The sequence below is a fragment of the Saimiri boliviensis genome, chromosome 17, assembly GCF_048565385.1.
Source record: "Saimiri boliviensis isolate mSaiBol1 chromosome 17, mSaiBol1.pri, whole genome shotgun sequence".
NCBI classification, from domain to species: domain Eukaryota; kingdom Metazoa; phylum Chordata; class Mammalia; order Primates; family Cebidae; genus Saimiri; species Saimiri boliviensis.
The window spans coordinates 40,592,939-40,658,691 of NC_133465.1; the positions used below are offsets into that span (position 1 = coordinate 40,592,939).

The 65,753-nt window shown below is 51.6% G+C and overlaps 1 protein-coding gene across 2 annotated transcripts; it reads right to left on the reverse strand.

The window, feature by feature from the left end:
• Positions 1–10,513: 10,513 nt before the first annotated feature.
• Positions 10,514–17,900, reverse strand: WFIKKN2 (WAP, follistatin/kazal, immunoglobulin, kunitz and netrin domain containing 2). 2 transcript variants are annotated; one of them, XM_010341907.3, is made up of 2 exons: positions 17,447–17,900; positions 10,514–13,346 (listed from the first exon to the last, which is right to left on the reverse strand). In XM_010341907.3, the coding sequence occupies exon 2, from the start codon at positions 13,275–13,277 to the stop codon at positions 11,826–11,828; it is 1,452 nt and encodes a 483-aa protein (XP_010340209.2). In that variant the 5' UTR covers positions 13,278–13,346; positions 17,447–17,900; the 3' UTR covers positions 10,514–11,825. The 2 variants fall into 2 exon arrangements, with proteins under 2 accessions (XP_010340209.2, XP_003931360.2); XM_003931311.4 differs by having other exon boundaries at positions 16,363–17,885.
• Positions 17,901–65,753: the final 47,853 nt, after the last annotated feature.

Below are 65,753 nucleotides of genomic sequence, written 5' to 3' on the forward strand. Positions count from 1 at the left end.
TGATTAGATTATTTGAGAAGCAACTATAGGCACTTGACATACTGAAGTCTTTGGGCCTGAGGTTTACTGGTACTTGCGATAGCAAAAGGGTGATGTTGACTCAGGTGGCTGCCCTAGGCTCAGATTCCATTCTTGTCCCTAAATTCTTTCTTAAACGCGGTGAGATATGATTAAAAACAGCTCCTGTATTCATCCACTCAACACATTCATTCAGCATCTCCTGGGTTAGGAACTGGTGGTGATCTATACAATCCTTCAGAACCTCAAAGGAGCTTATACTCTAGCAAAGGATGATGCCCAGGCGGAAACAATCATAATACACAGGAAACTGTATAGATATGAACAAAAAAAGGAAGACAGTGTGCCTATCTAAGGGTTCTAGGTCTAGGAGGAGATATCAAGCTATGAAGAATGGGTAGAATGTCCACTGGAAGTACCTGGGGAAGCCTGGGCTCCCTCAAATTCCCAGCTCCAGCAGAGGAACAGGCAGTTGAGAGGAAAACCTTGGTCTTGGTTGGGTTTTGTGTGTGTGTGTGTGTGTGTGTGTGTGTGTGTGTGTGTGTGTTCTTCATCAGATGTATCCACAGTAAGAAGAATGTGTGCTTGCTAACCCTTGGGGAAAAAAGGCAGAGGAAATCAGAAATAGAAGCTCTGCTGCCAGCTCATCTCTCCTGGGAGAAGCTGCCTTTGAATTTGAACATTTTAACTTATTTTTTCACTGTTTCAAGCTTTGTACAGAAACATTATGAAAGAGAAATAGTTTGAAATGTCTTTATGTGTCAAACCCAGGAGTGACATGGGGAGGACAGGTAAGAAGTCCAAGGAAAGAAGAGGTGGGGGTGAGAGGGTCAGCAGACTGTGTCAGAAGGAGGTCGAATTCCTTCCTTTCAAGACAGTTTCGGTTTAAGGCTTGATCTAGAAACCTCCTCAGGCTAGAAGCTCCCTCTAGGGGTCATCTCATTTGTTTTCCTGCCTTCAGTGACAAAACCTCTTTTGGTTTTGTGATGTCAGGGCTCACAGCGGGTACCACCCGTCCAGAAGTCGGTGTTGGTGGAAAGTGCATGTTCATTGCACAAACTCAGACACCCCCAGGTCGCTCCCAGGTGCCGCTCCCATCACCACACCCTATCCCTGGCCACGGTTACAAGTCTGTGGAGCTCAGCAGTTTCCTTTTCCGGTAGGGTTTTTGGGGCGCTTGCAATATCTTCCAGTTTGGACATACATCAAAGAATGAGGCTTTGAAGGGAAAGCTTTGTATAAATTTCAGCCAGAAATTAACATTCCCAAATAACTTTTCTCGTGGGCCACTTCCCTGGGCAATGCCCTTCCCCCGGCTCCCCTAATTTCTGTTTGCGCCTGAGCGCGCTGTCATCCACTGAAAATACCAGCACGAGTGGGCCAAGCTCCTTCATGTGACCTGGGACTGCTGGGAGAGCATCACTGCGCTGTACAGAGCATGGATCCTGCTTTGGCGCAGAAGGTACCAGCATCTGATCCATGTCTCACACCCACTTCACCAGCAGGGACACATATTTAGGAACCACAGTTTTCCCTGCAGCGTAAGAATGCTGTGGAGTGGTGTAGGGAGCTTCATTCAGCCTCCAAATAACATTATTCCTAGTGATCCTCTATGAGAAAGAACACGGGCTTGGGGTCAGACTTTTTTTTTTCTTTTTCTTCTGTTTTGAGGTGGACTCTTGCTCTGTCACCCAGGCTGGAGTACAGTGGCATGATATCAGATCGCGCTACAACCTCTGCTTCCTGGGATCAAGGGGTTTTCCTACCTCAGCCTCCTGAGTAACTGGAATTACAGGTGCCCACCACCACGCCCAGCTTATTTTTTTGTATTCTTAGTAGAGATGGGTTTTCACTATGTTGGCCAGGCTGGTTTCGAACTCCAGGTCTCAGGTGAGCCACCTGCCTTGGCCTCCCAAAGTGCTGGGATTACAGGCATGAGCCATCATGCCTTGGTCTGGGATCAGACTTTGAATCAGATCCCAAACTCAACCTTAAATAGCAGCGCACTGTTAAAAGGATTCCACCTCAGATGTCATATCTGTAAAAGGGTTCCACATGATACTTGTTGGGGCTGGTGTGATGAGTATGTAAAATAAATAAAGCATTTGGCATAATCATCTGCCCTGCATAGAATAACTTGAACTCTCTTTACTCTTTGGTGAGCAAGGGCTCGAATCCTCCCCACTGCCCCCATGGCTTAGCCTCAAGGGTGTGTGCTCGGCCTACTTAGAGGAGGTCAGCTGGCCATAAACGTGCCTTTTCATGGAATCCTAGGAAGTAACACTTCCTGGTATATTAGCAGGGAGAAGGGAGGACGCAAAAATGAGACAAAACCAGACTTGACTGTTCTTGAATCTGTGGTGGAAAACATCACACATGCGGTTAAGTACGTGGCCTCTGGAGTCATGTAGACACACCTAGGTTTGCTTCCCTGCTTGCCAGGGACTTGGGGAAAATGATTCAATCTCCCTGAGCCTCAGTTTCATTACCTCTAAAATGGACAGACTATTAAATGGAGGTGAATAATATACACATCACAGGGTTGTAAATATTTAATGAGGTAATTCGTATTGAACACATATTAAGTGCTGTAAGCTCTTAGTAATGGAAATTATTAACCCTGCCAACAGGATATCTACTTGGTAAAGGGTGCCCGCCTTCCATGAGCACAGGGATGAGTTACCCTGTGTGTTCTAGTCATCCATAAATACCAGCTTCAGCTCTTATTCGGGTCACAGGGTAAAATTGCTGGTTGTAATGATTGTGAAGATTGCTCTGAGTCTGTTACTGATTATACCAGGGTCCTAAGGCTGTTTCCCTTAGGTACACGGAGATGGAGAGTAGCATTTGAAATAAGGGGTCAGTGAGAGCTTAGTTCTGTGCCCCAAGGTATTGGGGCCAGGAATGAAGGGTGGAGAAATGTTCTCAGGGCCTCCACGGAGGTCTCAGAGGTTCCCCATCTCTAACCAAATTACTACCCTCTGTTTCCTGGGCCACCAGCTGCGCAACCGCGAGTGCGCGTCTCCCCCTCCCCTTCTTTTTCTTCTTGCCCCCTCCCTCCTCCTCTCCCCGTCTCTTCTCCGGCTGCCCTCCTCCTGGCCTCTTCCCTGGCCAGCAAAGGAGACTGCATCTGTCTCCCTCTGTTCTTCAAGTCCGGCTGCAGGGAGCGGAGTCTGTTCTCCACTCTTGGTTCTTGCTCCAGTCATAGGCAGGGACATGCGACAGCGCTTATCCCCAACAAGCTGAAGCAATGAGGCCCAGGACTGACTACCCCTGGATGGGCACTATGGCTGCCATTATTATTCCTCCATATAGATAATAATACTAAGGTGCAGAGAAGTTAACTATCAAAGTCACAAAACCAGTATTTGAGCCCATACTCTGCCATGACTGTGACTTTTTCTCACTGCCATCTACCCTGAACAGCAAGGAGATTTGGAGACCTTGAGGCCTAAAATATCTGGTGCCTTATTTATTTATTTATTTAGTTAGTTATTTGCTTAATATGTTGATTATCTTTATCTGAAAAATTCTCATATAAAATTGTTGTCCGGGCCGGGTATGGCACTTTGGGAGGCCGAGGAGGGGGAATCATGAGGTCAGGAGTTCGTGACTAGCCTGGACAATATGGTGACACCCTGTCTCTACTAAAAATACAAAAATTAGCTGGGCATGATGGCACACACCTATAATCCCAGCTACTCAGGAGGCTGAGGCAGAAGAATCGCTAGAACTCAGGAGGCAGAAGTTGCAGTGAGCTGAGATTGTGCCACTGCACTCCAGCCTGGGTGACAGAGCAAGACTCTATCTCAAAAAAAAAAAAAAAAAAAAAAATTGTTGTCTGGGTCAGGCACTGTATCTCACGCCTGTAATCCCAGCACTTTGGGAGGCCGAGGCAGGTGGATCACCTGATGCCAGGTGTTCGAGACCATCCTGGGCAACATGGTGAAACCCTGTCTCTACAAAATATACAAAAATTAGCTGGGTGTAGTGGCGTGTGCCTGTAATCCCAGCTACTGGGAGACTGAGGCAGGAGAATTGCTTGAACCCTGGAGGCGGAGGTTGCAGCAAGCCAAGATCATGTCACTGCATTCCAGCCTGGGTGGCAGAGCAAGATTCTATCTAAAAAAAAAAAAAAAAAGAGAGAGAGAGAGAGAGATAATTGTCATTTGGTTTCGCCCTCAGCAGCCTGCCCTTCTACTCTTCTGAGGGAGAGCTCAGAGAAAAGAAGCTAGCCTTTTGAGCTACCCGATCTTTCTTCTGGGCAAGAGACATCTCTTCTTTTTAGCTTCTTTCTTGGGCTTCTTCTCATAGACTGGTGATATGGTTTGGATCTGTGTCCCCACTAAAACTCATGTCAAATTGTAATCCCCAGTGTTGAAGGTGAGGCCTGGTAAGAGGTGACTGGATCACGGGGGTGGTTTCTCATGAAGGGTTTAGCACCATCCCCTCTGGTGCTGTTCTCGTGGTAGTGAGTGAGAGAGTTACTGTGAGCTCTGGTTGTTTAAAAGTTTGTAGCATTTCCTCCCGACTCCTTCCTCCTGCTCCGGCCATGTAAGACATGCCTGCTTCCCCTTTGCCTTCTGCCATGATTGTAAGTTTCCTGAGGCCTCCCTAGAAGTAAAAGCTGCTATACTTCCTGCATAACCTGCCAATTAAATCTCTTTTCTTCATAAATTACACAGTCTCAGGCATTTCTTTATAGCAGTGCAAGAATAGACTAACCCAACTAGATTCTCTTGTGTAGCAGCCTGAGCTTCCTTCCACATCTCTTCCACCATGTCTGGAGTGACGCTGTTCTTTATGTATTGAGAGAACTGTTTCTCGTAAGTATCTTGATTTTCTTCCGTTAAGTAATGCGTGCAATCTGCAACATTCTGACCCGTAAAGTCCTTCTGATGCACTTCCGCATTAAATTACTTGCCTTCAGAATCATAAGCAGGGAATTGTTTGGTACTGTGAGAGACAGACAAGCTGCGTCCAAATAGCAGGTGAAGGCCCTGGGCTGACCATCAGTGGTTTCCACATTGTAATTCATCTCTAGTCACCTCCACTTGGCCATCATAGATCTCGTCCAGGCCAAACCTATTGAGAAGCCTGCAGGCCAGCCCAGGCTGTTACAACATGAGGCAGCATCATCCGTCAGGCCAACCTTCACGCTGCATTTTGGCAGTTCGTGCACATATGCTGCAGACGATCACATCCCCTTCTACATGAGCATAAGTAATCCGACAAATGCTATCTCTGCGAGTTACAGGACTTTTCCTGTATTTGAGCATGTTGTACCTGTTTTTATCCTATATCACCAAGCATTTCCAAGCATGGTAATCTGTTTTACCCTCTGGTCATCTTGTCAATTTCATGTGTATCTCTTAAAGTGGGCCCGGTTCCTGATGTCTTTCACAACCCCATCCTGCGGAACATGTCCCCGGGCCCTCTTTTTAAATGCATATGCAGTGCCACTAATGAAATTATTAGACTTTTAGTCAGCACTTCCGTGCAAGAAACAAGACGACAGCTGCAGCATAGGTGTCTCTGAAGAGCTGCTGAATAACTGGCCTGGTGGCAGACTGATTCCTGGGAGGCAGCAGCCATCACGGGTACTGTGCTGTGCCATGGGAGGCTTAGCCTCCAGTTCCCACTGTCTCCTTCCTAGCAGCAACCCCCTACCATATTCAGCTAAAAGTCCGGAGAACTCATCTTCACCTGCGTGTCATGATTGCTGGTGCTGGGGGTGTGTGTGTGTGCACTTTTTTGTGTCCCTCACTGGGAAATCTGGGGTATTGAGGGAGGCCATCAAGAACTTCCTTTGCATGACGATGTATAAGCCTGGCCGTTTATAAGCCTGGCTGGGCACAGTGGCTCACGCCTGTAATCTCAGCACTTCGGGAGGCCAAGGCAGGTGGATCATCTGAGATCAGGAGTTCAAAACCAGCCTGACCAACATGGCAAAACCCTGTCTCTACTACAAATATGAAAATTAGCCAGGCATGCTTTTGGGCCCATCAGGTCTCTGGCAGTGTCCTCAAGACCTGAAAAGGGCCGAAAGTATGCAAGTACCCGCTTCGTCCCTGACAGATACCTGGGAAGAGGCCCCAGACACCTCCGGGAGAGGCCAGTCCATGTTGGGCTGAGTTCTGCTTCCCCTCATCTGAGTGGGGTTGAGGGCGGCCAGAGTATCACTGGAGACCCAGCGAAGTTCTGTGCCCCAGGATAATTTGGGGTGGGGCCACAGGGACTCCAGCGTGATCCTGAAATGGAAGTGCCAAGGGCCTCAAGAGCCTGGGAGGCAGGTAAGGAGAGAGGTGAGGGGCTTGCCCACCTGCCCACCCTGCCCTTTGCCTCAGGAGATGCCAGCTGGAGGTTTACACTTCCTGCCTCCTGACACAGCCTGAGAGAGGAGTGTCACCTGACCTCAGGGCACATACCAGAATGAGGCCACAGCTAAGAATAGGACCCAGGAATCCCATCCTGCCTGCATTAATCACACATTCCCTAGAGTAGGAGGGAGGCTTCAGACTCCTCAAGAGGTGGGTGGAAGAGGAGGAGGAGGAGGAGGAGGAGGAGGAGGAGGAGGAGGAGGTAACAGGAGGTGGAGGTGGGAAAAAGAGGGAGGACCCCAGAGAGGCCCCTTCCGGGTTTGTGATTGTTCAGTGGCTCCCAGTCCCAGGACCCTCTGTTCACCAAGCAAGTGATCTCCTGTCTCAGCCTCCTGAGCTCTGGGAGCTGGGCCCACCGCCTCCTGGAGGCTCTAGGCAACGATTCTGATCTGGATCAGCAAAAGTCCAGAGGGAGAGGGACTCAGGGAGGAGCTCATGCGGCCTGGGGGACAGCAGAGCCTCCCCAAGGAGCTGAGTCTTGAAGGATGAGTAGGCAGAAGGCGATGAATCTAGGCCAGGACTGCTTGTGTGTGTGATAGAAATACTTGTCACACGGTGAGGTCGTAAACAGCCCTGGGTGGTGTGTGTGCTGGTGGGTGGCAGGCTCTTCGGAGACATTCAGAGTCCTGACGGGACTCCTCACTGCTCAGCCCAGAGCAGGATGTGTGTGTGTGTGTGTGTGTGTGTGTGTGTGTGTGTGTGTGTGTGTATTGCACACCAGGAGAAACAACATAATATGAGCATGAAGAACTCTGGGCCAGGTGCCATGCCTCACGCCTTTAATCCCAGCACTTTAGGAGGCCGAGGCAGGCGGATCACCTGAGGTCAGGAGTTCAAAACCAGCCTGGCCAACATGGTGAAACTCTGTCTCTACTAAAAATATAAAAATTAGCCTCGCATGGTGGCAGGTACCTGTAATCCCAGCTACTCAGGGAGGCTGAGGGACAAGAATCACTTGAACCCGGGAGGCGGAGGTTACAGTGAGCCAAGATGGTGCCACTGCACTCCAGCCTGGGCAACAGAATAAGACTCTGTCTCAGAAAAACAAAACAAAACAAAACAAAAACGCTCTGAAGTCAGACTGGCAGATTCAAGTCTTGGCTCTGTCACCCACCCTATTTGCGTCAAGTTTCTTATCCCTTCTAGCCTTAGTTTTTCTACCCACCGAATAGCCTTGTCTCCTCCAGCTGCAGTGGAGCTTATAAGAACTGGCGTCCAGTACCTGTCACAGAGGAAGCGCTCACGCATGCTGCAGTTTTTACAAAAGGACAACGGGACAGAGAGAGTTCCCCACGGCCCCAGGCAATCACCCGAGGCTGTGGACTTATTGTCCCCCTTCCTGGTCAGGGTCCACCCCATCCCAGCTCTCCAGCCCCACTGTCCGGGGGGTGACATCAGACGACGGAGCAGCTGGCTAGACAAAGGAGCAGAGTGTCCTAGCAGGCTGGAGGTGCTGGGGGAGGCGGAGGGTGGAAGAAGCCAAGCTGCCCTGCCCCAGAGGCCCTGGAGGCTGGCCTGGAGACGGGCCGCTCTGGAATAGGCCTCTGAAGAGACAAACTGAGAGACAGAGCAGAAAGGAGCGAGCCAAGTGGGTGCAGGGAGGTGAGGAGTGGGTGTCCGGGGCAGACAGGAGATAGGGGAGACTAGCCTGGCTAAAGGGGCCTCAGTGTTGTTATGTCCCGGGACCTAGGCTGGGGCCCAAACTCCTCAATCTGACTGAGCAGAGCAACCGCCCCAGACTGGCAGGCAACCAGGCCAGGGGAGCTCCATCCACCCTTTACCTGCTAGGTGCTGGGCTTTGTATGAGGCCCAGGGACACAGACACAGGGACTCCGGCTTGGTATCAAGGATAGAAAATGAATGCCAGGTCGTAGGTCAGAAGTTAGAATAGGTTCCAAACTACCCGTTCTCTAAGTGCCCATATTTTCGGAACCGCAAATCAGCCTATAGTGGGTGCTCAGTTTGGGCATCCTCTGTGAGCAACAGGATAAAACACTGGAAGCTGCAAAGCCCAAGACCCGGAAACACAAGGGGAGGGCTCTCCGTTCCGGGATTTGTTCTGAGCAGAGAGCTGCTGAGGGTGGGAGGGGGCACGGGGCAGCCGCTCTGCGCCAGGCCATCCTCCTGGGCTTTCCGGTTAATAGGGCCCAGCTCCTGAGTCTCTTCTTCTTTTTTTTTTTTTTTTTTTTTGAGACAGAGTTTCGCTCTTGTTACCCAGGCTGGAGTGCAATGGCACGATCTCGGCTCACCGCAACCTCCGCCTCCTGGGTTCAAGCAATTCTCCTGCCTCAGCCTCCTGAGTAGCTGGGATTACAGGCACGCGCCACCATGCCCAGCTAATTTTTTTGTATCTTTAGTAGAGACGGGGTTTCACCATGTTGACCAGGATGGTCTCGATCGCTTGACCTCGTGATCCACCCGCCTCAGCCTCCCAACGTGCTGGGATTACAGGCTTGAACCACCGCGCCCGGCTACCTGAGTCTCTTCTGTTGGTTTTTTGTTTTGTTTTTAGATGGGGTCTCACTCTGTCACCCAGGTTAGAGTGATCTCAGCTCACTGCAACCTCCGCCTCCCCAGTTCCAACGATTCTCCTGCCTCAGCCTCCCGAGTAGATGGGACTACAGGCATGCGCCACCATGGCCAGCTAATTTTTTTGTGTTTTTAGTAGAGACGGGTTTTCGTCATGTTAGCCAGGCTGGTCTCCAACTCCTGACCTTGTGATCCACCCACCACGGCCTCCCAAAGTGCTGGGATTACAGGTGTGAGTCACTGCGCCCAGCCCCGAGTCTCTTGTAGAGTGATCTTACTACCCTCTGTTTTACAGATGAGGAAACCGAGACTCAGAGAGATCCCAGGTAAGCGCAGAGCTGATTCAGACCTCAGCAAGTCTGACTTCATGGGCTGAGTTTTCTCGCTCTGCCAGGTGCGACTGGAGCGTGACGGGGACCCAGGTCTGGGGCTGTGGGTGGGCAGTGGTCTGGTGAGAGGGAGCCCCGAGATGGGATTTTTCTGAACCTTATACCTTCACCGGGGAAGCAGAAGTGCAACCGGGGCCCCTGCTGTCCCAGCCCAGCCGCAGGGCTCAGGTCCCCTGTCTATGCAAATGGGGGTGAAAAGGGAGGTGACAGGTGCTGGCACGTGGACACTTGCCCCCACAGCTTGCATGAATGCACTAGAACTCTGGATAGAAGCAGGTGCACAGAATGTCCCTGGGCCTCTGAGGGCAGAGTGAGACCATCCTCACCCTCCCTGGTTCCCTAACCCAGGCAGGATGGGGCCCGTGGCTGCTGCCCACACCACCTTTGTGGTCAAGTTTCATGCTCAGCGTTTTCCCAATGGCAACTTGAGAAACCCTCGATCCTCCGCCTCTGTTCTTCCTGACCTCCTCCTCGAATTCGTAATGCAGATGAGATGGGCTGGGCCAGGCTGGGCCGGGCCTGGATTCTTTATTTGGGTTGGGGCCCAGGAAAACACAGGCAAGTGTGCAGGGGGGTGGTATCTCTTGGGGACAAACAGGCTGTGGGGTGTGCCATGGCTGCAGGGCTCCTGAACACGTCTCCAGAGCTGGGGAGCCGCTGTGCTCCTCCCTGGGGCCAAAGGCCCTGCTGTCTCCATTCTAGGAACCGAGCCCCATGCCCTGAGCATAGGGCTTTGATGCAGTCTTCCTGGGACCAGGCCTCACCTAGAGGTCCCCTAGCAACTCACAGCTGGCAGCTGCCCCTGCCTGCTCCATTCCCATCTCCTCCACCTTCTCGCCTCTGAACTTGACATCACTGGTGGCAGGGTCTGGACACTGCACCTGACCCACTGTGCTGTCATGCTGGGGTAAGAGCAGGATACAGGTCACCTGGCCCGGGCCCCACCCCTTCCTGCCTTTATGCTCTTGGCAAGTCACCTCACCTCTCTGATCTCAGATTAACTCGCAGAGCTGAGCTGAGCTGAGCATCAGTTAAGGGGCCTTGGAGCTGCAAAGGGAGCTCGAATATGACCAGCATCTCTCCATCCCTCAAAGATGCTCCCATGGCCAGACTTCCCTCTCGTAAGGTCACCACAGCAAATGACACTACCCACCTCCCTCCGTCCCCCATCATAACCCAAACAAATCACACAAGAAGGGCTGTTGATACTATGAGCTTTTAATTGGTATCTTCTCCGAGTATATTTGATGAAGAAATGAGGGCGCCTCACAAGGACCTTCTTCAGCTCGGAGGGGCAGGGACAGAATAAGGCAGAGGAGGGAGTGGAGCAAGATGCAAAGCTTCAGTGGGGTTCCCCAATCCTCTCTCTAGTGGTGGGATGGCCAGGCCCACACAGGAAGTCTGGAAACACACAAAAACATCACCAAAGAGCTGCCACCTCCTTTGCCCAGGCCTCGCAGAGAGCCTCCCTCCAGTTTCCCGCAGGCTCCCAAGGCCACCACCAGATGGGAGCATCGAGCAACGTTCCTCGTCGTTCTCCAGCCACCTCCCTCCTTTCTCTGTCCTGTACTACCTGCTTCCCCGCCTGCTTTTTCCTCTTCCTTTCTTTCTCCTGCTACCAAACAGACCCTGGGGCTTTTGTCTGCTTTATGTCCAGGAATCCAGTGGCATATGAAAGCACACCATCCATCAGACAGAAACGCCGGACGGGGGGGTGCTTCTGGGGGTCCTGGGATGAGGACATCTGTGTTCGGGCGCTAAGAGCTGGGCAGTGACTAACATCCCTCTGTGGTCCTGGCACCCGGTAAGCATTCAGAGAATGTCCACTGAGTTGAACTGAACTAGATCGACAAACCAGGCCAGCCAAGGAGAAGAAATCTGTATTCTACTGGAGCCGTGGTGACCCGAGAGCAGACCGACCACCGCACAAAGGCACCTGTCTCAGCAGCTCCCACTCAGAGCAAGTCGTGTGCTGGGCTGGACTCTGCCTCCAGCTTGCCACTACCCATGCCCGTAACCCCAAGTGGCCTCTGCTCACAGCGATCCAGGAGGCTGTAGGAAAGGAGTCCCATGAGTCCCTGGACCCTCCTATCTCTCCCCACCTGCCCCCTTTACAAGCCAATCCATTCAACTGCTCCTGTGATCAGCATTCAGCAGCCATCTCTTAAACCCTTGCTGGGAGACTGGCTGAGAAAGGGTGGCTGAGAGAGCCCGGGGCGCGGGCCAGTGAAGGGAGGAGAGCGTCTGAGCAGGCTGGTGGTCAGGAATAACTTCCATGCATACCCTCATCTCCTTTTGTTTCCCACAGCTAAAAAAGATATGAACCCCTTATTGAACCCAAAGAATCAAAGATGATCTGAGACCCTCTGGTGGCTTTTTTTCTGGCACATCTGTTGATGTCCCTGCTGGCCCAAGACTGTCTAATATGACCTTGCCTAGTTTGCTGAGGTGTATTGGGGTGAGTGAGTGGAAGAAGGCCAGGGAGGGGGCCGGGAGCGGGTGGGGGACTTCAGTGCAAGCCCAGAAACTCCTTGAGGACGTCACAGGTCTTCTTGTACATGACCTCACGGAGCTTCCTGACCCGGCGGGCGCTCGAGGCACCCACAAAGCTATCAGGACGCAGCACGGCCATGCCGCCGTCCACCTCCCCCATGATGATGAGCGGCGTCTCGCTCACGGTCATGTTGGGGCAGGGGCAGGCCCAGTCCACGTGGAGCAGAGTGACCTCCAACGACTCCTGGCCCAGGAACTTGAGGCCCATCTTCTCATCCTTTAGGACATCATCCACAGTCACCAGAGCGCGGCCTGAGTCAGGCTCCTCACTCAGCTCAGACACTCGGCCCAGGATGACAAAGTCGCTGCGACAGAAGCTGGTAACAAGCTTCTGCCGAGGTTTGCAGGCCCGACAGCGCTGGTTCCCCCTGGGGAAGGGGCACGACTCCTCGCAGGCCTCACGGCTCTCAAAGTTGTTGCCGTTGCCCTCACAGCCACCGTAGACAAAGGACTGGCACTGGCCCGTCTGGCTGTTGTAAGCCCAGCGGGGCGCATAGGCTTTGCAGGGCCCCTGCAGGGCAGGCAGGCTGCACGTGGCCAGCGGCCCACTCATGCAGGCCAACATGCAGGCCTCATAGGTCTCAAAGTGGTTGAGGTTGCGGTGGCAGTGGCCAAAGGTGAAGGTCAGGCAGGTGTTGGCCTGGGCATCGAAGTGCCAGCGGGTCTGCTCCTCACCACAGTCCTCGCTGTCAGGGGGCTTCAGGCACTCAGCCACCGGGAAAGCGGTGCCATTGGGGCTGCTCTCGGAGGGGGCCACAGCCTGATCTCCCCTGACCACCGACAGTGGGAAGTCAGCCCTCAGGACCCCGGCCGCGTTCCGGGCTGTGCACGTGTAGATCCCAGCATCCTGCAGCTGGGCATTATAGATAACCAGCTGGGCAATGTTGGTGACCACCACGTTGCCACGCACATGGTTGGGCCACATGACCACGTTCTCCCGATCCTCCAGCTGCTTCTCCCAGGTGATCTCTGGCCGGGGCCGGCCCACCACGTCACAGAGGAAGCTCACCGTCTCGCCCACGGTGACCGACTGGTGCACGGGATGGTTGAGCAGGGCTGGGGCCACCGTGTCCAGCCCAGGGGTCTCTGGAGAGGCTGTGGTGGGGTGCATGGTGGTCTCAGGCGGTGGGGGGCTGGTGTTGGGCCAGGTGAAGTGATAGCGGCAGGTGACAACGGCCAGCGTGATGCCTTTGGAGCAGGCCTCGGCATCCATGAAGCAGCGGTTATAATAGGTGAGGCCATCCGAGGCGCAGGTGAAGCTGGGCTCCTTCTCACAGCGATCTTTGCACTTACACACAGGCTGGCCGTCCCAGATGTCACACTCGGAGCCCTGCTGCAGACACATGAAGTGGTCACACGTGACCTCCTTGGGCATGCCCACCGGGCCCTTCTTCCCTTTCACGTCCATGTAGCGGGCGGCCACGCAGCTCTTGGTCCCACACACATTGGGGCAGCACTTCTCATAGGTCTCACACTCCTGAAAGACCCAGAGAGGGGGATCTGAACAGAAAGGAGGAGGAAAGGAGGGGCTCCCGATCCTACCCTGTGGTTTGTAGGGAGGAGAACTAACATGTACTCACCATCTAGTGGGAGCAAAACATTGGAAAATAAAACAAATGCATATGTAGCATCTCCCACGTGCCAGGTCCTCGTGTAAGAACTTTGACATGTCAGCTGACTATACTCATCCCAAGCCAGAGGTCAGTATAGCCATTATACCCACTTTACAGATGATGACTGAGGCACAGAGAGGCTAAGTAACTTTCCCAGGGTCATACAGCTAGCAGGGTAGGAAGGGAGGGGTTAGCCACAGCCTCTAAGAGGGGAAGTTTTCCTACAGCCATTTTACAGATGAGACAGCAGAAACTCAGAGAGGTGATGGCCAAGTTCACAGGATGGGAAGTGGCAGAACAAGGCTCCAAGCCCCCAGTGAAGGGATTGAGAAATGGCATTTCTTCTCCTGCATCACATAGCGCAAATAAGGTCTAGCTTGAACAAGCAAGCCTGCCGTTCGTCTCTTTCCCATGGGAGTGAGGATGCCCTGCCCACTGGAAGAGGCCACACCAGAGGCTGAGAGGGCAAAGCCCCTGGGACAGATGTCCCAGGTGATCCACAGCTCTCCTCCCCTCAAGGAGCGAGACACGCACAGAGAACAGAGGCTGTGAGAGGGCCCAGACCGACCCACAGCCAACAGTCAGAGCAGGCGTGACACACGCAGCACGCCGAGCCTCAGAGCCACAGGTTGTGCCAGGCCCAGGAGTCAGCTCCGTGTGGGACCTTTCACGGGGAGAGCAACAAGAAAAAAAGTCCCCTTGTGTGGCAAAGGTCAGCAAGGCCGTCAGCGAGGACTTGCCAGGCCGTAATCCCCTCTGATTTTCTGTGGAGCCACGTAAAGCATTAGTTTAATTCCTCGAAATTAGCAACATGCTCCTGGAGCCGACACAAACAAGGATTTCACGTGGTGTTTTCGACAATAACACATCGTACCCACTGGGCAGGCAGGCAATGCTCCTAATCCTCTGCCAGGTAGTAACTCTGTGAATTACTCCCCACCAGGGTTGGCCTCTCGTCATTCCAACTTTTATTTCAGCCTCTTGGACATTCCACATCAGCTAAGAGGGGGAAAATATCCCCCCACCCTGGCCGCACGGAGCCTGCCGGCTTGACTTGTTTACTGTTCTACCCCTTTCGGCTCAGAATGGAGACTTTGTTTTGCAGCCCTTGTTTGGCAGAGGCTTCTAGGCCACACCAGGGGAGGCTTTGGGACAGGGGTGGGCAGCTCTAAGGGAGAGAGACCCCGTGGGGAATGGAGGGCAGGAGGGGGAGTGGGAGCAGGAGAACCTTCTGCTTGGCCTGAGCCTCATCCCATTCCATAAGACGGGAGGTCCATGAAAGTCTGGGTCCTTGGGCCCCAGAGGGAAAGCACTTCCGAGCACAAGAAACCTAGAGAGGGTCCTTAGAACACTTATGTGTAAGGGGGCCAGAATGTCCCCAAGGGCTGTCTGGATCCCTAGCCCTCCACAGGTGCCTTCTCCCCAAGACCCACAAAATCCACCAGAGTCTCACCATCCCCAAGCCCTACCTGTTTATCAGGCCAGGCTGTGCCTGCAAATGTAGCCAACTGATGGCATGACCTTGGCCAGACGGGAGCAGCCACCACTCCTCCCGACTTCTTATCTTCTTTTCACTTGGCACCACCACTGCCCATTGGGAGCATCTGTCCTGGGAGGCCTAAGAATTATCCCCTGGGCACTGTGAGGTTGAGGCCACTCTCCAGGGCAGCCCTCTGCTGTCCTGTGGGTAACCAGGCATCTATGGGGGCCAGTATCTCTCATGTTGCCTGAGGATGCCCAGCCTGGACCTGGAGCCCTGGGAGACTCTGTGCTGCCCTCAGAGCTGGCAGGCTGGGCAGGAAGTGGCTGTCTGGAGCAGGTGCAGGTCCCACAGCCTATTGCCCCAGAGTGGGTGGGCAGCAATGGCCCTTGGGAATGACTCAGGAGCTAGAAGAGAGCTGGCCCTGCCCTGCTGCAGTGCCCTCTGATACAGAGCAGAAACAGGACCAAGGAAGCTGGGAGGCTAAAACCTGGTGTCCTTCCTCCCTGGGACACCGGAGCATCCATTCAGAGCTGTTCCTGCTTGGCCTGCCGTCAGCCTGGTCTCCTCTTAGGGTCAGGGTCCAAACCCCTGGGGAGGTGGCCTGGAGGCTGGTGTAATCAAAGCTTTTTTGTTAGACATGAGTTCTGGGCCCACTGTTCCCTCACTGGTTGTGGCACCTGTGCCCTCCCTGCCCGGCTCTGTGTTCACTCAGTCACCTGGGAATGGGCTGCTGATGCCCACCATGCTGACATGTCATCCCCATACGCACAATGTGCCTGGCACGGTGTTGGTCCACAGCAGCCCTCGGCACACATGGGAGGAATCCTCAGGCTCCAGGCCCTGATGAACTGGGACGTCGCTCCCACCTCTCCTTCCTTCCACCTCTCCTTCCAGGCTTCCATGTTAACAGACAGGATAGTGTCCTGTTTCTCTCTAGGTGGATGAGGCCTGAGTTTCTTCACCTTCCTGAGCCCTGCAGGGCACTTCTGCCCAGTCCCCACCCTGCGGCTCCCACCTCCATCACAGGCTCATGTGGTTCATCTAGGGCTTCTGGACCCCACTCACCTGGTCCACCTCAACCTCTGCCTTCTGGACCTCACTCACCTGGTCCGCCTCAACCTCCGGCTTCTGGACCCTACTCACCTGGTCCACCTCAACCTCCAGCTTCTGGACCCCACTTACCTGGTCCGCCTCATCCTCTGGCTTCTGGACCCCACTCACCTGGTCCGCCTCATCCTCCGGCTTCTGGACCTCACTCACCTGGTCCGCCTCATTCTCCGGCTTCTGGACCTCACTCACCTGGTCCGCCTCACACTTCCACACAGTCCCCACCCCCCTTCCATCCCCATCACTCACAGGCCCCCATGGTCCATCTCTGGCCTCTGGCCCCCACTCACCTGGTCCGTCTCACACTCCCGCCTGCAGGTGCTCTGTGCGTCCACCCAGAGGTTGGGATTCATGTCGTTGGGGCAGATGCCGGCGTGGGAGTAGCGGATGGGTGGCAGCGCCAGGCCTCGTGAGGGCACCCCGAGCAGCAGCAGCAGCAGCAACAGCGCTGCCACCTGCTCCCAGCGAGACCAGAACCAGCGACGCCTTAGGGCCCACATGGCTCGGTCTGCAGCGGCTAGAGACCTCCCCTGCGACGATGCCAGGGGCTGGGGCCCACCAGGCCTTCTTCTCGGGGGCTGCAGACACCTGCCCTCCCCACCCCAGCAGGCTTCCTGCTCAGGCTGCTGCCGTGGCTGCCTCCACCAAGTCAGCGCAGCCTGCCGGGCTGTACGGCTTCAGATAAAAGAAAGGTCTTTGGAAGGAAGCTCCCTCTCCTGAGTGTGCAGGGAGAGGAGCCGCAGCAGGGGCCCGAGCCCGGATTTATATCCTGGGCGCGCCACCCGAGTGGGAGCGAGCTAACCTGATGCCTGTCACAGGCAGGCTGCTGGCGCCTCTGTCCCGTGGCTGATCACAGACTTATTGCAGAAGGGAAAAAAAAAAGCTGGAAGCAGTTTAGGCAGCGTATCTGGCACGGTGGGACACCTGCTTGTTTTTGACTCCAGGAGGCCTTTAACCCCTTCAAGGGCCAGAAATGGCATGTGCATTGCGGGGAGCTGGCTCCAGGATACGCAAGCTCGCTCTAAAGGAGGGCTTGTTTCTTTTTCCCCCACCTCCTTGGAGCCGGGCCCCCTCCTCCCCTTTGGCCACCTCTAAAGAACACACAATCGCTTGTTACGAGGAGGGACCTGCAGCCGCCGGGTTAGCATCGCCCTGCTCGATAGCACATTTGAGAGCAAATGACGTGGAAAAACAACAAGTTCACGGCCATTCCAGGGCGGGCCTGCGCCGCGCTGTGCCCTGTAAGCCGACTCCCACCCCGGTCTGGCCATTTGTGGGGGGTGTGCGCATGGCTGTATCTCTGTGTCCCGGGCCGTTTGTGTCTTAAGTTCCAACTTCAGTGAATTTTCCCAAAATCATTCCAGAGACACATACCAGATATGCTCCGGCTCCCCCGGCGGCTGGGACGGATCACATTCCTCCCTTCTCCATCGACACACCAAAAAAACCTCCGCGGTCACAGTGTCTCCGGATTGTGCCCGAGTCCAGCCGCCCTCGCTGACGACCACGGTGGCTGCTCTTCGGTGGGCTCCTTGTGAGCGCCAGCCTGGTCTGGCCTCCCCCACTTCCCCAAGGAGAAGGTCTGTGGTCGAAGAGGGCGAGCAACTTGCCCAGACTCACACGAAGTGAGCCGTGCTGGTGGCACCGGCTGCCAGAGACACTGGGCTGCTCACACGTGCCGGTTCTCTGAACGCATCATCTCATTTAATCCTCACAACACGCTGCAGCTCCATGGATTTCAGATCCGAGGAAAGGAGGCACAGAGAGGCTAAGTGAGCTGCCCATGTCACACACAGCTACCCCGCCCCGTACAGGAAACAGGGACACCAGCTTGCTGGGTGTGGGCAGGGGCCTTTTAAAACCACCCCTCCCCCATCCATCTGTCAGAACTGCTGTCAAGGCACGGCCCAAACTCTGGTTTTTACAGACTGGACAAGAAATTTTTGAAACATCAGGGGCTATATCTGTGGAGGGGCCGGGAAGACAGCCAGAAGCTGCCAGGGGCTGGGGGCGATTTCTCCTCCGTTTGGCAGCAAATAGATTGTACCTAAAATGCCACCGAGCCGCCTGCAGTCTGAGTGTTTTTAGGTCGGTCACTCGATCCTGGGAGTGCGGCAGGGAGGCACCTAGAGCCCCTAAAGAGAGGTGCCTTTCTGAGGCCAATCCACCAGGGCCTGAGGAGCTGCTATGTTCTGGGGACAGTAGGTGGCCCCACACGTATCAGAGGCAGAAGGGATCCCGAAGGCAATCTCACTTTACAGATAAGAAAACTGAGGCCTGAGCCCCGGCCACTCCTTTCCCCAAGCCCACTTTCCCCTTCAGGAACACAGCTCGCCATCTCACGGGACTGTAAAACAGCCACAGGGCCCTCACTTCCACGCCCAGACCCTTCCTCCTCCCAGTGGGCTGGCGGGTGCTGCCTCCTCCCAGCCCGAGCTGGGTCCTTCCCATCGGGCGGGCCATTCTGCAGGATCTGTCTTTTCCGCTTATGTCAAATCTCTAATGAAGGGTGTCAGATCCTAATCCTCTAAATTATTGGAATAAACTTCCCTTCCAGGCCAGTCCCGGTAATGAAGCCAGACAGCGGGCGACGCCGGCTGCTTTGAATTCCCTGTAATTTCATCAACCCGTGTTCCAGCTGCTCCACGCGGGGGCCTCCACACAGCCCTTGGATGAACGTGGTTTGCGCAGCCTCCTTCGATATCACAAAGGGAAATGGACACTGACACATTTCTAAGAAGGACTTAGAAAACCTGTCACAGCCCCATTAGGCCAGGACAAGGATCCAAGGAGAAGAGGTCGATTTCTGGGCCCTCCCAAGAGACCTTTAGAGGGCGTGGGAGAGAGAAAGGTGGGAGGAGGGAGGCGCCCAGCAGAGGTGGTGGGGGCGGGGATCTGAAGAGATCAGGAAAGGGACACGTGTCAGGGCAGGGGAAGCTTGGTCATCCCACCCCCACTCCTGGGGCTGATGGAGAAAGCCCCCCACCCAGCCTGGTCCTGCCTTGAGCCACGGGCCTCGCCTTCCTGGGCCCGGTTCCTGGACATTCTACTCTGAGAACTCTGAAAGCAGCATCAGGGAAGAACAGGGCCAAGAGCACTCTGACTCTCCTTCCAGCCCTTCCAAGTCTCCCACCAAAGCACAGCTCAGAATAATAAATAACAGCTGATGGGCCCGGAGCCCACACAGCCCACACATGCGTTTTCACCTGTGCATCGCTGCTGACCCCACAGCAGCCCCAGGAGGGAGCTCCCTTGTGTGGGAGAGGAAACCAAGTCACAGAGAGGTTAGGCTGGGCCCTCCTCCCGCCTCCACGCACCCCGTGCAAGCTTCCAGCCCCTCCAGAAAGCCTCCTCTAGCCCACGCCGGCCACCCCACCCCACTGGCTTGTTTCTAAGCTGTTCTGGGAGTGCTTTGAAGTCTCCTCCTTATGGGCCCCTCTCTCCCAGAGACCCTTGGAGCTGGCTCCGGATCTGCCTCCTTCTCTCTCTCCCTTCGGTGTGTCTGTCTGACTGTGTCCCTCACACTCTTCCTTGTGGGCACACGCCCACTGCCCGCCCCCCCTCCCAACCTCCTCCACTTGGGCCACTGGGAGCCTGGGCTGGGTCTCCTGAGCAGAGGCCTGGCCTGCCCTCGGGCATGGCCTTCCTTTTCCCCTTTCCCCAAGGACAACAGGCACAGCTCTCCTGCCACTCAGGGTGAGAGGTCAGAGGGGGCTGGGCCGGCTCTCATCTCGGAAGGGCCCCTCCACCCCTGCCGTTGTCACAGGCTGGAGAACTACGTACTCTTCACACCCCCAGGGTGGCTTCCAATCTGCTTTAGGAGCCTTAGGAGGAGGACACCAGGTCACTCTAGGTGACCCTTTACCTCAGGTTCACCCTGACGTCTAGCTGCTAGGGTCTTGACAGGACCACACAGCTGACGCCATTTCCCAAGTCAGCCAGCCACCAGCAGCCACGATGGGGATGCACAGAGATGCCACAAGAGTATCCTGGGTGCCACGTGGCTTATGCACACCCCAACTTCCTACCTCACACTGCACCTGCTCCCTCTATTTCTTTCCACAAACGTTTTTTAGAGCACCTACCGTATGCTAAGTTCTGGGCACATAGAAACCAACAACCGGCCAGGCACAGTGGCTCATGCCTGTAATCCCAGCACTTTAGGAGGCTGAGGCAGGCAGATCACTTGAGGTCAGGAGTTCAAGACCAGCCTGACCAACATGGAGAAACCCCGTCTCTACCAATAATACAAAACTACCTGGGCGTGGTGGCACATGCCTGTAATCCCAGCTACTTGGGAGGCTGAGGCAGGAGAATCACTTGAAACTGGGAGGTGGAGGTTGCAGTGAGCCGAGATTGCACCACTGCACTCCAGCCTGGGCAACAAGAGCCAAATTCCATCTCAAGAAAAAAAAAAAAAAAATAGCTGGGTGTGGTGGTGCACACCTGTAGCCCCAACTACTTGAGAGACTGAGGGAGGAGAATCGCTTGAACCCAGGAGGCGGAGGTTGCAGTGAGCTGAGATCCCAAAACTGTACTCCAGCCTAGGCGGCAGAGACTCCATTTCAAAAAAAGAGAGAAAGAAACCAACAACCGTCTTTGTCCACAGGGAGGGTACCCTCTAGTCTAGAAAGCCGGCACGCAGAAACAAGAACGGTGAATAGTGGTGGGGGTCCTCCCAGTGCTGAGAGCAGAGGAGGGGAGAGGCCTGGGGCTGGCTGTGCATGACCTTGACAATGGGTGGGGCCCAAGCCTGAGCAGAATCTCAGGCGAGGAGGCGTGTCCTACACCTCTCCTTGGAAAGGCCTGGCCCACAGCAAAATCTCCTTGGCCAAGGCCCTTCCTCCACAGGGCCCAGGCCTCCGGAAAGGGGAGGTGACAGGGACGTCAGCAGGTTTAGGAGATGGGGTGGGGGTGGGGGTGCGAGGTGCAGGTCTTGCAGGCATTGCACAGGGTAGCCCCAGCAAAGTCACACCAGCGGCTCATTCTGGGCTACCCTGCTTGGGCCCCAGACCTGAGCCAGCCACACTTTCTCCCAAATGGATGGAGGGAAACCAGCCCCCCAGAACGCCTCCTGCCGTGATCCAGGTCATTTAAACATATTTGGGGAGGAGGGGCAGGAATTGGGGTGCTGAGAAAGAAGGACATCCCAGCCAGAGTGCTCAGACGGCAGCCCAGGCTGCCTCCACTAAAGGCAGTGATTAGTCAGACCCAAGCCAGAGAATTCAATAAAGCCAGCGGCTCATTACCCAGCTGGGGACCCCCTGCCCGCGCGGCCTCGGGCCTGGGTTACATTACAGGACTGCGTGAACTCTCCCCTCTGAGTGAGGCTGCACCGGGCCTTGGAATAATTATGGGGCCTCAGCAGATGGTGGAGACGGACAGGGGAGGCCTTCAGCTGTGAGACACGTGACCCATCGGCATCTGTGTGGAACAGGACATGGGAGGGTCCTCGCTGAGCAGAGAGGTGAGGCGGGGGGCAGTCCTGAATGGAGATCTGAGGATGATGGCGGCAGGGGTGGGGCATGGCCCAGTATCCCGGGCCAGCTGAGCCTCCTTGGAGACCCTGGGCCAAGGGGTGGTCTACAGGTGCAGTGAGCCACTGGAAGCTGGAGTCCTGAAGTCTGTGTGTCAGGAACGCAGAAGAGGAGGCACTTCTGTGACAGCACAGCACAATTCTGGGCTCCTTTGTGCATTCAAGTGTCTTCCTGGAGGATTCGGAGCCTGTGTCGGGCTCCTCGCCCACTCGGGAAGCTCCATGGTGCTTGGCTTGAGCACTGTGCAAGGAGTCAAGAGCCCTGGGCTCTCCTCCCGATTTGCCACCATCTCATTCTGGGACCACCTCTATTTCCCCATCTGAGGCCCCTTCCAGCTGCCTCCTCTGTGATCCCATGTCCTGACTCCTCCAGCTTTGCCTTGATGGAATCAGCTTCAAAACGCCCTGTGCCGCTCTCAGCCAAGACAAACACGGGAGTGCAGAAGCCAGAAGGCGGTGGGGCTGTGGGGTTGGGGCCAGCTCCACCACCCTGCTCTGCTGGGACACGGCAAGGGCGGGTTTCCACTCTTCCCAGGCCTGCAGGAATGCCACCAACAGAGGCACAGCCTCCCTCCCACTCGGGTCTCCCCTACCCTAAGAGCTTCCCCAGCTACTCTCCTCTCCACACTCTGGAACTCCTGCCTGCCTCCCTTCTCCCTTTGAATGAGAAGGAAATGAGAGAGTCTGGGACTCAGGCCTCTCTGTTTTCCTGCCAGCTGCTGATCACAGGGGGACAAGATCTCTAAAGCTAAGAGCACCCTTCACACTCATTCCAGTAATACAAAATGTCCAATGAAGCCTGGGCATGGTGGCTCACACCTCTAATCCCAGCACTTTGGGAGGCTGAGACAGGCGGGTCACCAGAGGTTGGGAGTTTGAGACCAGCCTGGCCAACATGGTGAAACCCCATCACTACTAAAAATACAAAAATTAGCCGGACATGGTGGCGCGGGCCAATAATCCCAGCTACTTGAGAGGCTGAGGCAGGAGAATCACTTGAATCTGGAGGAGACGGTTGTGGTGAGTCGAGGTTATGCCACTGCACTCCAGTGTAGGTAACAGAGCAAGACCCGGCCTCAAAAATAAAAACAAAAACAAAATGTCCAATGGCTGCGTGGGGGTGGCCTGGAGTAGGGGTGAGAAATCGATTTCTTCTTGATTGATCATGATTCCAAGACTTGTGGCTTAAAAATGGCTTCCCCAGCCGGGCGCGGTGGCTCAAGCTTGTAATCCCAGCGCTTTGGGAGGCCGAGGCAGGTGGATCACGAGGTCAATAGATCGAGCCCATCCTGGTCAACATAGTGAAACCCCATCTCTACTAAAAATACAAAAAATTAGCTGGGCATGGTGGTGCGTGCCTGTAATCCCAGCTACTCAGGAGGCTGAGGCAGGAGAATTGCCTGAGCCCAGGAGGCGGAGGTTGCGGTGAGCCGAGATCGCGCCATTGCACTCCAGCCTGGGTAACAAGAGCGAAACTCCGTCTCAAAAAAAAAAAAAAAAGAAAAGAAAAGAAAAAAAAATGGCTTCCCCAGGCCAGGCATGGAGGCTCACACCTGTAATCCCAACACTTTGGGAGGCCAAGGCGGACAAATCACGAGATCAGGAGTTCGAAACCAGCCTGGCCAACATGGTGAAACCCTGTCTCTACTAAAGATACAAAAAATTAGCTGGGTGTGGTGGTGTTCGCCTGTAGTTCCCGCTACTTGGGAAGCGGAGGCAGGAGAATCACTTGAACCCAGGAGGCAGAGGTTACAGTAGGCCGAGATGGAGCCATTGCACTTCAACCTGGGTGACAGGGCAAGACTCCATCTCAAAAAGAGATGGCTTCCCCATGCCTTCAGGAGGAGGCCAAAGCATTTTTCTGGACCACTGTGACCTTCTGCCTCAGTTTACTTCTCTAGTCTTATAATTTGTCCCTCTCACTCTTACTCTGAAGGCTGCAACATTGCTTTTTCAGACCTTTAAAAACTCCACACAGGTCAGGCGCCGTGGCTCACACCTGTAATCCCAGCACTTTGGGAAGCCAAGGTGGGTGGATCATGAGGTCAGGAGTTCAAGACCAGCCTGGCCTACATGGTGAAACCCCATCTACACACACACACACACACACACACAAATATATGTATATATATATTTATATATACATATATATGTGTGTGTATGTAAATATATGTTATATGTATTATATATGTTATATATATGTATTATATATGTTTTTATATATATGTATTTTATATATATATGTATGTATAAGAGCTATGTAAGAAAAACTATAAAACTGATCAAAGAAACCAAAGAAAATCTAAATCTAGAAAAATATGTTCTAGCTGGGTACAGTGGCTCCCACCTATAATCCCAGCACTTTGGGAGGACAGGCAGGTAGATCTCCTGAGGTTAAGAGTTTGAGACCAGCCTGGCCAACATGGGAAAACCCGGTCTCAACTAAAAATCCAAAAATTAGCCAGGTGTGGTGGCTCATGCCTGTAATTCCAGCTACTTGGGAGGCTGAGGCATGAGGATCGCTTGAACCTGGGAGGCAGAGGTTGCAGTGAGCCAATAAAAAAAAAAAAATGATGTATTCCATGTTTACAGATTAGATTAATTCAAAATTGTCAAGATATAAGTTCTTCTCAACTAGATCTGTAGATTCACTGCAATCCTGATCAAAATCTCAGAAAACTATTTTGTGACATCAACAAAATGATTCTAAAATTTATATGGAAAGGCAAAAAACCAGAACAGCTAACTCAATCCTGAAGAAGGAAAATAAAGTTGGAGAACTGACATTACCCAGCTTCAAGACTTATTATATATTAAGCTGCAGAAATCAAGACAACGTGGTTAAAGAATAGACATGTAGATCAATGAGACAGAATAGAGAGCCCAGAAATAGACTCATACAAATATAGTCATCAGATCTTTGACAAAGAAGCAAAAGCAATTCCACGGAGAAAGAACAGTCTTCAACAGACAGTGCTGGGTGTGGTGGCTGAGTGATAATCCATCGGCAAAAAAAATCTAGACATAATAGACTTTACATCTTTCATGAAAATTAACTAAAAATGGATCAAGAGCTAATTGTAAAACACAAAACCATAACATTTCTGTAAGATAACACGAAAGAAAATCTAGGTGACCTTCATTTTGGCAATGACTATTTATTTCTTTATTTTGAGATAGAGTCTCACTCTGTCGCCCAGGCTGGAGTGCAGTGGTGCGATCTGAGCTCACTGCAACTTCTGCCTCCTGGGTTCAAGCGATTCTCCTGCCTCAGCTTCCTGAGTAACTGGGACTACAGGTGCCCACCACCACTCCCAGCTAATTTTTGTATTTTTAGTGGAGACAGGGTTTTGTCATGTTGGCCAGGCTGCTGTCAAACTCCTGGCCTCAAGTGATCCACCCACCTCAGCCTTTCAAAGTGCTGGGATTAGTAGGTGTGAGCCACCACGCCCCAGGGCAATGCGTTTTTAGATACAATACCCAAAACGAGATCCATGACAGAAAAAAACTGATGTTACCCTGCAAAAGATATGATTAAAAGAACAAAAGCCTAGGCAACATGGCCAATCCCCGTCTCTACAAAAAATACAAACAGTAACCTGCTGTGGGGGCACGTTCCCATAGTCCCAGCTACTTGGGAGGCTAAGGTGGGAGGATTGCTTGAGCCTGAGAAGTTGAGGCTGCAGTGAGCTGTTACTGTGCCACTGTCCTCCAGCCTGGATAAGAGTGAGACCCCACCTCAAAAAAGAAAAGACGAGCCACAAATTGGGAGAAAGTGTGTGGAAAACATGTACCTGATAAATAACTTGTATCCAGAATATCTAAGAGCTCTCAAAACTCAATAATAAGAAAATAAACAACCGAGTGAAAAATGGGCAGAATAATTTAAACAGACACTTCACCAAAGAAGATGTATGAATGGTAAATAATTACAATAAAAGATGCTCAACACTGGCTGGGCGCGGTGGCTCATGACTGTAATTCCAGGCCTGTTTCAGCAGCTCAGCACTAGGTCTTCAGGTCAGCCTTCCTGTGATTCTCTTGACCCTCTCCTCATGGTCGAAAGATGGTTACCATCACCGGAAGTCCTCACATGAAACATTCAAAGGCAGGAAGAGGATATGTGGCAGAGGTCATTTGTGCACACCAACCATCCCATGTGCTCCCTCCATTTCCCAGCCTTCCTTGCAGTTAGGTTGAAGCCATGTCACTAGTTCTGGCCCATAAAATGTGGGTGGAAGCGATGCTGGTGGGTGGAAGCCCTTAGTAGGAGTTCGAGGTCTTCATGAGCTGCCTGATTCAAGTTCCCATGCTGGTATTTGCCAATGCTTCCAAACATTTACTCTGCATATGTACAGCAGTTTTAAGGGTTATGGGATGTATGAGATGAAGATGATGGTAAGGGAAAGCCGTTGCTTTGCCCAGGAATCTGTCAGACCACAAGGCATGCACTCAAGTTAGAATTTCTAGCCCTAAAATAAGCGATGATGGATAAGCCCTGGGAATGATCCTATGGGAAGCTTTTCCAAATGCAGCCTGAGGCTCTCATCTCTGGTTCGACAATACTAAATTAGATGTTGTGGTGGATTAAAGAGGGCCACAAATTCCTTGCCCCTCCTTCAATAGAGAGATGGGCTTCCCTTCAATATGGCTAGTTCTATTGACTTTTGCCAACGGAATGTGACAGAAATATAACTTCCAAATCAAGCTTTAAAAATCACAACTTCTACGTTTGCCCCTCTTGGAAGCCTTCCCCTTAGAAACCAGCAGTGTCTAAGAAGTCCAGCTACCCTAAGTCTACCATGTCTTGAGGAAGTCCCAGCTAGCCACTTAGAAATATTTGGTGGATTTATGGGGGTATACCAAGATACCAGACACGTGAATGCATTTTCTTGGACCTTCCAGCCCAGCCCAGCTACCAGCTATGTAGTTAAATGAATGATACCTATTATGCGGTTGAATGAATGAGCCCTAATATTTTTGCCATTAAAAGTAATGGCGGCTGGGCGCAGTGGCTCATGCCTGTAATCCCAGCACTTTGGGAGGCCAAGGTGGGTGGATTGCAAGGTTAGTAGTTCAATACCATCCTGGCCAACATGGTGAAACCCCATCTCTACTAAAAACATAAAAATTAGCCGGGCTTGGTGGCACACACCTGTAATCCCACCTACTGCAGAGGCTGAGGCAGGAGAATCACTTGAACCAATATGGCAAGCATCACTGCACTCCAACCTGGGCAATAGAGTGAGATTTGTCTTAAAAAAAAAAAAAAAAAAAAAAAATCGCCTTTGCTGATGATCCTGGTACCAAAAAAAAAAAAAAAAAAAAAAAAAAAAGGAATGGCAAAAACCTCAATTACTTTTGCACCAACTTAACGACATCACATAGAGCAGAAGAACAGCCCAGGTGAACTCTGCCCAAACTCCTGATCCATAGGATCATGAGCAAATAAAATGTTTTATACACTAACTTTTGGGATAGTTTGTTACAGAGCAATATACAGGCTGGATGCAGTGGTTCATGCCTATAATCTCAACACTTTGGGAGGTCAAGGCAGGAGGCTCACTTGAGCCCAGAGTTTGAGACCAGCCTGGGCAACATAGTAAAACACTTGTCCCCCAACCAGCAAAAAAATTTCTTTTAAATTTATTTAAAAACAAAAAATAAAATGTAGAGCAATATACAAATGGAAGAGACATGAAGGAACTGTGGTGGAAGGCAGTTTTAGCTGCTCAGCCTCACTGCTCATGACGACTCGGAGGCAGAGACAAGAATGCTGCCAGAATTCTCTTCAAGACATAACGTAGAACACGTGGGGCTCTTCTCAAAACCTGTGCCTTTAGTGATGCTCATGACAGGTGTCTGGAGTGTGGGCTTAGAGGAAAGCACCATCAATAGACTCTAAGCCAACAGATCATGATTATGATCCAAAGCATGAAGTTGACTGGAGTAGACTTGAAATACGTGGCCAGGTCGGATTCTAAGGGAACAGCATTAGCGGTTAATAGCCCTATTTCCCTTTAAAACCAGAGGTCAGGTAAGGGCTTCTCGAGGAAGTGATGTCGATACTGGGACGTGAAGTACAAATCATAGTCAGCTGGACGGAGAGGGGACAGTACATGCAAAGGCTGTGAGATGGGAGGTGGCACAGAGCTTTGAAGGACCTGGAAGACGGCCAGGGTGGCTGGAGAGGAGAGACCACGCAAGTCCAAAGGGATCCGAGGGTAGAATCTCTCACTCTGCCTACACCACCACCAGGAAGGAGGCTTTGATTTTACCTTCTATTTTAGAAAGGCTTGCTTTGCATGTTGAACTCTATTTGGGAAGATCTTGGGAAGGGAAATTTGAGGGAAAAAACAACAACAAAACAGAGTGTAGCTAAGTGAAGAGCTAGACCACCGAAAATAGATACTAGCCACTGCTCTAGCTTGCAGCAAGCCGACTGAAGTCTCATGGGAAAGGTTCCCTCGTGCCCTGGCAGGGCGTGCGATGGGGGGGTGTCTTGCTCCTTCAGTGCCGGGCTGCTCAAACTTCTAGAGGAGCGTACAGATGGGCAGGCTGCAGGGCTCCGACCCCACGGGCAGCAATGTCGAGGCGTGAATGTTTCCTGCCGAAACCCCAGTGTGTTACAGTGCGCTCTTTCCGTTTTGCCATCTACAAACGGCTTGTGTTTGTCCGCTCAGTTAGACCCTCTACCAGGTTTTCTGTATCCTGGGGTTTCTTGCTTCGGTAGACCAGAAGTATGAGATCACACGTGGGCTTGGAGGATGCGTGCAAGCTTTTATTGAGCGGAAGTAGCTCTCAGCAGATGGGGGAGCCAGACGGGAGATGGATTTCCCCTGGAGTTGGGCCGCTTGGTGGCCCAGGCTCTCCTCCAACTGCCCCAGCCGAACTCTGCGTCCGCCTGCGGTCAGTGGCCTGCTGGCATGCCGGTGCCCCTGCGTCCCTCTTGACGGCCGGCCGCCTATGTGTTCCTCCGCCGATGCGCTCCTCTCCACGTGCAGCGCTTCTGTCTCTGCACTGCTAGGGTCTCGGGTTTTATAGGCACAGGATGGGGGTGCGGGTAGGCCTATCAAGGCCACGCGCCTCTGAAGATCCAGTCACCCCATCCATGAGGAAAATGCAACATTTGGGCACGAAGGCAGGAGCGGCTGTCCTGACCTAGGTCCGTGAGCGTGAAGCCCTAGCCAGGGACCACAGGCTTCCTCTACCCAGCTCTTTGCTTCCCCGCTTCCCTATCATTTAAAGGGATCACGCTCTTCGCTTCCCAGCGCTTCTGTATCAAAAGCAGAAGAACCCATGACTGTCAGCATTTGGGCCAAGTGAGCATCAAATAGTTAAGTGGTAGGAAGCTACTGCACGTTTCGTGGTGGGATGGTTGGGGGCACTGCTGGGTACAGGGGATGGGCAGAAAATGGGCCAGGCCCATTCATCAGGAGGCACCAAGAGGACTTTCTGCCAGTGAGGAGCCCGGGTGAAGGTGCTTCTCTCCCTAAGTCCAGCAGGCGGGTGCCACGGTAGAGGGCAGGAGAGGTGCTTCCCAAAGTCTGGAGAGGCTCTGTTCCTAACTATGTCAGCAGAAGGGAAGCAGGAGAGAACTGGAGGATAGAGAGGTCCCAGGCAAGGGAGCCGGCCCCTCCCGGCCTGCAGGTTTCAATCCATGGGCAGTGGCCTGGAATCTGCCAACCTGCCCTCTGTGGCCTCAGGTACATGAGGATCAGAAAGGGAAAGACTACACCACTGAGGGTGGAGGGTGTCAGGTGCTGGAGTGAGAGTTCAATGCCTGAGTCCTATGACTAATCCCCTTCCCGCTGGGCTTTCTCAGGGAGGGAGTCATGTAGGTGCCTGAGCCCTGCCCCCAGTGCAGAGACCCTCAGTATGGTAGACTGATGAGCCATGGAGCTTAGGCCGGGCTTCAGCCTTTCACCTTCCTTCCCCCAGGGTCCAGCCACAGGTAGAGAAGATGGGCCAGAAAGAGAGGGTGGCCAGCCCCTACACTCCCCTCAGCTAACTCATCACCGGGACAGTGGCTCCAGATCTGGCTGCAATGAGAGAGAGGACATGAAAGAAAGAGAGGACGTGGAGAGAGGCCTCTATCAAGGCCACGTGCCTCTGAAGGTCCAGTCACCCCATTTGAGGAAACTCTGGGTGATGAATGTTCTTGGTCCCCACCAAATAAAATGAGCCACCCTGCCCCACCACAGCCTCTCCATCCTCCACCCTGTTACAACTGAGCAGATGTCTCTCCTTTTTTTTTCTTTTCATTTTTTGAGATGGAGTCTTGCTCTGTCACCCAGGCTGGTGCGACCTTGGCTCACAGCAACCTCCACCTCCAGTGTTGCTTCTCCTGCCTCAGCCTCCTGAGTAGCTGGGATTACAGGCACCTGCCACCACACCCAGCTAATTTTTTTATGTTTTTAGTAGAGATGGGGTTTCACCATGTTGGCCAGGCGGGTCTTGAACTCCTGACCTCAAGTGATCTGTCTGCCTCGGCCTCCCAAAGTGCTGGGATTACAGGCATGAGCCACCGCGCCCGGCCAGTGTCCTTTGTATTTAAGGCCAACACTGCCCACAATGTGTTGGATCCCAACACTTCCTTTTCCTTCCGCCTCCTTAGAAACTTTATACCATCAATTTCGCCTTCTCTCCCAAATACCTGCCACCTTCCCTCATTTCCATGAGCATTTAGACACATTCATTTCTCTCCCATCCTTAGCAGATCATGACATCATCCCCTCTAGCCCACATTCCCCTCCATGAACAGCCCTGCCTCTTTCTACCTTCCAAGTCAGTCTGCATCCTGGCTTCATTTTCTAACCTCCCAAGTTGCGACTCATTCTCCGTGATCCAGCCTCCCACACGTCACTTTGCTGACAAGCCTGCTGCTAAAGTCACCTGCTGCTAGTGACTACCATGGCCCTAAATGACACAGCCAGTCCTTGTTTTCTTGCCTCTCAGCAGCTTGTGCCTGCTGACCATGTCGTCCTTTCTGGCCACTCCCCACCCCACCTGCATCTGTGTTATGACCTTCTTCTCCTGGCTTTCTACCCACTTCCCGGTACCTGCTTCTTCATCTCCTTTACAGAAGCTTCCCCTTCTACCCAGACATTGAACCCCAGCCCCAGGCAGGTAATATATTAATTGCCAGAGTGGTTCCCAGGTGTAACTTTAAAAAAAACTCCCACGCAGCTGGGGATGGTGGCTCATGCCTGTAATCCCAGCACTTTGGGAGGCAGAAGTGGGCAGATCACCTGAGGTCAGGAGTTCAAGAACAGCCTGCCAACATGATGAAACTCCATCTCCACTAAAAACACAAAAATTAGCTGGGCATGGTGGCAGGCACCTGTAATCTCAGCTGCTCGGGACGCTGAGGCAGGAGAATCGCTTGAACTCAGGAGGCAGAGGTTGCAGTGAGCCAAGATTGCACCACTGCACTCCAGCCTGAGCAACAGAGCAAGACCCTGTCTCAAAAAAAAAAAAAAAAAAAGGCTCCCAGGTGATTCTTACGTGCAGCCAGGGTTTCTCGCCACTGCCTTGAAAGTTGTATCTGCAGGCCGGGCGCGGTGGCTCAAGCTTGTAATCCCAGCGCTTTGGGAGGCCGAGGCGGGTGGATCACGAGGTCAATAGATCGAGCCCATCCTGGTCAACATAGTGAAACCCCATCTCTACTAAAAATACAAAAAATTAGCTGGGCATGGTTGCACGTGCCTGTAATCCCAGCTACTCAGGAGGCTGAGGCAGGAGAATTGCCTGAGCTCAGGAGGCGGAGGTTGCGGTGAGCCGAGATCGCGCCATTGCACTCCAGCCTGGGTAACAAGAGCGAAACTCCGTCTCAAAAAAAAAAAAAAAAAAAAAAAAAGTTGTATCTGCAGATCCTGGGACACTCAAAGACAACGTTGCTTCCCTAAAAGCATTCACCCAGATCCAGTGATTCCTTCTCAGTTTGCTTATGAGCCACTCTGGATACTGACACAGAGGTCACACAGTGCCTCCCGGTATCTGTATATAATCTGAATGCACATTTCCATAGTGGACTAATTAGGGAAGTAGTTCTCTTTAAGACCTGAGTAGTATATTTAGAAACAAACTTATATTTTTATCTTTTTTTTTTTTTTTTGAGACAGGGTTTCACCACATTGGTCAGACTGGTCTTGAACTCCCAACCTCAGGTGATCCGCACACCTTGGCCTCCAAAGTGCTTGGATTACAGGTGTGAGCCACCACACCGGGCCTATTTTTTTTTTTTTTATCTCTTAAATCATGAATTTTAGGCCAGGCGCAGTGGCTCACACCTGTAATCCCAGCACTTTAGGAGGCCAAGGCAGGTGGATCACGAGGTCAGCAGATTGAGACCATCCTGGCTAACACGGTGAAACTCCATCTCTAGTAAAAATACAAAAAAAAAAAAAAAAAAATGCTGGGCATGGTGGTGAGTTCCTGTAGTCCCAGCTACTCGGACTGAGGCAGGAGAATCGCTTGAACCAGGGAAGCAGAGGTTGCAGTGAGCTGAGATCGCGCCACTGCACTCCAGCCTGGGCGACCGAGCAAGACTCCATCTTAAAAAACAATCATGAACTTTAAAGAAAATCTAGAATGCTAAAATGCCTGTCCCCATATTATGATGCTTCGGTTCAGTTTTCTGCTTCCCTCTGCCCACCACCAAAATTGTTACTGCTCTCTGCTTTCTGACTTCCTGACCCGGGGGAATTTTCCTGCTTATCCTGCTAGTCTCCACTCAGAAATTACCTCTTCCTGGTGATTCCCCAGATTTGAGCCAGGTAAGCCAGGCATCCACTTCTGTGATCCCACCCTGAGCTGAGCATAGCGTTTTGGTTTTCCTAGCATTTATCACTTTGGAATGTATGACAGGCCTCCCCAGCCAGACATCAAGGCAGGAACTGTGTCTTATTCACCATGGCATGTCTGGCGCCTGACATAGGGCGTTCCATAAAGTTCTATTGAACACATGAATGAATGAAGCTTTTGCAGGTGTAGCCATAGATTAAGCCATTGCTCTGTGGTTGGTTCACATGAATGGATTGATAGAAAGGAGAGGTGAGTTGCCAAGCAAGACGCTGCAGCATAGAAGGCAGACACACAGTGTCTGCAGAGCGTGAACTTGAAGGAGGGCTGTGTGGAGTCCCGAGCCTGGACATGGGAATCACCGGGAGGCCTCATGGACCCTGTCCTGGTCCCACTAGGATCATGACAAGAAATTTGTCTTTCGACATGTTCCCGGGGTGGTTATGAGGCAGCCAGTCCAGTACTGGCTGCATCCCAAAATGGGGGAGTTGTCCAGACTCCCCAAGGGCAAGTAATCCTCACTCAAATATGTGCGAAGTAAACTGAGGAAGAAGATCCTGGAGCAAGATGGAAATTCACAATTCCAGGTAAGAGAAATTCACAAGCAGCAGGGTAGAAGAAAGGCCCCTGGAACCTGGCTTGGACCAGTGCCCCCTGCTCCAGGGAGCCCTGCATGGGCTCAAACCCATGCTGCAGACCAAGGCACCTTGGGGCACCAAGCTCTCAGACAGGGGACCTCCTGTTTCCCCGGGGAGGTTTGAAGAAGCTCCTTGAGGCGTGAAGAATGTGGGGCTATGGGGCAGAAAGTTCGACCGCTGGATAATCTCACCCATAACAACCCGTGGCTGTCAGCCCTGCCAGCATCCTTCGTCCTGCAGTGCTCACCTCAAGCCCTCACCACGGTGTGGGAAGCCACAGGTGGGGTTGACAAGTGTTTCAGGGGCTACAGCACCCTCCAGCCAAACCCCAAGGAGCTGGCATCATTGCGCTCCTGGTTGAATTTTTCCAGCCTCCAGCAGACATCTGCCCGCCAGGGAGCCTCCACTCCCAGTTCCTTCCAGAACAGACACAGAAACGTGGTCCATCCACACAGTGGAATATTAGCCATATAAAGGAAGGAAGTTCTGATGCATGTTACAACGTGCTGAGCCTGAAGACATTATGCCATGTGAAAGAAGTCAGACACAGAAGCCCGCATATTGATTCCATTTATGTGAAATGTCCAGAATAGGCAAATAGGTAGAGAAAGAAAGCAGGGTAATGTGTGCCAGCAGCTGGGGAAGGAGGGAATGGAATTCCTTTTGGGATGGGGAAGATGTTCTGGAACTAAATGGTGGTGGTGGCCACACAACGCTGTAAATATACTGAATACAACTGAATGTACAACTTCAAAGTCACCACTTCATGTAAATTTTACATTATGTGTATTTGACTTCAATCAAAAAGAACAGATACGATTGCTCAGGCTTAGATGGTCTCCTGACTTTAAGAGGACCCCCAGGACTTGGACACCAATGGCCACTCAAAAGCAACTGCACAGAAGTTTAGTCCAGGGGCAGTCAGTTCTCCAAACCAGATCAGCAGCCACAGCCTTCAGAAACAGGAAGTACCACTGTCCCTCTCAGCCACTCACCAGCAGCAAACCACATTGAACACCCATTCTGTGTTGCTCCAGAGACAGGGAAGACGATGGGAGGAACAGGTACGGAAAGGGGAGCAGTGAAGATTCTATTTGGACAAAGCTAAATTCAATATGTTAATTTTTGGCCGGGCACGGTGGCTCACGCTTGTAATCCCAGCACTTTGGAAAGCCAAGGCAGGTGAGTCACCAGAGGTCAGGAGTTCGAGACCAGCCTTTCCAACTTGGTGAAACCCTGTCTCTACTAAAAAGACAAAATTAGCCAGACATGGTGGCACACACCTGTAATCCCAGCTACTCGGGAAGCTGAGGCAGGAGAATCGCTTGAAGCTGGGAGGCGGAGGTTGCAGTGAGCTGAGATTGTGCTGTTGCACTCCAGCCTGGGCAACAAGAGTGAAACTCCATCTCAAAAAAATAAAAATAAAAAAAGGATGCTAATTTTTAATTTAAATTTTTATTTATTTTTGAGACAGGTTGCTCATTGCGACCTCAGGTGACACTGTGTCTCTATAAAAAAAATTAAAATATTAGCCAGGCCCAGTGGTGTGCACCTGCTACCTGGGAGGCTGAGGTGGGAGAATCACTTGAACCCAGGAGGTCGAGCTGTGATCACGCCACTGCACTCCAGCCTGGGCGACACAGCAAGACCCTGCCTCAAAACAACAACAACAAAAAGATATTTACAGCCACGGCCTTGGCACTGTCGCCAGGTGGGTGAAGAAAAGGGCCTGTCCCAAGGCCCAGGACACAGCTACCTTTGGAAGTTCCTAGAGGAGGAGGAGAAACAAGCAAAGGAGAGGAAATCTGGCAGAGGGTAAATAGGAGGAAAGCCAGGACGTGGTGGGATCACGGAAGGCAAGGAGACAAAGCGCCTGGGGAAGGAGGAAGTGGTCATGCTTGGGTTCGTGCTGCTGGGAAGTGGACAGAGGAGGGCAGGGTCGTGGGCTCTGGGCTGGCAGAGGGGATCCAGTGCGGTGCCCAAAGCTTATATAGTATGGGAGGCTCTCCTTATGAAAAACAATATAAACTTACAAGTGAAAGTGTGTGTTAAAGTTTTTAGAATAAGAAAAAGAAATCACAAATTACACATTTTAAAAATCTGATAACACAAACCTCACCAAATCTAGAAAATTAACATAATATACATATATTCACACACACATACACACACACACACACACACACACACACATATATTTTTTTGAGACGGAGTCTCACACTGTCGCTCAGTCTGGAGTGCAATGGTGTGATCTCCACTCACTGCGACCTTTGCCTCCCGGTTCCAAACGATTCTCATGCCTCAGACTCACAGTAACAAGTAGCTGGGATTACAGCTAATTTTTTTTTTTTGTATTTTTAGTAGAGACTGGGTTTCACCGCATTGCCCAGGTTGGTCTTGAACTACTGATCTCGTGATCTGCCTGTCTCAGCCTCCCAAAGTACTGGGATTACAGGTGTGAGCCACTGCGCCCAGCAACATAATATTCCTGAGGTCAGGAATTTGATACCAGCCTGACCAACATGGAGAAACCCTGTCTCTACTAAAAATACAAAATTAGTGGGACCTGTTGGCACATGCCTGTAATCCCAGTTACTCAGGAGGCTGAGACAGGGGAATTGCTCGAACCCAGGAGGCAGAGGTTGCTGTGAGCTGAGATCACACCATTGCACTCCAGCCTGGGCAGAAAGAGCAAAACTCTGTTTCAAAAAAAAAAAAAAAGAAAGAAAGAAAGAAAGGAAAGCATAGAAGGATAAGAGGAGCTCTCTCAAACCTTGAGACCTTTAATAATTATAATAGGTCCTCAAGACTTAATCACGTCCCAAAGGCCACACCTCTTCATACTGTTGCATTGGGTATTTCGTTCCAACTTGAATTTTGGAGGGGACACCATCACTCAAACCGTATAAAAACTTCCGCTTCAAAGCCCTAAAGCTGCTCTTGCGCCACACAGCAAGCTCTACATGTAAACAAGCCTCCAGATTGCATGGCATTTCCACTGCCTCCATTCTGAACTACCAGCCTTGACCTGCCTTCCTGATTTCTAAATTCCTATTTATTACTATCGATAGCCTTGTTCTACTGGAGCCTGAAGCTTGGCCTTGTTTCTCTGAGAACTCTTTCCTCTTCCCCCACAATTCAGACTGTAGCTCTGGCTCCAAGTGCCCTTATCTCCTGGAGAGGCACAAGTCTACCAGTGCTCAGCCCCAGCAGTACTGACCTCAACCCTACAAGCCGGATAGCTTCTCTGGCCTCTCAGAGAACCTATCAATGTCAGCTGGCTGGGAACAGGGGATCTGGTGAACTGAAAGAACATTGCCAAGTTCACCCAACTCCAAGACAGCAGCAGGAAGGATCTCTCCTGGCCCCATTCCACAAGGGCTATCGCTTACCTGGATCCGCCTCTCTTGGTGTGAGTTGGAGTCTGCAAAGTTGAGGTCTCTCTCTCTCTCTACCTGTACTGAAGACAGAGGTTCTCATGCTTTAATGTGCTAGAGATTCCCTCAGTGTCTTCCCAGATCCCTGGCCCTGCCCAGGCAACCAGCAGGCTCTCCGGAGCTTGAGAATCAGGCGCATGTGTTGGACAAGAGGAGCAGGAAAGGGAAGAAGACAGAGTTGGTGACTTATGTGGCTCAGAAAGAACCCAGGAATCGGCTGTGCACGGTGGCTCATGCCTGTAATCTCAGCACTTTGGGAGGCCAAGACGGGCGGATCAAAGTCAGGAGTTCAAGACCAGCCTGACCAACATGGAGAAACCCCGTCTCTACAAAAATACACAAAATGAGCCAGGTGTGGTGGTGTGCGCCTGCAATCTCAGCTACTCAGGAGGCTGAGGGAGGAGAATGGCTTGAACCCAGGAGGCAGAGGTTGCAGTGAGCTGAGATCATGCCACTGCACTCCATCCAGCCTGGGCAACAGAGCAAGACTCCATCTCAAAAAAAAAGAACCAGGAATCTTTGTCGAGGTTGTCACTGGGATAGTGGTGCAGACGTGGCTGAGGGAGACCCGGCCAGCCCCTGTGAGACCATCTTGCTCGGTGCACAGGACGCCTACTGATAATCACCAGTGCATTAGCGTGGAAGAAATCTTCCCGGAGCGCACGGCATGGACCAGCCAGCACTTCTTAGAAGCTAAAAAAGGCCCAGCCCACTGCCCTTCTCTGAAGGTCCCAGTATATTTTTAAAAGTCAAGACAATTCAAAACAAAGTTTCTAAAACTATGGCGTATTTGTAATGTTTTAGTTATTAAATTAGTGCTTTTGATGCATACACACACAAACGATGAAATATTTTATCTTCCCCAAAGATGTAAATTTTGCCATTTTAAAAAAAGTATAATAATATAGTTTTTGAGTGATGCAAAATGTCAGGTTTGTAGCAAAATTACATTCATTTTACATTTTCTTTCTTTCTTTTTGAGACAGGATCTTGCTCTGTCCCCCAAGCTGGAGCACAGTGTTGTGATTGTAGCTCACTGCAGCCTCCACCTCTTAGGCTCAGGTGATTCTCCTGCCTGAGCCTCCTGAGTAGCTGAGATTATAGGCACCTGCCATCAGGCCTGGCTAATTTTTGTATTTTTAGTAGAGATGGGGTTTCACCACGTTGGCCAGGCTGGTCTCGAACCCCTGACCTCAAGTAATCTGCCCACCTCAGCCTACCAAAGTGCTGGGATTACAGGCGTGAGCCACCATGCTTGGCCTAATTTTACATTTTCAATAAGACAGAATTATATACTAAATATGGTTTCTCATAATTAGCATATGAGAAACCATAATTAGTACATGAGAAACCATTATATGGTGACTCACACCTGTAATCCTAACTGTATTAGCTTCCGGTAGCTGCTGTAACAAATTACCAGAAACTCAGTGGCTTAAAACAACAGAAATTGACTTTCTCACAGTTCTGGAGGCCAGATTCTGAAATCCATTCTCACAGGGCCCAGCCTCATGAGGAGAATCCGTCCCTGGCTCTTCCAGCTTCTGTTGGCTCCCAGCACCCTGCCCTCCTCACTCCAGTCTCTGCCTCAGTGGTTCGTTGCCTCCTCCTCCTCCTCCTCCTCCTTCTCCTCTTCCTCCTCCTCCCCCCTCCCCCTCATCCCCCTCCCCCTCCTCCTCCCCCCCCCTCCTCTTCTTTTTTTTGGGTCAATGAGTCAAGGTCTGGTTCTATCACCCAAGCTGGAGTGCAGTGGTGCAATCTCTGCTTCCCAGGCTCAAGCCATCTTCCCACCTCCAGCTCCCAAGTAGCTGGGACTACAGGCTTGTACTACCATGCCTGGCTACGTTTTGTAGAGACGGACAGGGTTTTGCCATGTTGCACAGACTGGTCTCGGACTCTTGAGCCAAGCTATGGAACCCACCCATTGTGTGGGTAACTGTGTCACACACACCCTCTCCCGAGTCTCCAAGTGGCATGCCCCCATGTGTTGTCTGAAGGAAACTCATCTTTTTCTTATTGTGGTGAAACACACGTAAGTTTTACCATTTTAGGTATGCAATTCAGTGGCATCAAGGACATTCACATTGTTGCGGAACCATGACCACTACCTAGTTCCAGAACTTTTTCATCATCCGCAAAGGAAACGATTAGCCAGCAGTCCCATTCCCCTCCCCTCACCCCTGGCGACCATGAATCTACTTTCTGTCTCTGCGGATTTGCACATCAACATTTCACATAAATGAAGTCATACAATATCGGGCTTTGTGTCTGGCTTCTTTCATTTTGCATGAGTTTGCAGGGCTCATCTATACTGTGGTGAGTGTCAGTACTTCACTCCTTTACATGGGTGAATAATATTCTTATTTGTAGGGTTTTTTGTTTGTGTTTTGTTTTGTTTTGTTTTGAGACGGAGTCTTGCTCTGTCACCCAGGCTAGAATGCAATGGTGTGGTCTCGGCTCACTTGCAACCTCTGCCTCCCAAGTTCAAGTGATTCTCCTGCCTCAGCATCCCGAGTAGCTGGGATTATAAGCGCCCACCTCCACACCCAGCTAATTTTTGTATTTTCAGTAGAGATAGGGTTTCGCCATGTTGGCCAGGCTGGTCTCAAACTCTTGACCTCAAGTGATCCGCCCGCCTCAGCTTCCCAGAGTGCTGGGATGACAGGTGTGAGCCACCATGCCCGGCCTATTGTTTGTAGGTTCTACATTGTGTTGATCCATTCATCAGCTGATAGATATTTGGGTTGTTTTCTACTTACTCTGTTTCTGCCGGAGCCCCACAGCACTCCCTCGGGACCCTCCATATTCATCACCGGGCAGGGTAGTCATGCAGCTGGCGGGCCTCCGAGCTTCTGTGCCAAGTCAAACAGAGCTTGACCCTAATCCAACACAGAGGACATTTGGCAACGCTAAGCCGAGTTCCTTGGTGAGGTGCATATTCGCCCACATCCTCTCTTCCCCTAGAGGCGGCTTTTCCCCCTATTCCAACCACATGGCCCCAGTAGCGCTGCCGTGCTATCCCGGAACCCTAACTGATGCAGGGGTCTCTGCGGCGCATCCTTTCCCACATGCAGAAGGGCCAAGTGTGCAGCCGCAGATTATTGATTGAGTCTAGCAAATTCCCCCTTTTTGCCTAAGCTGGCTCATGTTAGACTTTGTCACTTTCAAGCCAGAGTCCTCATGGGGGCAGCTCCAGCCTCCCACCACCACAAACCCCAGGTACTCTCTGAAGTGAAGAAAATGGGGCATCCCACCTTGGCCCAGACTAGCACCCCCCAATATAACAACTCTGTGGAGTCCCCAGTTGTTTCATTTAACTTTGAGCTTCCTGGATAAACAGTATGGAGCTCAAATCTTCATAAAACCGCACCTCTGGGCACATCCAGGCTTGTCGAGACCCTGGAGGTCTGAAAGTGCCAGAAAGTTCTCCAGGTGCTCCTCGGATAGTTTGCACCTGGTAACTGACCCTTAGCTTGTAGGACCCACCCCCACCCCGACACACGTCTTTTAGTAGCTGATAAATGGATCCTTCATGGAGTAGCCATTTGCCTGGATAACATCCTTGAGTGCCATGCAGTGGGGCCTGGAAAAAGTTGCTCGCTTAGGCAGCACTGCCTCTGAGCAGCTGATCCTAAGGACTGTCCCCACATGCAGAACACCTGGGCCCTCCACTGTGCAGCCAGGACTTCTGCGTTTGTTGAACTGGGTATTGACACTTCCAAGGTAGATTCTCCAGTGTCTGGTCAGCAACCCTCCTCATCTCCCCCTCAGAACACACTGTGAAAGCAGAAATTATAAGATTTCTCTTTTGGGATGAGAAGTACAGAATGAGGCTGAGCATGGTGGCTCACACCTGTAATCCCAGCACTTTAGGAGGCTGAGGCAGGTGGATCACTTGAGGTCAGGAGTTTGAGATCAGCCTGGCCAGTAAGGTGAAACCCCATCTCTACTAAAAATACAAAAATTAACCCTAATATAATAACTCTGATGGTGCATGCCTATAATCCCAGCTACTCAGGAGGCTGAGGCAGGAGAATTGCTTGAACCTGGGAGGCGGAGATTGCAGTAAGCCAAGATCGTGCCACTGCACTCCAGCCTGGGCGACACAGCGAGACTCTGTTGAGACTCTGTGTTAAAAAAAAAAAAAAGTATAAAATGACAATTATGAAAATCTCTTTTGTTTAATCTTCTCTAAAAGGGAACAATGAACCAAGCAATTTCTTGGGCCCAAAAAAAGAAGTAGTATTGTGCTTATTAAAATAGTGTTTACTTCGTGCTGATGGGAAAAGCTGTAGAATAATAATGACTCCACGGAGCCTCGATTACGTGACTCATTAGGCAAAGGCCCTAAGTGCAATTAAAGTAATTCTTCAGGCTCTCTTAAGTGACTTTATGTTTTGTCCAGCCACTCCATACACAAAGATAAGAGGCCAGTGCAGAGGCTCAGGCCTGTAATCCCAGCACTTTGGAAGGCCAAAGCAGAAGGATCACCTGAGCCTAGGAGTTCAAGACTAGCCTGGGCAACATACTGGGACCCCCATCTCTACAAAAAGAAAAAAAAAAAATCATTTAAAAAGAGAAAAAGATAATTTTTGTTGTTCTAATTTTTTCTACAGAGCCTTTTTCATATAAAATATAGCCCTTAATATAATAACTCTGTGCCTTAGTTTTCTCATCTGTAAAATGGGATAATAGTACTTACTCCATAGGAATATTTTGAGGATTTATGACATATAACTCACTTAAAAACTGTGCCTGAGGCTGGACAGGGTGGCTCACACCTGCAATCCTAGCACTTTGGGAGGCCAGGGCAGGCGAACAATTTGAGATCAAGTTCACGACCAGCCTGACCAACATGGCGAAATCCTGTCTCTACTGAAAATGCAAAAACTTGGCCGGAAATCGCTTGAACCCAGGTGGCGGAGCTGGCAATGAATGAGATCTGTCACTGCATTCCAGCTTGAGCGACGGAGGGAGACTCCATCTCAAAAAAAAAAAAAAAATTGTGCCTAAACAGTAGAAACAATAAAATACATGAGTCATTATCATCCCCATTATCATCACGATAAACCTCAAGGCAGTAGAACACACTTTGGGTAACCGAGTGAAATGAAGCTTCTGTAGCACAGGACACTGTCATGGTTCAGGACCCTGTCATGGTTCAGGACCCGCCCCCACTGTCAATCACTTCAGCTGCACCTACGCTCAGCTGACTCACTGGATTCTCTGTTGTTTTGTGTTTCTTTTTCCCCATCTAAACTAGGCTCCTCTATTTCACTTACTAAGAGAGATCAGTCTGCTATTTTTCTCTGCGGATACTGGTTTTAAGATAAAGGGGCCTCTGGCTGTTTCTGAATTTTAATGAAAGCAAAGCTTCTTTCTTTCCCCCAGACCCTGGTGCAGGCTGCAGGGTGAGACCCGTGGTTCAGACTGAACTCCTTTCTCCTGGCTACCGTGGTTACAAGCAAGACCCATGGGATGTCTTCCTCCTGACTTTTCTGCCAAGCTTGCCTCTCAGGTGCAGGGGGCAAGACTGGAAGAAGATGGCCTGGAGCCAACGAAGCCCACAGGGGCTGGGTCCCTAACAGTGGCTTGTGAGGTCTTCAGAGACACCCCAGTTGCTGCCATTCTCAGCTTCCTTGGTGTCCTTCCAATCGGGGCCTGTTATTTGGTTTTGTTTTGACTTGTTTGAGTATACTTCCTAGGGTTCACCAGAGACGCAAGAAATACCGACGGCCAGGCACGGTGGCTCCCGCCTCTAATCCCGGCATTTGGGAGGCCAAGGTGGGCAGATCACTTGAGCCCCAGAGTTTGAGACCGGCCTGGACAACATAGTGAGATCTTGTCTCTATTAAATAAAAAATCAGCTGGGTGGGAAGGTGCCTGCCTGTGGTTCTAGCTACTTGGGAGGCTGAGGCAGGAGGATTGCTTGAGGCTGGGAGGTTGAAGCTGCAGTGAGCCGTGATTGCACCACTGCACCCCAGCCAGGGCCGCAGACCAAGACCCTGTCTCAAAAAACAAAACAGGCCGGGCACAGTGGCTCATGCCTGTAATCCCAGCACTTTGGGAGGCTGAGACAGGCAGATCACAAGGTCAAGAGATCGAGACCATCCTAGCCAACATGGTGAAACCCCACCTCTACTAAAAATACAAAAATTAGTTGGGCATGGTAATGTGTGCCTGTAGTTTCAGCTACTTGGAAGGCTGCAGGGTGAGAATCACTTTAACCTGGGAGGCGGAGATTGCAGTGAGCCAAGATTGTGCCACTGCACTCCAGCCTGGGCAACAGAGCGAAACTCCATCTCAAAAAAAAAAAAAAAGAAAGAAAGAAAGACTGTCACCTTTTTTCCACCCCCAATACTGCACGGCCAGCCTCCTAGAGAAGGAGAAAGGCTGGGCAGCAGCCATGGGCTGCCAGGAGCTGAGAAACCAATTTCTGCCCGCCCGCCTTGTTCCCTGAGCCGCTTCTCCTAGGTGAGTGCTGTTTGTGCTCTGGTGGGGACATAAAATTGCAACAGGAACCCAGCACAGGTGACCTGTGCCCCTGTCTATTTGGAGAAAGTTGGTCCTCGCTGAGGTCAGCACCCCAGGCACAATTACAGCCACTGCAGAGGGGGATAAACCACTTTACAGGATCTGGCTCCCCAAGATGGCACATCAGCACATCATATCATCATCATCCAAAGAAAACGACTTGGCTTGTGCGTCGAGGAGGTTCAAATTCCACATCTGCTCCAGGCTGGGGGGAGTCAAAACTGCTGAACAGACACAGAATAGCCAGAGATGGAAGCCAAGCGATCCCGGGACCTAATGGCTTTGTGGCTATCTGTATTAGACAGGGTAAGTGAATGCCGCAAGAAACAAGCCTGAGAGTGACAATGGCACCCGTGTAGTCAAGTGGAATTCTCATTCACATAAACAGTCACAGGTGGGTCCGGTCCCTGGAGTTGGGGGAGGAGCGCTCTGTCACAGAGCTCTTCAATTACCCGGGATCTGTCACCTTCAACACATGGCTCCCAAGGTCACTTGGGATGTTGACATCCAGCAATGAAAGGGGAAAGGGCACAAAGAACCACTTAAGTGGGGTTTTTACAGTTACAGGCAGGCCTAGAAAAACAGCCACATTTCACCGGACTGTTCCATCCACTGAGACAGAACGCAATCTCACCGCCACATCTAACCGCAAGGGAAGCTGGTTATGTAGCCTTGCTGTGTGCCCAGATGAAAAGAGGGCAGCCAGCAACCCTCGTCACACCATCCAGCTGTGGCTGCTGCAGAGGTGAGGGTCGCCCGTGTGCAACATGCATGCTCCCAAATCCCACAGCCCTCATAGCAGCTCAAAGAGGATGACTGCTGGGGAGCACTGGGCTATCTGACTGTCAACACCACTAGCTGCACCTCCTTCTCTGCAGAGACGGCCGCCACTCAGAGCTTCACTACTAAGAGGACCACCACGGTCTATTTTGCATTACCCTCCAGGATTCTGGAGGCTCCTTCAATCATGGAGGACCCTGTCTAGCACTTGTGACCCATGACCCTGACCTCAGACTGAGAGTCCATCTACGGTCCCATGGCTAAGAATTTCATTCCAGGTAAGCCCCCTGGCAGCTGCACCCCACTGCTTCCACGGTTCTACCACCACCCTGAGAGCAGAGGATCCCTTAAGAAGATGGTATCGCCATCTGTTACCTTCACTCGCACCAACCCACTCACGTGGCTGAAGCTCGCTCTCTCCGTGAATGACGCAGCCACCTGAAGTCAGCTCCTGGCCCAGGTTGGATAAGCACAGCCACCTGTCAACTACTCACCACCAACAGCCAAGGACCGAAGAGAACTTCTCAGCACATCTCCCCGGATTAGGACAACAGCAGGCTGAAACTGAAACAGCCTTGGGTTCAGGTCTCCTGACTTCAAATCCCTTCTCTGCTACTGATTAGCAGAGCTTCTTTCTTAAGTCACTTACCCCTCTCTGAACCTCAGCACATGGGGCCATAACACTTCTGCACAGAACTCAATGAAATAGTGTGTGCAAAACCCTGCCTCCATGCCAGGGCTTTGCATACACTATATATATATATGTATGTATATATCAGCCAAGTGCTGTTACAATAGGGGCTCTTTGCTGCTACAATGCAGCACCTTAGAAACTGGGGGTAACACCACTCAGGCTTCCGTCCAGGGCGAACAGTCCCAAAGCAGCTGCAGCTCCTGCTCAGCCGGCAACGCCCCTGAGAGTTGGATTAAGGGCAGCTCTCCCTCCTCCTCCTCCTCCTCCTCCTCCTCCTCCTCTTCTAAGAAGGCCGCTCCCCAGCCTTCATAACCGCGGTGCACAAGGAACCAGTTTCCAGCTGCCTGCCGGACTGTGGCAAACCCACTGGCTGCGACCCCCATCACCCTGCACTCCCTGAGGCCATTTCCCAATCACCAAACGCAATGGTACATTCAGTTCTTGCATCACTTGACTTCTTGGCTGCATCTGATGCTATTGACAATTCCATCTTCCCTAACTGTTCTCTGCCTGCCTTCTGAAGCCCATTTTTTTTTTTTTTTTTAGATGGAGTCTTGCTCTGTTGCCAGGCTGGAGTGCAGTGGTGCGATCTCCGCTCACTACAACCTCCACCTCCCAGGTTCAAGCGATTCTCCTGTCTCAGCCTCCTGAGAATCTGGGATTACAGGCACATGCCACTATGCCCAGCTACTTTTTATATTTTTAGTAGAGACGGGTTTCACCATGTTGGCCAGGATGGTCTTGATCTCTTGACCTTGTGATCTGCCTGCCTTGGTCGCCCAAAGTGCTGGGATTATAGGCATGAGCCACCGCACCCAGCTGAAGGCCACTCTCTATCTCTCCTGGCCACTTACACACTCTCTCCAACCAGCTCCTCTTCCCCACCTTCCCTCCCCAGCCTGACATTCCTAGAGGTTCGTCCTGGGCCACTCTTCTGCTCTGCTGGTTCATCCTCCCCAGGTGGTCACACCACTCACATGCGGTGGACCAATGACTTCCTAACAATTCCTGGCACCCCAGCAGCTTGCCCACTGCAGCCAGGATGATCCAGTTCACAAATTGGATCAAGTCTTAGTGTTGCTTAAAACCCATCAGTGCCGTCCCATGGCTCAGAAGATTAAATGCAAACTCCCTGGTGCAGACTCCGTGTTGCCTGACTCCTGCCTGTGTCCTCGGCCTCATTGCCTGCCCTTCCTGGCATCGGGGCTCATCCCAGCCCTGAGGGGTGACTGGCATCCTCAGAGAGCCCCAGGGTCTCCAGGTCTCCGTTCCTTTGACTTGCACGCCCTCCACCTGGAACATGTCCGCCCTGGAGAACACTCCCTTTCTCTCCAAGCCGGAGCCCAGGCCCTCCCTGAGCCCTCCCTCCTCTGAGCGTGGCTGACCTCAGCATGTCCGAATGTCCTTGCTATGTAATAAATACTGGATGGATGTTGGTGGAGCAAAGGAGGGAATGAATGACCAAGCCAGCCTGACTCTGAGGTTGGCTTGGGTTGACGCAGTTCTGTCTCAGTACCTCCTGCTGGAAACCCGGCCCAGGGCCGAGCAGGCTTTGCACCCCTCCCCAACCCCGGCCCCCTGGCCACCTCCCCCAGGGCCCAGTGGGCAGCCAGGGACCGCTGGTCAGGAAGTCCAGGCAGGAACCCTGGCTCCCTCCCTCCCTATTAACGCCTTGGAGCAGACCCGTGGAGAAAAAGCGCCAGGGCTCCCCTCCTTCCCCGCCCTCCCGAGAGCCCCTGCCACCACTGCAGTCTTGCTGAGGCTGGAGGAGATTAACAGGGGGCGGTGGCAGCCAGTGCCCTAAGCTGCATGCTTTGTGTCCCCAGCACAGCACCACTCACGAGCTGCCCTGGAAGGGAGGTTCTGGTGGCAGGAGCTGGATTTGGTCACACAGGCATGGGCTGTGAAAGCTCCCACAGCTCCTGGCTCGGCCAGGTCAGCCAGTGCTGGAGGCCAGTGTGAGGGTGGGGATGCCACAGTCCAAAGGTGTTTGGGGTCAAGGCTTCTTAGGGAGAGGTAAATTACCCCACAGGGTGTTATGGGTAGGACCAGGTTCCTCTCACGAGACATGCTCAAGACCTAACCCCTAGTATCTCAGAATGTGACTCATTCAAAAATAGGATTGTTGCAGATGTAATTACAAAGGTGAGGTCATACTGGACTGTCAGATGGGTCCTTAATCCAATAGGACTGATGTCCCTGTAAGAAGAAGAGATGAGGCCTGGCGCAGTGGCTCACGCCTATAATCCCAACACTTTGGGAAGTTGAGGTGGGCAGATTGCCTGAGGTCAGTTCGAAACCAGCCTGGGCAACACGGTAAAACCCCATCTCTACTACAAATACAAAAAATTAGCTGGGCTTGGCGGCGGACGCTTGTAGTCCCAGGAGGCTGAGGCAGGAGAATCGCATGAACCTGGAAAGTGGAGGTTGCAGTGAGCCGAGATCACGCCACTGCACTCCAGCCTGGGTGACAGTTTGAGACTCTGTCTCAAAAAAAAAAAAAAGAAGAGAAGATACACAGAGAGACAGACACGTGCTCCCGCTCCGTGTGAAAGCAGAGGCAGACTGCAGAGGCCCGGCCCGTCAGGAGGACCAGCAACCCCCGGAAGCCAGAAAGAGGCAGAAGTCTTCCCTTCCAGGCTCGGAGGGGGCGGGCCCGTCCACACCTGAATTCCAGACTCCTGGCCTCCAGAACCATGAGGCAGTCCACTTGTGTTGTCTGAAGCTTCCTCGTTTGTGGGACTCAGTCACAGCAGCTCTAGAATCGAACACACAGGGCAGACGGGGGAAACACCTCTGGCTCCCTATGGTGATTTTGGAGACCCCATCACATTTGTTCCTGTCCCCAGCCTTGCTTGTGAGGCCAACGGAAGCAAAGGCTGAGTAACAACAGTGCCTGAGGTCAGGAGTTCGAGACCAGCCTGGGCAACATGGTGAAACCCCATCTCTACTACAAATACAAAAAATTAGCTGGGCATGGTGGCAGAGTGGAGCCCAGCTGAGGTCAGGCCTCCGTGCTCTCTCCTGATCCGGGGGGAGGAGAAAACAGCCCGTGAGCTGCTGGGCGATGCGTGTCCTCACTCCTGGGCCCATGGCTCTGCTCCGGCCACTCAGGGCTGCCCCATAGCTCGGGCTTCGGCTGCAGCCAGGCCTGAGTGCACCCCTCTCTCTGCCGAGTCCTGAGCAAGGCCCTGCCTCTCTCCCAACCTTGGGATCTCCCCAGCCCTGAGGCTCCCACGGCCATGCCACCTGCTGAACCCGGACGTCCCCTTCTCCCTGAACCATGCCCTGACCCTTCCCCAGGCGCCTTCTGTGTTAGAGATGCCTCAGGATGCTGAAGAGACCCCATGGTGTCCCGCTGAGGGAACAGGACAGCCAGACACACCTGCCTTCAAAGTCAGGCCTCACGCTTGCAGCGATGTGACTCCAAGCAAGTTCTACACAGCATCTCTTTCCTCCTTTGTAAGCTCGTGATCCCAGCAGGGCCGTAGGGCTAGTCAAGGGTATGAGACCCTGCAAGGCCGAGGCTCTTTCCCTGGGCCCCACGGGCCAGGCTCCAGAGGTCCATGAAAGCCCCGAGGCTGGGAGTCAAATGGTGCCTGCTGCTGCCCACACTGCCCGTCACCAGGGGCTTAGCTCTAGCCTTGCTCTCAGAGGGGTTCATGACCCCAAGAAGTGAAGAGCCCTGCATAAATCTCCCAGCCCAAAGCCCCCCGTCCGCTCCACTCGGGGCTGAGCGTCTCTCCTGGGTCCCACCACTTTCATCTTGCCCTGGGCTGCATCTTGCCACGTGGCGTGGTGTCCCAGCCCCTCGAGAAAAGGGGCTCTCGCAAGGCCAGCCTCAGACCCTGCGCCTGACCCAGAGCTCCTGTGCAAAAACAAGTTCTTCATACCGCTTCTTCCCGAGGGGCCCGAGGCCCGGCTGCCGAGAGCCCAGACCGGCCAAGGTTTCGGCAGCTCCCTCCAGCAGCCCCAGGCCAATGGAACACACCATGGAAACCGTGTTGTTTACGGTTCACACATCTGTGGGGGATAAAGGCTACTTAATGAAGGAGGGCCTGAAAGTACTCATGGGAAAGGAGTTCCCTGGATTTTTGGAGAATCAAAAAGACCCTCTGGCTGTGAACGTCACAATGAAGGACAGGGAGCTGGAACAGGCAGCACGCTGAACTTCCAGAGCTGGCTTTCACCCTGGCGGGCTCACCACTGCGGACAACAGTTTTGTAGCATCTGTAAAGCAGAAGCCTCAGAACTGAGCAGCGATTCACCCCGTGAGCGTTCTCCCAAAGGGTCGCTGTAGGAACCCCCCACCGCAGCTTCCCCCTTTAAAGGCTTTCATGAGCTGACCAGGGCCCAGAAAACAGACACATAAAATCCAAATCTCATCTCACAAGCAAAGAAAGGAAGTTAATTAAATCGTAGGCTCCTGACCTTCATATCGTCTGCATCCTCTTGGCCTCAAAAGACAATGTCCTTTTTAGTCTGGGGAAAAAACATATAGTTTTAAAATTATTTTTTAAGCCTTTGCCTTGGTACATACATACTTTTATATTATGTAAGTATACAGTGTTTGGCTGGGCTCAGTGGCTCATGCGTGTAACCCTAGCACCTGGGGAGACTGAGGCGGGTGGATCTTGAGCCCAGGAGTTTGAGACCAGCCTGGGCAACATAGTGAGACTTCATCTCAACAAAAAAACAAACAAACAAAAAAAGCAGCTAGGTGTGGTAGTGTGTGCGCCTGTACTGTCAGCTACTCAGGAGGCTGAGGTGGGAGAATCACCTGAACCCAGGAAGTTGAGGCTGCAGCAAGCTGTGATCACCCCACTGCACTCCAGCCTGGATGACAGAGTGAGACCCTGTCTCAAAAAAAAAAAACACAGTATATATATATATATATATATATATATACACACACACACACACATATAGATGTATACATATGTATCTAGTGTTTCTTCTTACCATAGTTTGTGTGTATCTTCAAAAACATGTATTGGAAATGTAATCCCCAATGCAGCAGTGTTGGGAGGTGGTGCCTAATGAGAGGTGATGAGGCCATGAAGGTTCTGCCCTCAAGAAAGCGCTCATGCTGGTGTCTCAGTGGGAGTGGCTTCCTTATACAGATGAGTTTGGCCCCTTTCTCTCTCTCTCTCTCCCTCTCTCTCTGTCTCTACCTCTCTTGCCCTTCCACTGTCAGATGATGTGACAAGAAGGCCCTTACCAGATGCTGGCCCTCAATATTAGACTTCCCAGCTTCCAGAACTATATGACATAATCTCTGTTCCTCATAATTACCCAGTCTCAGGTATTCTGTTACTGCAGCATATGACAAACTAAGACACTTCTCTCTCAACTCGTTTCTTTCTTTCTTTCTTTTCTTTTTTTTTTTTTTTGAGACAGAGTTTCTCTCTTGTTACCCAGGCTGGAGTGCAATGGCGTGGTCTCAACTCATCATAACCTCCGCCTCCTGGGTTCAGGCAATTCTCCTGCCTCAGCCTCCTGAGTAGCTGGGATTACAGGCACGCGCCACCATGCCCAGCTAATTTTTTGTATTTTTAGTAGAGATGGGGTTTCACCACGTTGACCAGGATGGTTTCGATCTCTTGACCTCATGATCCACCCGCCTCGGCCTCCCAAAGTGCTGGGATTACAGGCGTGAGCCACCATGCCCGGCCCGTTTTTCTTTTTTTTTGAGACACAGTGTCACTCTGTCCCCAGGCTGGAGTACAGTGGTGCGATCTCAGCTGACTGCAACCTCCACCTCCCAGGTTCAAGCAATTCTCCTGCCTCAGCCTCCTGAATAGCTGGGATTACAGGCACACACCATGATACCGGCTAGTTTTTGTATTTTTCATAGAGATGGGGTTTCACCATGTTGCCCAGGCTAGTCTCGAATTCCTGACCTCAAATGATCCACCTGCCTCGGCCTCTTAAGTGCTGGGATTACAGGTGTGAGCCACTGTGTCTGGCCACCACATTCCTTCTCTTCTGGAAGCCCACTCTGCCCTCATGCTCCTCTTGCTCCTACTCAGTCTCCTTTGTGCCAGCTCCCTGTCACCCACTCTTTAAACGAGGTGTCTCCAGGGTCCTGCCTCAGTTCTCTTCCTGCCTCTCCCTGCACTGGCTGCTCTGCTCCTGTGGCTTCAGCTATAGTTAAGGTGACACCAGCTGCTATTACAGGCAAACAGCAGGGTTCCAGTGGCTTACTGTAATACAAGTGTAGTTCATCTGAAATCCGGTTGGCCTGAGTTCCATAAAGTTACAAACTTTTTCTTTTTTGAGACAGAGTCTTGCTCTGTCTCTCACCCAGGCTGGAGTGCAGTGGTGCAATCATTGCTCACTGCAGCCTCAACCTCCTGGACTCGAGCAATCCTCTCACCCCAGCCTCCCAAGTAGCTGGGACTACAGATGTGAGCCACTTCGCCCGGCTAATTTTTTAATTTTTTTTGTAGAGATGGGGTCTCCCTATGTTGCCCAGGCTGGTCTCAAACTCCTGGGTTCAAGTGGTCCTCCTGCTTCAGTGTCCAGTGCTGGGATTACAGGTGTAAGCCACCATGACTAGCCCTCTGCCATCTTTGACACCTGGCTTCCACATTGGCCTTGGGCATCTGTGACCGGCCAGCAGCCTGGAGAGAACAAGGAGGATGGTGTGGAAGGTTGTGTGGGCTTTTATGATAGACAAGTACCTGACTTCCACTGGCCACATCTAACGCAATGGAAGTGGGACGTCTGATCTAGCAGGAAACCCGGCAGGAGAGGGGTTGGCATTTGACACAGCTCAGATCTAAGTTTGGTGCCTCCAAATCTCACATTGAAATGTAAGCCCCAGTGTTAGCGGTGGGCCTGGTGGGAGGTGTTTGCATCATGGGGTGGATCCCTCAGGAATGGCTTGGTGCCCTCCCCATGATAATGAGTGAGTTCTCAATCTATTAGTTCACGTGAGTGCTTTGTTTCTGTCTGTGGTTTTTTTGTTGTTGTTGTTGTTGTTGTTTTTTCAGACACATCTTGCTCTGTTGCCCAGGCTGGAGTGCAGTGGGGCGATCTTGGCTCACTACAACCTCCACCTCCTGAATTCAAGCAATTCTCCTCCCTTAGCCTCCCGAGTAGCTGGAATTACAGGTGCCCACCACCGTACTGGCTAATTTTTGTATTTGTTGTAGAGATGGGGTTTTGCCACGTTGGTCAGGCTGGTCTCGAACCCCCAACCTCAGGTGATCCACCTGTTCAGCCTCCCAAAATGCTGGGATTACAGGGGCGAGCCACCGTGCCCAGCCGACAGTCTTCTTTTTTAAAGCTGACTAGTATTACACCACGCATGTATGTCATATTTTCTTTCTTTTTTTCCAGTTCTGTCTCCCAGGCTGGAGTGCAGTGGCATGATCTCAGTTCACAGTAGCCTTCACCTCCTGGGTTCAAGTGATTCTCCTGCCTCAGCCTCTTGAGTAGCTGGGACTACAGGCATGTGCCACCATGTCTGGCTAATTTTTTTTGTTTTTTGTAGAGATGAGGTTTCACCATGTTGGCCAGGCTGGTCTCAAACTCCTGACCCCGGGTTATCTGCCCACCTCAGCCTCCCAAAGTGCTGGGATTACAAGTGTGAGCCACCATGCCTGGCTGTTTCCCTTTTTTCTGGTTTGTTTTTTGTTTTTGTTTTTGTTTTTGTTTTTGTTTTTGAGACAGGGTAACACTGTCTCACAGACTAAAGTGCAGCGCTGTGGTCATAGTTCACTGCAGCCTCAAACTCCCAGGCTCAAGTGATCTCCTGCGTCAGCCTCCCGAGTAGGTAGGACTTGCAGGCATATGCGCCACCACGCCTGGCTAATGTTTTTTGAAATAGGTCTTGTTCTATTGTACAGGCTGGAGTTCAGTGGTGCAATCACAGCTCACTGAGCCTTGACCTCCTGGCTCAATCAATTCTCCTGACTCAGCCTCACGAGTAGCTGAGATTACAGGTGTGTGCCACCATGCCAGGCTAATTTTTTTTTGTAATTATCTGTAGACACAGGGTTTTGCCGTGTCCTCCAGGCTGATCTCAAACTCCTGGCCTCAAGTGACCTCCCAGCTTGGCCTCCCAAAGTGCTGGCATTACAGGTGTGAGCCACCACACCCAGCACCCTGCCCCCCCGCCGACTCTCCATTTCTACCTGTTCTGTCAGAGGTTTCTAATTCCCAGAGCTTGATAACGAGGCCGTCTTCACAGATGTGACCTTACCTCAAGAGATTCTTTTTTTTTTTTTAGACAGAGTTTTGCTCTTGTTGCCCAGGCTGGAGTACAGTGACATGATCTTGGCTCACTACAACTTCCACCTCCTGGGTGCAAGTCATTCTTGTGCCTCAGCCTCCCGAGTAGCTGAGATTACCAGCACGCACCACTATGCCCAGCTAATTTTTGTATTTTTAGTAGAGATAGGATTTCACCATGTTGGCCAGGCTGGTCTCAAACTCCTGACCTCAGGTAATCTGCCTGCCTCAGCCTCCCAAAGCGCTGGACTACAGATGTGAGCCACTGCGCCTGGCCAAGAGACGCTTCCTCTAGGACAAAGCCCTCCCCAAAGGCCCCCGGGGCCACTCCTCTTCCCGCCTCTTCCTAATGGTACAGCAGCCATTCTGTGGGACAAAAGACAAACTGAGCCAGGTCCTCCTGGGAGTCTGGGACTGGTCCTCAGAGCTGCCAGGGTCACCTCCTCCCTGATTCTGATTTCCTGGCACTCTCCACCACCCTCTACTGTTTCTTGTGACATGGTCCTTCTGTAAGATCATCTTCTCTTTTACATGGGTTTGCTTATTCATTACCTGTCTCTTCCACCTCGAGGTAAGGAACCAAATTAGATTGGCAATACCATCTCTTGTTCTCTGCTATTTCCCAGCATCCAGAAAAATGTCTAGCTTATCCTGGCTGCTCCATACATTTTTGCTGAATGAATGAATAAATGTATTCATGAATGAACAGAATGGCTAGTGACACTCTGATGGCCTCCTGCTTCCCCCACACTGTGGAAGGTGGGGCTCCCCAAGCGCCCACTCCAACCTGAGCTGCCAGTCTCTCTGTCTACCTCAGACACCAGGTTCCAATGACTCTTTCCTCCCAGAGACCTTTTATGTCTAAAGCAGAGGCCCTATGCCAGCACTCCCTGTCTCACTAAACAGCAACTCCGCTTACCCACTTGCTTAAGTTCAAAATGTCAGTAATCCTTGGGTGGGCGCGGTGGCTCACACCTGTAATCCCAGCACTTTGGGAGGCCAAGGAGGGTGAATCACCTGAAGTCAGGAGTTTGAGATCAGCCTGCCCAACATGGTGAAACCCCATCTCTACTAAAAATACAAAAAATTAGCCAGGCATGGTGGTGCACACCTGTAATCCCAGCTACTCAGAAGGCTGAGGCAGGAGAATCACTTGAACCCAGGAGGCAGAGGTCGTAGTGAGCCGAGATTGTGCCACTGTATTTCAGCCTGGGTGACAGAGTGAGGCTCCATTTCAAAAAAATACTGTCAGTCATTCTTGACTCCTGTCTCCCTTCCCTCCAATGCACTGGCAAATCTTCTTTCTATTAAAATTACAAAAAAGTAGCTAGATGTGGTGGCAGGTGCCTGTAATCCCATCTACTTGGGATGTAAAGGCAGGAGAATCTCTTGAACTCAGGAGGCAGAGGTGGCAGTGAGCTGATATTGCGCCACTGCACTACAGCCTGGGTGACAGAACAAGACTCTTATCTTGAAAATAAAATAAAAGCTCTAGGCTGGACGCAGTGACTCATGCCTATAATCCTAGCACTTTGGGAGGCCAAGGCAGGCAAATTGCCTGAGCTCAAGAGTTCGAGACTAGCCTGGGCAATGCAGTGAATCCCCGTCTCTACCAAAATACAAAAAAACATTTAGCCGGATGTGATGGCGTGGGCCTAGTCCCAGCTACTCAAGAGTCTGAGACAGGAGAATCACTTGAACCTGGGAGGCCAAGGTTGCAGTGAGCCAAGATCCTGCCACTGCACTCCAGCCTGGGTGACAGTGTGAGACTACATCTCCAAAAATAAATAAATAAAAGCTCTAAAAGACCCAGGCATGGTGGCTCATACGTGAAATCCCAGCACTTTGGAAGGCCAAGGCAGGCAGATCACCTGAGGTCAGGAGTTCGAGAGCAGCCTGGCCAACATGGTGAAACCCCATCTCTACTAAAAATATGAAAAGTGGCCAGGCATGGTGGTGGGCACCTATAATCCCAGCTACTCAGGGAGCTGAGGCAGGAGAATTGCTTGAACCTAGGAGGCAGAGGTTGCAGTGAGCCTCGATCGCACTACTGCACTCCAGCCTGGGTGATAGAGAGACTCTGTCTCAAAAAAAAAAAAAGAAATCTCTAAAAGGTCAGAGACTGTCTACTTTGCATGCAGCTGCCTCACAGTGTCTAGAACATCTGCACATTGCAAATGCGCCACACAGGTTTGCTGCATGAAAATGGGATGGTGGCTGATGGAGAGAGTTACTGATGGTGGCAGGTCCTCGTACAAGAGGGGGCATGGGATTTGGAGCTCAGATAAAGGGGCTGTCCTCAAGCGTGCGAGGGCCCCAGGGCTTATTCCCTGTGTCGTCTCCTGTCCCGGCGCCCTCCCACTCAGACTCCGGGCTCAGCCATATGCTTGCTGTGGCCAGCAGCAGACCAGAGGCAGGCAGAGGGCTTCACATCTCCATCTGCTCTATGCCCTGAGCTCCACTATGAGAACATGCAGGGGCAGGCCTGTCGGAAGGTGACAGGCCCATGGCTATGTGAGGAAAGAACATTCCAGGCCAAGGGAACGGGCAGTGCAAAGACCCTCCTTCCAGATAGGGGCTGGTCTGGTGTCCTTGAGCAAGAGCACAGGGCCACAGGGCCGGTGGGGCTACGGCCGTGAGACAGGGGACCCCGCTGCAGGAGCTCCCGGGACCCAGATTGCAGAGGGCTTTGTAGACTTCGGCATTTCCTCTAAGCAAAATGAGAAGCAGAGGCTTGGCAAGCTCTGACTTCCATGAGGAAAGGATCACTTCATTGCTGAAAAAGAAGAGATATGGGGGCGGCTCGGAAGCAGGGAGCCCCGCGGGAATGGGAGGAGACATTGCAATAATGAGACCAGGGTGGCCGCAGCGGAGGTGGGGAGAGGAGGTTGGCTCTGACTGTGCTGTGAGGTCGGGTGGCCGGGGGGAGGGGGTCAGTGAGAGGAGATGAGGGGATCGGAGCTGAGGAGCAGCCAGGCCCAGCCTGGCCCTTTCTCGTGCCCCACCCAGGGATCCCCAGCCCTCTCTGCTCCTGCAGCACTGGCCCTTGTTCCCATCCGTCGAACATATTCCCGTCTCTCCCACCTCAGAGGTCGGGGACTTTCCACTGCCTCTTTCCCCTCGCTCTTAGCCTGGCTAAATCCATCATTCGGATCACAGCTTCAGTGTTCTTCCAGAGGCCTTCCTGGGCCCCCCAGCCCCAGCCCTATGGATTGTCTTCTCTGTTATCCTTCCTCCTCCCACCCTGTTCTTTCCCTTGCCAGCGCTCCTTGCAATCAGGTACGTAATCCTGTGGGTTACTGGTTTAACGTCGGTCTCCATTAGATCACCAGGGAGCAGGGCCCGACAGGCTGAGTGGGTTCAAGTCCCTGTGCTTCCCATCTTGACCTGCGTGAACTGGGGAAAGCTACTAAACCACTGGGCCCCAGTCTGCTCCGTGGAAAAATGGGGGTAAGGCCAAGGCAACCCTCCAGGTAGAGCGCCGAGCTCAGCGCCTGGCCCACTGTTCAGTACATGTCAGCTCTGACGGGGGCCGTGGAAGGAAGGCCCGTGTGTTTATCTGGAAGCGCTCAGGCTGCTCAGATGACTTCACTGCGTTTGGCAGGCTCTCCGAGTGCCATCAACAAACAGCACTGTGAGGATCAGACTGCTCAAAATGAGGCAGGTTTGAAACTGCCTCTTGGCAAATGCAAATTCAGGGAAATTAGAGAGATGTGTGCATGCACTGATTTTAGTTGCTTGTCATCCAAATACCCATGGAGAGGGGAGGATACGAATCTCAAGACCGGATGGAGGCTGCGTTCCCCCTATGGAAGCCTGAGGAGGCCAAAGATCGAGTTCCTGCAGGGAGTGCTTTGGGCACTCAGCCTTGGTTCATCCTGCCCAGGACTTGGACACTGATTGAGGGTCATTGAGACGCTGTGACCACTGAGGTGTCGCTCACCTAATGCTGGGGTCCGAGCTGCCACCATCAAAGGGCAGTGGTGGTTGTGAGGCTGGCACGATTGTCCTCATGAGGCCCTCCCTGTGGCTCTGCCTCCCAGCCTTCTGGGTTCCTGCCCAATATGTGAGGCTGGTTCTCCTGTTTACCCTGTGATTCTATGAACCAAACATCATCCTTCCAGAAAATTCTTTTTGGGCTGTAGTCAGCCAGGGTTGTTTTCTACTGTTCACAACCAGGATTGTCTCCCCTCCCAGAAGGGGCTGAGTACCAACCCTCAGAAAACGACTTCCACCACCCGTGGCTCTGCTCTACCCACTGCTGGGAACACAAGCTTCCCCAGGGTGCTATGGGTCGGGCAGGAGTCAGTCGGTACTCGGAGTACCCTGAAAACAGGGCAAAAGGTGTGGCAAGCTGCTATTTGGAGGTGTTACCCAGGCTTCTTTCCCCAGCATGCCACACTGCCCTGCCCCAACGCAGGCGGCAGCAAGGATGTCCTTGGGGCAGGAATGTCTCGGAAGAAATGAAGAGAGAAGCCAGCGGAGCTAGGTCTTGGATACTGAGCTTCAGAGTTGAGATCCCAGCCTCAGTAAAAACGCTGACCATGCGATGGCTCTCTCCTCCCCACCCTAGCCCTGTTGTCTGGGCTCCAGTAGGGGCACCTCGGAGCGCAGGGAGCAGAGGGGCCTGCTTCCTGGCGAAGGCACTGAGGTACCCATCTCCCAGAACACCCTCATGTCTCTGCACGTAAGTAGACGCGCTGGCATGGCTTGTCTGGGCAGACAGGACCTGAGACAGCACCCTCCCCAAAGCTTCCCATTGAAGTGGCTGAGAGAGGGTTCTGGGACTGTAGGAAGCTCAGGATCAGGATGGTACAACGAGGAGTCCAGGTGAGCCCCAGGCCCTCATGGTGAATGCTGATGGGGTGGACATGGGCAGCAATGAATCAAGCTAGTGTGAATGGACATCAGCAAATGATGCCCAATAGGGCCAGAGACCATCTTTATAGATACCAGCAGAGAAGACAAGAATGACCAAGATCAGAGCCCTCTCTGTGCTGACTCCAATGGCTGGGACCCCAGGGCAAAGAGGGAGGCAAAAACTTAGAACTGACTGAAGAGGCCAGGCTCAGTGGTTCACGCCTGTAATCCCAGCACTTTGGGAGGCCGAGGCAGGCAAATCACAAGATCAAGAGTTGGAGGCCAGCCTGGCCAACGTGGTGAAAGCCCATCTCTACTGAAAATACAAAAATTATCCAGGTGCAATGGCAGGCGCCTGTAATCCCAGCTACTCAGGAGGCTGAAGGAGGAGAGTCGCCTGAACCCAGGAGGCAGAGGTTGCAGTGAGCCGAGATCGTGCCACTGCACTCCAGCCTGAGTGACAGAGCAAGACTCCATTTAGGAAAAAAAGAATTGACTGAAGAAACCCTGAACTCTGTAATAAAAATGTTTCTGCATCGTGCAACATGGAAAATGGAGGTGGAACTCCAAGTCAGTTACAGAAAATAAAAACGTTCACACATCTGACTTTGTAATTCTTGAAGCTTGTGCCCCTAGAAAGAGCTCTCACCCCCAGGGAACCCTGCAACCCCATTACCTAAGAAACAGGCAGGTCTGGAGAGTCTTAGGGAGAGTTGCTGAGAGACAGACTTTGAAGCCCTGTAAAGTGACTTGCTTTTATTAGGCACCTACTGTATACCATGCACATTGCTGAACACTACATATTATGTTATTTATTAATTCATTTTATTGAGACACAATCTCACTCCATTGCCCAGGCTGGAATGCAGTGACGTAATCTCAGCGCCCTGCAACCTCCACCTCCCAGGTTCAAGCGATTCTCATGCCTCAGCCTCCCGAACTACATATTATTTCTTACTGTGTTTTTGTTTGGTTTGGTTTTTTGGGTTTTTTTGAGACAGGGTCTCATCTCACTTGGTCACCCAGGCTGGAGTGCAGTGGCATGATCTCAGCTCACTGCAACCTCAGCCTCCGGAGTAACTGGGATCACAGGTGTCTGTCATGATGCCCGGCTAATTTTTTGATCTTCATTAGACACAGGATTTCGCCATGTTGCCCAGGCTGGTCTCGAACTGTTGACCTCAAGTAATCTGCCCGCCTTGGCCTCCTAAATTGCTGCGATTACAGGCATGAGCCACAGCGCCCGGCCTACATATTCTTTCTAAGTGAGGTGGAAATTATTATTCCCATTTTGCAGACCAGAAAACTACAGCACAGTTGCTGAACGAGGCAGCCAGGGTGCACTGGGCTGATGTCCCACAAGACAGTTTATGTTGTGGCAGCTCCGAAGATGGGCTCCTTGGATGACCAGGAATACTGCTCTGGGGCTTTACACCCACAGGTAGTGTTGGGGGAGATGGGAGGCCCGGGAGGAACTGAATTAAAAATGCCGGTGCTTGGAGGGAGCTCAGGCAGGAGTGGGGCGGCCCCTGGTGGACTTGGGGAGAATAGCAATTCGGTGGTGTGGACCTGCCCTGCCCAGTGGCCTTGCAAGGAAGTAGCAGGGAATGAAAGCGGCGGGCTCAAGAGGACGTGTTGAGCGGGGGGGGGGCCCCATGCTGGAGCTCAGCTCCTGGACAGCAAAGGCTACTCCTGGCGGGAGTGGGGGCCGGTATGGGGAGGGGCATTTCATGAGAAGGAAGCAGACCTTCGCTGAGCATTGATTATGCTCACAAGATACAGGTGGGAAACAATATGGACTTTAAAAATGGGTAAGCAGGGCGCGGTGGCTCACGCCTGTAATCCCAGCACTTTAGAAGGCCGATGCGAGCGGATCACGAGATCAGGTGTTGGAGACCAGCCTGGCCAACATGGCCAAACCCCGTCTCTACTAAAAATATCAAAATTAGCCGGGCATGGTGGCACATGCCTGTAATCCCAGCTACTTGGGAGGCTGAGGCACAAGAATCACTTGAACCTGGGAGGCAGAGGTTGCAGTGAACTGAGATTGTGCCACTGCATTCCAGCCAGGGTGACAGCGAGACCCTGTCTCAAAAAAACAAACAGACACACAAAAACTTGACTAAGAATGTTCATAGCAGCATGATCCATAATAGCCAAAAAGTGGAAACAATCCGATGTCCGTCAACTAATGAATGGATAAAATGTGGCATATTCATGCACTGGAATATTATTCTGCAATAAAAGAGAATGAAATGCCAACACATGCTACATTACAGATGAGCCGTGAAAACGTTTTGCCAAGTGAAAGGAGACAGACACAAAAGGCTACATATTCGATGAGTTCATTTGTATGAAATCCCCAGAACAGACAAATCCATAAAGACAGAAAGTAGATTACTGATTGTTGAGGGCTGGGGAAGGGGAAATAAGGAGTGACACCTAATGGTCACTTAGGAGCGTCACACTTTGGAGTTTCTGAAATGAGAGGGCGGTGAAGGTTGCGCAGCCTTGCGGATATACTAAAACCACTGAATTGTACACTTTAAAATGGATAGACAGGGGTGTGGTGGCTCACGCCTGTAATCCTAGCACCTTGGGAAGTTGAGGTGGGCAGATCACTTGAGGTCAGGAGTTCAAGACCAGCCTGGTCAACATGGTGAAACCTCATCTCTACAAAAAATACAAAAATAAGCCAGGCATGGTGACGTATGCCTATAATCCTACCTACTTGGGTGGCTGATGCACAAGAATCACTTGAACCCAGGAGGCAGAGGTTGCAGAGCTGAGACTGTGCCGTTGGATTCCAGCTAGGGCAACAGAGTGAAATGGTCTCAAAAAAATACATACAGATTTTTTTAAATTTATAATTTTCTTTTTATCTTTTTTCTTCTTCTTCTTTCTTTCTTTCTAAAGAACAGATTTTTTTTTTTTTTTTTTTTTTTGAGAGAGAGAGAGAGAGAGGGTCTTGCTCTGTTGCCCAGGCTGGAGTGCACTGGCAAGATCTCGGCTCACTGCAGCTTAGCCTCCTGGGCCCAAGTGATCCTCCCACCTTAGCCTCCCAAGGTCGAGGCGGGCAGATCACCCTAGGTCAGGAGTTCAAGACCAGCCTGACCAACACGGTTTGAAACCCTGTCTCCACTAAAAATGCAAAAATTAGCCGGGTATGGTGGCAGGTGCCTTGTAGTCCCAGCTACTCAGGAGGCTGAGACAGGAGAATTGCTTGATCTTGGGAGGCGGAGGTTGCAGTGAGCCTAGATTGTGCCACTGCACTCCAGCCTGGCGACAGAGTGAGATTACATCTCAAAAAAAAAAAAAAAAAAAAAAAAAAAAAAAAACAAACAGACCAGGCACGGTGGCTCAAGCCTGTAATCCCAGCACTTTGGGAGGCCAAGGCGGGTGGATCACGAGGTCAAGAGATCGAGACCATCCTGGTCAACATGGTGAAACCCCGTCTCTACTAAAAATACAAAAAATTAGCTGGGCATGGTGGTGTGTGCCTGTAATCCCAGCTACTCAGGAGGCTGAGGCAGGAGAATTGCTTGAACCCAGGAGGCGGAGGTTGTGGTGAGACAAGATTGTGCCATTGCACTCCAGCCTGGGTAACAAGAGTGAAACTCCGTCTCAAAAAAAAAAAGTAGCCAGCCGTGGTGGTGCACACCTGTAGCCCCAGCTGCTCAAGAGGCTGAGGTGGGAGGATTGTTTGAGCCCAGGAGTTAGAGGATCCAGTGAGCTATGACCGCACCGCTGCACTCTAGCCTGGGTGACAGAGTAAGACTTTGTCTCTTAAAAAAGAAACAGCATAACTTGTTGGCTGGCAGGATGGCCTGTCTGTTGCCGTGCCGCCTGTATCACAAGGCTTCAATTTGTAAGAATTCGCCACGCCGTCTGTGACTGTCTCCGTATGGCGCTGCTGCTGTTTCGTTTCTCCCGGGTTGTGGGTATCATGCCAGAAGATTCGAGCAGACAGGCCAGCTGAGAAGACCTCTGGGGCAAGAGTCCTATCACCCGCCCACCCAGCCGTGATGTCCTCGAACTGTGGGACTCTCCCTGCCTTGCTCTGTCTGTGTGCTTGTTGGTTCTTTTTTTTTTTTTAACCATGTTCTTTGTTTTTTATTGATGATGATGAAGGTAGTACAAAGGGCCTGGGAAGTTTTGTTGTAGTTGTTGTTACTGAGACAGGATCTCACTCTGTCGCCCAGGCTGGAGCGCAGTGATGTCATGATGGCCCATTGCAGGCTTCACCTCCTGGGCTCAAGAGTTTTCCTCTCACCTCAGCCTCCAAAGTAGCTAGGACTACAGGCCTGTGCCGACGTGCTTGGCTAGTTCACTGCTAATTGTTTTAGACAGGGTCTCACCATGTTGCCTAGGTTGATATAGAACTCATAAGCCCAAGCATCCTTCTGCCTCAGCCCCCAGAGCTCCCAGAGTGTGAAAATTATAGACACGAGCCACCATGCCTGGTCAGAAAAAATTATATATATATTTTCTGAGACAGAGTTTTGCTCTTGTCGCCCAGACTGGAGTGCAATGGCACGATTTCAGCTCACTGCAACCTCCACCTCCCGGATTCAATCAATTCTCCGGCCTCAGACTCCAGAGTAGCTGGGATTACAGGCATCGCTACCATGCCCAGCTAATTTTCGTATTTTTAGTAGAGATGGGGTTTCACCATATTGGTCAGGCTGGCCTCAAACTCCTGAACTCAGGTGATCTGCCCTCCTTCGCCTCCCAAAGTGCTGGGATTACAGATATGAGCCACCACATCCAGCCACTGCACCCAGCCATCTCTGGCAACATAGTGAGACTCTACAAAAAAAAATTGTAGAGTCTCACTATGTTGCCTGAGATGGTCTTGAACTCCTGGCCTTGGCCTCTCAAAACCCTGGGATTACAGGCATGAACCACTGTGCTTGGCAAAGTTAGGCTTTTTGACTTGCCCTGGTTCCCATCCATCCTTGTTCAACTTGCCATCTCATGAAGTTAAAGCCCAGCAGCTGCCCTGGGCTCTCCCTTCCTTCCACTTGCTCCTGTGGCCCGAGCCGGTAAGGCAGTCAACAGCCCGCATGTGTGTTCAACACAAAGGCATCATCCTACTCAGTCAACCCTTCTTGCTGATTCCAAGATCAAAGAAAACAACGGTATGGCTACAATAGCGCGCCACTCCCAAGAGGAAAGCAAAACGAAAAGGTGGAGGGAAGGTGAAGCTAGCGGGTGAAGGGTCTTTGGTTAAGAGACCTGTCCCTGAAGAAACATGTCGTCTTCTCCTGACCCCTAGTGGTTGCCCAAGCCTTTATCTGAATTGGCTTCTCTTTTTTTTTTTTTTTTTTTTGAGATGGAGTTTCGCTCTTGTTACCCAGGCTGGAGTGCAATGGCGTGATCTCGGCTCACCGCAACCTCCACCTCCTGGGTTCAGGCAATTCTCCTGCCTCAGTCTCCTGAGTAGCTGGGATTACAGGCACGTGCCACCATGCCCAGCTAATTTTTTGTATTTTTAGTAGAGACGGGGTTTCACCATGTTGACCAGGATGGTCTTGATCTCTCGACCTCGTGATCCACCCGCCTCGGCCTCCCAAAGTGCTGGGATTACAGGCTTGAGCCACTGCACCTGGCCTGAATTGGCTTCTCTAAGGCCTCCAGGATGCCCTCAAGCAGTGGCAATAGACAACAACTGATACAGCACTTCAAATTTTACAGAATGGCTCATGCCTGTAATCTCAGCACTTTGGGAGGCCAAGGTAGGCAGATCACCGGAGGTCAGGAGTTCAAGACCAGCCAGGCCAACAAGGTGAAAACTCTTCTCTACAAAAAATACAAAATTAGCCGGGCGTGGTGTCGCATGGCTGTAATCCCAGCTCCTCAGGAGGCTGAGGCAGGAGAATCGCTTGAACCCAGGAGGCAGAGGTTGCAGTGATCCAAGATTGTGCCATTGCACTCCAGCCTGGGCGACAAGAGCAAAACTCTGTCTTTAAAAAAAAAAAAAAAAATCACAACAACAACAAAAAAATCACAAAATGTATTTTTGTATATTCTATCCTTGAATCAACCTCACAAGTAGAATAGATGGTACTGTTATCTCCCAATTGTATAGATGAGGAAACTGAGGCTCAGAAGATAAACAAATTGCCTACGGCTCCACACTCAGAAGTAAGAATAGGACTTCTACCCCCACGACAGTCCTGCCTTCCCAGAGCTGCCATCTTTTTATAGAACCAAATTGGATTATTTGTTGAGTCTCCGATCCTAGAAGGTGGTATCGATTTTATTTTCTCTGTCTCTCTGTCTCTCTGTCTCTCTCTCCCCTGCCAGCCCCAGGCTGGAGTACAGCGGCATAATCATGGCACACTGCAGTCTCAACCTCCCAGGCTGAACTGATCTTCCTGCCTCAGACTCCTGAGTAGCTGGGACTATAGGCACACGCCACCACATCCAGCTATTTTTTAAATTTTTTGTAGAGGCAGGGTCTCACTATATTGCTCAGTCTAGTCTTAAATTCCTAGGCTCAAGTGATCCTATCCCGTAGGTCCCCCAAATTGTCAGGATTACAGGCATGAGCCCCCACGCCTAACTTTTGGATTTTCTTTGTTGATTCAATGGATACAAGGGTCAGCTAGGAGCCAAGTACCATTTATTAGGTTGATGCAAAAGTAATTGTAGGTTTTGCCATTTTATTTATTTATTTTGACAGAGTCTTACTCTATTGCCCAGGCGAGAGTGCAGTGGCACAATCTCAGCTCACTGTAATCTTCAGCTCCTGAGTTCAAGCAATTCTCCTGCCTCAGCCTCCAGAGTAGCTGGAATTATAGTCATGCACCACCACACCCCGTTATTTTTTTGTATTTTTAGTAAAGATGGGGTTTCACCATGTTGGCCAGGCTGGTTTTGAACTCCTGACCTCAAGTGATCCACCCGCCTCTGCCTCCCAGAGGGCTGGGATTACAGGCGTGAGCCACTGCACTGGCCTGCCATTGCTTTTATAATGGCAAAAAAACACAATTACTTTTGCATCAACCTAATAGTTGCTTTATAGTCTTTTTTTTTTAAGGTGATGTTTTGCTCTTGTTGCCCAGGCTGGAGTGCAATGGTGCAATCTCAGCTCACCATAACCTTCGTCTCCCAGGTTCAAGCAATTCTCCTGCCTCAGCCTCCCAAGTAGCTGGGTTTACAGACATGCACCACCGCACCCGGCTATTTTTCTATTTTTAGTAGAGATGGGGTTTCTCCATGTTGGTCGGGCTGGTCTCAAACTCTTGACCTCAGGTGATCCACCCGCCTCGGCTTCCCAAAGTGCTGGGATTACAGACATGAGCCACCACACCCGGCCTAATATGTATATCTCAATATATCTTATTTTGTTGTGTCTTTTGCCTCTATTTCTTTTCTTTTCTTTTTTTTTAAGACAGAGTTTTGCTCTTGTTACCCAGGCTGGAGTGCAATGGCGCGATCTCGGCTCACCACAACCTCCGCCTCCTGGGTTCAGGCAATTCTCCTGCCTCAGCCTCCTGAGTAGCTGGGATTACAGGCAGGCGCCACCATGCCCAGCTAATTTTTTGTATTTTTAGTAGAGAAGGGGTTTCACCATGTTGACCAAGATGGTCTCGATCTCTTGACCTCGTGATCCACCCGCCTCAGCCTCCCGAAGTGCTGGGATTACAGGCTTGAGTCACCTCTCCCAGCCCCTTTTGCCTCTATTTCTATAGGATTTTTCTTCCTTCATATGTTACACTTCCGCTAACATAACTTTTATGAAGTTAGATAAGCTGATACTAAAAGTCACTTGGAGGCCGGGCCCAGTGACTCAGCCTATAATTCCAGCACTTTGGGAGGCCGAGGCAGGCGGATCGCCTGAGGTCAGGAGTTCGAGACCAGCCTGGCCAACATGGCAAACCCCGTCTCTAATAAAAATACAAAAATTAGCCGGGTGCAGTGGCCCACGCCTGTAATCCCAGCTACTCGGAAGGCTGAGGCAGGAGAATTGTTTGAACCCAGGAGGTAGAGGTTGCAGTGAGCTGAGATTGCACTGCTGCACTCCAGCCTGGAGACAGAATGAGACTCTGTCTCAAAAACAAAAACAAAGAGAGTCACATGGAAAAGTAAGCATGCAATAGTTAGAAAAATACAGCAAAATAAAAACTAAGAGATCTAACTCTTCTAGATA

Coding starts and splice junctions, on each gene's coding strand:
- WFIKKN2 (XM_003931311.4), bottom strand. CDS start 16,572: ATGTGGGCCCTAAGGCGTCGCTGGTTCTGGTCTCGCTGGGAGCAGGTG. Junction 13,347..16,362: donor GGGAGTGTGAGACGGACCAG/GTGAGTGGGGGC, acceptor TGGGTCTTTCAG/GAGTGTGAGACCTATGAGAA.